At 39.7% G+C, this 72089-nt stretch overlaps 1 protein-coding gene and 3 pseudogenes across 1 annotated transcript; 1 reads left to right on the top strand and 3 right to left on the bottom strand.

The window, feature by feature from the left end:
- Window positions 1-15762: 15762 nt before the first annotated feature.
- On the bottom strand, window positions 15763-16775 carry LOC100727458 (olfactory receptor 2G3-like; annotated as a pseudogene).
- A 10556-nt stretch (window positions 16776-27331) lies between these two features.
- Window positions 27332-29453, top strand: LOC100727738 (26S proteasome regulatory subunit 8-like; annotated as a pseudogene).
- A 6014-nt stretch (window positions 29454-35467) lies between these two features.
- On the bottom strand, window positions 35468-36521 carry LOC100728013 (olfactory receptor 2C1-like; annotated as a pseudogene).
- Window positions 36522-48634: 12113 nt separating this feature from the next.
- LOC100736174 (olfactory receptor 2G3-like) lies at window positions 48635-49671 on the bottom strand. The gene is made up of 2 exons (XM_003479750.2): window positions 49643-49671; window positions 48635-49574 (listed from the first exon to the last, which is right to left on the bottom strand). Exons 1-2 carry the CDS (start codon window positions 49669-49671, stop codon window positions 48635-48637), a joined length of 969 nt encoding a protein of 322 aa, XP_003479798.2.
- Window positions 49672-72089: the final 22418 nt, after the last annotated feature.

Here is a 72089-nt window from a genome sequence, read left to right as displayed (position 1 = left end):
AAACTTCAAGAGGAAGAGATAACTATCTTAACTATATATGCACCAAATTCCAAAGCACCTAGTTATATAAAACAAGTAATATCAGAAATGAAAAACAAAATTAGCAGTAATACAATTGTAACAGGAGATTTTAACATACCATTGACACCAATGGACAGATCAACAAGACAGAAAATCAGCAAAGAGATAAAAAAACTGAATCACACTTGTGAACAAATGGAATTGATAGACATATACAGAGTATTCGGCCCAAGAACAACAGAATACAGATTTTTCTCAGCAGTACATGGGTCATTCTCTAAAATAGACCAAATATTAACTCACAGAACATATTTAAAGAAATGCAAAAGAGTTGAAATCATCCCCTGCATGTTATCAGATCATAGCGCTCTGAAATTAGTAATCATTGATAAAAGATCCCACACTGCAAAAATCCCACAAACATATGGAAACTGAATAACACACTCTTGAGTAATCAGTGGGTCACAGAGGAAATTAAAGAAAAAAATTAAACAATATCTACAAACAAATGAAAACACAAATACAACTTACTGGAATCTGTGGGATGCAATGAAAGCTGTCCTCAGAGGGAAATTTATTGCACTGAGTTCCCACATCAGGAAAACAGAACGAATACAAATAAATAACTTGATGCTACCCCTCAAACATCTAGAAAAAGAAGAGCAAGTCAAGCCCAAAGCCAAAAGAAGAGAGGAAATAATAAAAATCAGAGCAGAAATCAATACAATAGAGACTAAGAAAACAATACAAAGAATCAGTGAATCAAAGAGTTGGTTCTTTGAAAGAATAAGTAAAATCAATAAGCCCCTAGCCAACCTTATTAAAAAAAGGGAAGAAAAAGCTCAAACTCCTGCAATAAGGAATGAAAAAGGTGAAATCACTACAGACCCAATAGAAATACAGAAGATCATCAACATCTATATCTAAAACTTCTACTCTCAAAGGTTTGATAACACAGAAGAAATAGACAGATTTCTAGAAGCATATGAAGTACCAAAGCTAGGTCAAGAAGATGTAAAATTGCTAAATAACTCAATTTCTATTAATGAAATTGAAAATGTAATTAAGTCATTACCTACAAAGAAGAGCCCAGGCTCAGATGGATTCACTGCAGAATTCTACAAGAAATACAAAGAGGTCCTCATGCCGACACTCCTCAAACTCTTCAATGAAATTGAAAGGGAAGCAATCCTTCCCAAGTCATTTCTGGAAGCAAATATTACTCTAGTACCAAAACCTGAGAAAGACCCAACTGAAAAAGAGAACTACAGACCCATCTCCCTAATGAACACAGATGCAAAGTTCCTCAATAAAATATTGGCAAATAGGATGCAGCAAGTCATCAAGAAGATTATACACCATGACCAAGTGGGATTCATCCCAGGTATGCAGGGATGGTTCAATATACGTAAATCAATAAATACAATCCATCATATCAATAGAGTCAAAAGTAAGAATCACATGATCATTTCTATGGATGCAGAAGAAGCTTTTGATAAAGTACAACATTCACTTATGATAAGAACCTTGCAGAAAATTGGAATCGATGGTCTTTACCTCAACATAATAAAGGCCATCTATGACAAACCAACAGCCAGTATCATACTAAATGGCCAAAAATTGAAGGCCTTTACTTTAAAATCAGGCACAAGACAAGGATGTCCCCTGTCACCGCTCTTATTTAATATCGTACTGGAAATACTAGCCAGAGCAATTAGTCATGAAAGAGAAATAAAAGGCGTAAAGATAGGAAAAGAAGTTAAATTATCACTATTTGCAGATGATATGATACTTTACATAGAAGACCCCCAAAACTCCATTGAAAGACTCCTAGATATAATAAATAAATTCAGCAATATGGCTGGATACAAAATCAATACTCAAAAATCAATAGCATTCTTATGCACTAATAACAAAATCACAGAGAGAAAAATAAGAGAAGCCACACCCTTCACACTAGCAACCAAAAAAATGAAATATTTAGGAATTACTCTCACGAAAGAAGTGCAAGACCTATACAGGGAAAATTATAATACATTGAAAAATGAAATTGAAGATGATCTCAGAAAACGGAAAAACATCCCTTGCTCATGAATAGGAAGAATAAATATTGTGAAAATGGCCATTCTCCCAAAACTGTTATACAGATTCAATGCAATCCCGATAAAAATACCATCAACATACCTCATAGATCTCGAGAAATCCATCCTAAAATTCATCTGGAGTGAGAAGAGACCTAGAATAGCAAGGACAGTTCTAAGCAGCAAAGGCAAAGCAGGAGGCATCACCATCCCTGACTTGAAGTTATACTACAAAGCAACTGTAGTAAAACCAACATGGTACTGGAATCAAAACAGAGCCGAAGACCAATGGAATAGATTAGATGATACAACCACAACTACAAACACACTCAACCACCTTATCTTTGATAAAGGGGCCAAACATGTTCACTGGAAGAGCAACAGTCTCTTTAATAAATGGTGTAGGAAAAACTGACTCACCATATGCCAAAAACTAAAACTAGACCCATGCCTGTCAGCATATACTAAAATAAAATCTAAATGGATCAAAGATCTAAATATTAAAACAGAAACACTAAATGTATTGGAAGACAAATTGGGTAAAAACCTTGAAGACATAGGGGTAGGTAGAGAATTCATGAACAAGACTCAAACCACACAGGAAATGCCTCCCAGAGTCAATAACTGGGATCACATCTTATTAAAAAGTTTCTGCACATCGAAAGAAATCTCTAACATAGTGAAAAGAAAACTCACAAACTGGGAAAAAATCATAGTGAGCTGTCCCTCAGACAAAGGACTTCTGTCTAAAACATACAAAGAATTAAAAAAAATCAGACCCCCAAAATTCAAAGACCCCATCCAAAAATGGGCATCGGAGATGAATAAACAATTTTCAGATGAAGAAATACAAATGGCAAATAAATATATCAAAAAATGTTCAGAATCACTAGTCAGTAGAGAAATGCAAATTAAAACCACACTGAGATTTCATGTCACTCCTGAAAGAACGGCCAAGATCAAGAAATACACCAACAAGAAATGCTAGAGAGGCTGTGGGGAAAAAGGAACTCTCCTGTACTGTTGGTGGGAGTTCAGACTGGTGCAACCATTGTGGAGGTCAGTCTGGAGATTTCTCAGAAAGCTGGGACTGGAAGCACCATTTGACCCAGCTATTCCACTTCTAGGCATATTCCCAGAAGAACTGAAAGCATCATACCACAGTGATATATGTGCACCCATGTTTATAGCAGCACAATTTGTAATAGCCAGATCTTGGAAACAACCTAAGTGTCCATCAACTGAGGAATGGATAAACAAGATGTGGTATTTTTATATAATGGAGTACTACTCAGCTATAAAGAATGATCACATTGAGACATTTATAAATAAATGGACACAGCTCAAGACCATACTCACAAGTGAAATAAATCAAACTCACATGTATAAATACCGAATAGTTTCCCTAGTGTAAGAAACGATAAGAATACATGCAAGTACGTGATAATCATGATTCCCAGTCACACTGGTTTGAAGCCATATAATGTTTTCACTCATTAATTGGAATGGTTTTAATTTGGGTTGTTTTATTTTATTGTCTGTGATATGACAAATAACTATTTTGAAGAAAATAAGAGCGTAATAGCTAGTGCTGATTTAATATCATCCTGTTTTGAAGCTCCACTAAGTTGTTGTTCATTTGTTTCCATTGGTTCTAACATATTGTATCTTATTATATCTTAATGTATGCAATAGTATTAGCAAATTTTTTATAGACACAGAGATAATATAGAAATTGATGTTCAATTTCTGCTAGCTGGTTCTAAAAACCCTGCAATAATTTCATTCTCTTGAACGATTTCACACTGTCTTGATAAGTGTGATGCTATAGTATACGAAGTTAGACTCAAATATTTCAAGGAAAGAGTCACTATGGTAACTACTATTAATGTCAAGCTATCTTGGGGTGAAACACAATGATGCTTAAATTTTTTGGTTCTACTGGTGTTGTTCTATTGATATGTTCTTTTTTAAAAAATCTCAATCCCCCCTTTTTCTTTCCTTTTTTTAAAAAATTAATTTATTTCTTAGTATCTTTTAACTAAGGGAAAACTAAATTAAAAATAGTGCGATAGATTATAGTAACTTTTTTGTTTCCCTAGTAACCTGATTTGAACCCCTGTATTGTTCTCCACATCTTGTTCTGACTGATTTTATTATATTCTGTTTTGCTTAATAGTATCAAGTTTGAGGGTATAGGCAACCATTTGGAAGGCATCCAGATATTTTATGATGCCCGTTATTGTTTGACTCTTATCTTCTTTGGAATCCTGTAAGCTCTCCAATGTGGGTTTTATTGGTCTTCTGTACAGTTTTGTTCAATTCTTTTATACCAGCTGATATAGGCTACTCTTTTTAGGATAACAAGAGGCATAATGGTAACCATTGTTGATCACCTAGTAATCTTTTTTTTTTTTCATTATATACTATGTCCATCCTCCTGATCTAAGTGACTCTGTTTTGCTTTGTCACATTGGGTTTTTCTTTGGTCCATCTTGTTTTGTTTTTTGTTTTTTGGCTTTTTAAAAATCTTTTTTCTTTTCCTCTTCAAAGAAAAAGTTATAAAAACTGTGGGAGTAATGGAAACTAAAATGTGTGATTGTTAGCGTAAAAAAGAGAAGAAAGGAAGTGATCTAAAGGATATAACTGCGAGTATATTTAAATGTGTAGGATAGAGAACCATATTGCTGAGTTTTTCTTGGATCATTGAACAGAACTGAATGCAATCTCACTGTATTAATCTCCACTTTGTATGCTTTAATTTTGTAATCAACTGTTTCTAAGATGACAATGTGTGATCTAATAACTGGTGAATTCGTACTGTATATTTTTTCTCTGAAATTCTTTATTACTTCTAGCCTTTTACTGTTTTGCTTTGTTTTATTTTTCTCTTTAAATAAAAAAAAGGAGAAAGGTTAATTTAACTGAGAATTTAGAGATTTCAGTCCACTAAAGGAGGGCCACCTTGCTCTGGGCCATGATTGCACAGAATACAATGGAAGGGGTGAGCGGGGAGGTAAATCTAGTTACCTCAAGGTGGTCAGAGAGCAAAACAAGTGGGAAAGAGAGAGAAAGGGGAAGCCATAAACCAGTGTCTTCTAGTGGACCATGAACATGAAACCAGAAAGTCTCCAACAGACCAAACTGTTAAAGATTCCTCCATCTCCCACAGCACTGTGGGTTGGGGCATCTGGTCAACACTAATCTTAACTATAGTAGCAAATATTTCTGTAAATATTTTCTAAACCCGAATGAGATAATTTCATTTTTTTATTTTAAAAAGATTAAGATAAAAGAGGACTAACAAAAGAGATCAGAATAGAACAATTTAAGCAACATAGTATTTCACCACAAGACAACCCGACATAACAGTAGCTACCATAGTGTCTCTTTCCTTGAAATATTTGAGTATACCTTTATACACTATCGTACCAAACAAAACAAAATAGTATAAAACCATTCAAGAGAATGAAAGTATTACAGGGCATTTAGAACCAACTAACAGAAAATGAACATGGTTACTATATTATCTCCTTGTCCATAAAAAAATTTGTTTATACTATCATGTGTAATAAAATCCAGTAAGGTACAATATGATAGAACCGATGGAGACAGAAGAGCAAAAAAAAAAAAAAAAAAAAAAAAAAAAAAAAACAGCACGGTAGGACTTCAAAGCAAGATGATATTAAATCAGCACTAGCAATTATGTTTTGTTTTCTTCAAAATAGCTGTTCATACCATCACATACAATAAAGTCAAACAACCCAGAATAAAACCATTCCAACTAATGAATGAAAACATTATAAGGCTTCAAAGCAATATAATGGGGAATCATGATCACCATATACTTTTATGTATTCTTACCATTTCTTACATGAGGAAGAGTATACAGTACTTAGACATGTGAGTTTGATTTATTTCACTTGTAAGTATGATCTCAAGCTGTGGCCATTTATTTATAAAAATCTCAATGTGATCATTCTTCATAGCTGAGTAGTACTCCACTGTATAAAAATACCACAACTTTGTTTTATCTATTCCTCAGTTGATGGACACTTAGGTTGTTTCCAAGATCTGGCTATTACAAATTGTGCTGCTATAAACATGGGTGCACATATATCACTGTGGTATGATGTTTTCAGTTTTTCTGGGAATATGCCTAGAAGTGGAATAGCTGGGTCAAATGGTGCTTCCAGTCCCAGCTTTCTGAGAAATCTCCAGGCTGACCTCCACAATGGTTGCACCAGTCTACACTCCCACCAACAATGCAGGAGAGTTCCTTTTTCCCCACAGCCTCTTCAGCATTTGTTGTTGGTGGTTTTCTTGACTCCTGCCAGTCTTTCAAGAGTGAGATGAAATCTCAGTGTGGGTTTATTTTGCATTTCTCTAATGAGTAATGATGATGAACATTTTCTCATGTATTTATTTGCCATTTGTATTTCTTCATCTGAGAATTGTGTATTCATGTCAGATGCCCATTTTTGGATTGATCTTTGAATTTTGGGGATCTGATATTTTTAATTCTTTATATGTTTTAGACAGAAGTCCTTTGTCTGAGGGACAGTTCACTAAGATTTTTCCCAATTTGTGGGTTTTCTTTTCACTATGTTAGAGATTTCTTTTGATGTGCAGAAACTTTTTAATAAGATGTGATCCCAGTTATTGACTCTGGGAAGTATTTCCCGTGTGGTTTGAGAAGTTTTTGATATAGATGTTGATGATCTTCTGTATTTCTATTGGGTCTGTAGTGATTTCACCTTTTTCATTCCTTATTGCATGAATTTGAGCCTTTTCTTCCCTTTTAAAAATAAGGTTGGATAGGGGCTTATCAATTTTATTTACTCTTTCAAAGAACTCTTTGATTCACTGATTCTTTGGATTGTTTTCTCTGTCTCTACTGCATTAATTTTTGCTCTGATTTTTATAATTTCCTCCTTTCTTTTGGCTTTGGGCTTGACTTGCTCTTCTTTTTCTAGTTCTTTGAGGTTTAGCATCAGGTTATTTGTTTGTATTTGTTCTGTTTTCCTGATTTGGGGACTCAGTGCAATAAATTTCCCTCTGAGGACAGCTTTCATTGCATCCCACAGATTTGAGTAAGTTGTATTTGTATTTTTGTTTGCTTGTAGGTATTGTTTCATTGCTTCTTTAATTTCCATGTGACTGCTCGAGTGTATTATTCAATTTCCATGTGTTTGTGGGATTTTTGCAGTTTCTTTTATCATTAATTTCTAGTTTCATGGTGCTATGATCCAATAATACACATGCGATAAGTTCAACTCTTTTGCATTTGTTTAAACATGTTCTGTGGGCTAGTATATGGTCTATTTTAGAGAATGTTCCATGTACTGTTGATAAGAATGTATATTCTGATGTTGATGGAACACTGTGTGTATGTCTATCAATTCCATTTCTTCACAGGAGTGATTCAGTTCTGTTATTTCTTTGCTGATTTTCTCTCTGGTTGATCTGTCTCTTTGTGTCAATGGTGTGTTAATGTCTCCTGTTATAATTGTGTTATTGCTTATTTGATTTTTCACTTCTATTAATACTTGTTTTGTATAACTGTGTGCTCTGGAATTTGGTGCATACATATTTAAGATTGTTATCTCTTCCTCTTTAAGTTTTCCTCTAACCAGTATGTATTGACCTTCTTTATGTCTTAGGATCATTCTTGGTTTGAAGTTCACATTGTCTGCAAACAGAATAGCTACCCCTGCTTTTTTTAAGGTTCCTGTTGCATGAAGTATTGTTTTTCATCCTTTGACTTTCAGTCTGTGTGTTTCTTTTTGGGTTAGATGGGTTTCTTGTAGAAATCTTAATGGTTATAACTGTTATATATTGGTTTATTGTTGACATGTTATCTTTTGGCTGTTGCATTTTTATCTTTCCATTCTGTTTAATTGTCTGCCTGCTTAATGGTTTTTTCTTATGTATATCTAAACTGTCTTTCAGTATTCTTTGCAGGATTGGTTTGGCGATCATGAAGTTCTTCAGGTGTTCTTTGTCATGGAAGTATCTTATTTCTCCATCCATTTTGAAGGACAGTTTTTTTCAGGGTACATCAGTCTAGATTGGAATCATTTTCCTTTAGGATATGAAATACCTCACTCCATGCTGTTCTTGACATCATTGTTTGTGTTGAGAAGTGTGCTGTGATTCTGATAGGTTTTCCTTTATGGGTGACCTGTCTTTTCTCTCTAACAGCTTTTAATACTCTATTCCTATGTTGGATTTCTGGGATGGTGATTATTATATGTCTGGGTGTAATTTTATTTTGGTTATGGCTATTTGGAGTTCTATATGCTTCGCTAATCCTAATGTCAGTTTCCATTCTCATGTTTGGGAAATTTTCAGCTATTACTTCTCTAAATATCCTCTTGATATCATTTATGTTGTCCCCTTCTTTTTCATTTATCCTTATCAATCTTATGTTGTTTTGCTTTGTATCATCTTGCAGCTGTTGAATTGTTATTTCCTTGTTATTTTCAAAAGATCTTTCCTTTCCTGTTCACTAGCTACAATCTTGTCTTTGAGGTCTGAATTTCTATCTTCACTTTCCTTGAAGTAGTTTTCACAACTTTCAATGGAATTTTTGATTTTCTGTATATCTCTTTGAATCTGCTTCATGTATTCTGTTTGTTTCTTATATTGTTCATCCAGGGATTCTTTTTGTTTTGTTCCTCTAATTTTTTAACTGTGTCTTCTTTAGATTTGTTTAGCATCTCTTTCATTACTTTTATAATTTATTCTTTAACCTGGGAGATTATTTCTAGTTTGAATTCTTTTTAAACCTTCCCAGAGTTGGTTCTTTATTTTAGTTGCTATTATTTCAGGTTTATGGCATATAGTTTCTTCTATATGTACATGGCTGCTAGGCTTTCTTGGGATGGGCTGGAGGTTTGAGATTGTATTTTGTTCTTTTATTTTGGTTATTTTCCTATATTTCCCTGTTTCACATGTTTTTCCAAGGCTTCCTCTGGGCCTGTTTGAAATCTTCTTCTGTGCTCTCGGCTCCTGGGACTCCAGCCACCCACTTCCCTGGACTGAGAGATGGTCGTTCGATGTAGCCCAAGAAGGCTGAAAACCTATGGAGCCAGAGCCCGTTAAGCGTGATGGGAAGCTGGGAGGTCCCTTGACCACTGGGAACAATGATCTTAAACTCCCAGGGCTTGGGATGGTGCACAGACACCTCCAGCTGCCCAGTTCCCCGGTGATAATTTCTTATAAACACAAGTGCAAACTCATGTCAAACTGACTGCACACCATCAAACCACCTTAGAAAGAATTGTCCCTGGCCCTGGGTGATGTGTCACACAGAAACCCTTTCCTCATGCCTCTTCCTGTGGCTACAGTGGCTTCTGTCATGTGCTGCATCACTCTCTGGCTATTTCAAGACTCCCAATGCTGCCTTCCCTTTACATTCCCTATGGGGCAGTACCTGTTCTGCTCTGGGTGGGCCATATCTGTGCACTGGGTAACTGCAGATGTCCCCACACCCAGGTGACCAGGCCACCTGTTCCAATCATGGGGAAGTGGAAACTGCAGTCCATGTGAGGTTGTTTTCTTAGCACGGTAGGCTGCTGTAACAAATGCCACATTCCAGGCGGCATTAACCACAGACATTTATCTCTCTTTGTCCTAGAGGCTGAATTATTATGGGGCTGCAAGATTATTTGTCTTTCTGTGGTTCTTCTGTGACAAAGGGCAAGACTCATTTTGTGAAGTGTTGAGAAGGAGCCATGTCTGAGAGCACCAAGGTCGAGGACAGCAAGTTGCTCAGTTTCTATGCTTCACCTGCTCAGAACATGGAGATCTGACTGCCTCTTTTGACTATAGAGCAGCCTGCATATGTATTAGGGCTTGAATATTTCTATTTGCTCTGGTGCACAGATTGTGGTCTGTGTGTAGGGCCAGTGTGTTTTGCTCAATTAAGCTTCTCATCTGGTACAGCCCATGATGCCAGAGCTTCTCTGGTGAGAAGGGCTTGCCCTGACCCAGACCCTACTGTACCCCTAAATCTACAGGTGGGAGCCTTCAGAAGAGAGTGGATATATGTTTGGGAAGAAACATTGGCAGTGCAAACTTCTCAGTTGCAAGTGATATTTGACTTTTTCTTCTTGTGCATCTTTGTCATTTACTATAGAAGAGCAAAATACCATTTTTACAAATCTATGAAAAGAAATAGAAATTTCTTTTCATAGATTTGTAAATTTGTTCCAATAGATTTGTTCCAATAGGCTTTTAGAACTCCAAATAAAACCCACATTATAGTATACTTAAAATGACAAATCAGAAGAAAGAGTAGAAAATTGAAAACTCTGAGGCAAAATTGCCAACTCCCATGTAAAGGCAGACCCATCAGAACAAGAGCAGGTTTCTCAGCAGGATCTCCAAAGACTAGGAATACATGGAAAGATGCATTTAAAGTCCTGAAAGAAAATGAATGCCACTCTAGATTATGATATACAGCAAAGTTTTTTTTGGTCTTTTTTGTTTTTATCGGTACCAGGGATTGAAGTCACGACTGCCTGCTTGCAAGGCAGGTGCTTATGCCGCTGAGCTAAATCCCCAGCCCCCAATATACAGCAAAGTTATCCTTCAGAATCACAAGTGAAATTAAGGCCCTCTAAGATAATAGCCTAAAGGAATTTATGTCCACTAAATGAGTGTAATAGAAGATAGTTAAAAGAAGCAAATACACAGGAGAAAATTAAATATGATTGTGAGAGCATAAGAAAGAATAAAAATATTACTCAGTGCTGATATGCAAAAGAGAAGAAGAAAGAAAAAATATGGCCATTGAAGCAAACTACCAAATTCCTAGGATGAGATATGGAGAAATAAATGAACATAAATTGTTCAAAAGATCCAAAGGCAACAAAGCAATAATGAGAAGAAACAATCCATATCTTTTAATAATAACCTAAATGCAAATGCTCTAAATTCCCCAATTAAACAATGCAAAAAGAGTTGATTGGATTAAAAAGACCTACTGTTGATGCCTGCAGGAAATTCACCTCCTTGGCAAACTTATGCCCAGACTGAGGGTGACAGAATGAAGAATGATATTCCAATCAAACAAATTCTGCATGCAGGCAGGAATATCTACACTCATATCCATCAAAAATAGACTTCAAGCCAACATTGGTCAGAGGAGACAGTGAAGGTCACTGCATGTTGATATTGGGAATATTCCATCAAGGAGACACAACAATGGCAGAATCTGCATGGAATGCCAGAACACCTGGTTGTAAAACAAATACTATGGAACATAAAAGGAGATATAGATTATAGTACAAACTTAGCACTAATATCATACTGAGTGGGGAACAACTGAAAGATTTACTCTAAACTGTGGAACATGACACAGATATCCATTCTTATCACTATTATTATCACTATTATTCAATATTATTTTAGCAAATTTTATTAGTACGACTTCCAGGAGAACGTGGTGGACAAATAATGCAGCCACAGAGGCTCTCTGAAATTACCAGTTTAGAATCCAGGAGTGGTGCAGTATGAGGAGTCCTACGTGAGGGGAGATGTACCCTGCCGACCCAGGAATGAACTAAGCTGAGAGAAACCAACTGGAAATGCAAACCTGATGCTATAACAGGAACAGATAAAATCTCAGTGTGGAAGCTGGATCCCGTGCCATTGGAAATCGTGTTTTGAATTTCCTGCTGCTGATACTGCATCCCAATCCGCACGACAGGGAGAGAGACGTGCAAAAGCTCTGAGAGCTGGAATTGGTGAACCAAACGGCGTTGAGAGCAGGACTGGCAGGGAGCCCTGCATTGACCTGTGGTGAGTGAGAGAAATGGGGCCCCTTTCATAGACTAGGAGGCTCCAACAGAGGACATTCTGGGAATGAGCAGACTAGCCAGAACAGGGCCCTGAAGTGACTTTAGTCGCATATTTTCCTCTCAAGCGGGAGTGGGGGGAGCACTTGGCCTGGTGACACCGTGGACTAAGATCCAGTAGGCTAGCCCAAATCAAGTCCCTGTGCCTGGCGGTGCACCGTAGCAGTGAAGCATTCAGTAGGTTGACCTGGAGGGGCAGGCCCAGCAGAGACTGCCCCGGTCTTTATCTCCCTAGTACATTGCAGTGGATGGGAACACCTAGCCAGTGGATTCAATCAAACTGTAACAGACAAAGAGAAAAAAAAAAAAAAACTGGGCCTCTTACAGACGCTTGTATGGAAGGAACAAAAAATATGGGAAAAGGGAGCAACAAGAAAGGGTCCTCAGTCCCCAGTCCTGAGAACACTGATCCAGGAAAGGTAAATGCAAAAGAGAATGAAGACAGAAAACATGCAATATCAGACACGGCACCTTATAGACATAAAGTGGTATCTCCGGAGCCTCATAGACGAGTTCAAAAATGAAGTATTTAATGAAATAAAGCAAGAAATAAGTAGAATAGTTAGAGAAATGCTAAGCACCACCCAAGAAAAAACAGATGGTGGAATGGAAGAACAGAAAAAGAGGGGAGAATTGTTTGATGGAGAAAATAGAGAAAACATAGAATACGTGAAGCAGGTTCAAAAAGATTACCGGGAAACTAAAAACTCTATTGAAAGCTGGCATAACAGCTTGAAAGAAACTAAGGATAGATTATCAGAACTGGAGGACAGATTTGTAAGGTGGGAGCATGAAATGAAAAACTTCTTAAAAATAACAAGAAAACAAACAGCAATAATACAAAGACTAGAAGATGATAAGAGGATCTATAACTTAAGAATTAAGAACATAAAAGAAGAAGTAGGGGCTCAAACAAATGAACTACAGAAGCTATTTACAGAAATAATCGAGGAGAATTTCCCTAATTTAGCAAAAGGTAAAGATACTCAGATGTATGACGCATACAGGACCCCAGCCATCTACAACCCAAACAGAGCAACACCGAGGCATATAATAATCAAAATTCCAAAAATCCAGTATAAGAACAGAATATTAAAAGTCGTCAAAGACAAGAAACAGATCACTTACAAGGGAACACCCATCAGAATTACAGCAGACTTCTAGGCACAAACCATTAAATCATGAAGAGCGTGGGGGGAAATAATTCAAACTTTGAAAGATAATAACCTCCAGCCAAGATTGATATATCCTGCACAACTGTCCCTAGAAATTGATGGAAAAACAAGGTGCTTCCAGGATAAAGAGGAACTAGGGGAATTTGCAACCACCAATTCAACTCTACAGAGATTACTGCAGGATATTCTAAAAATAAAAAATACCAAGATTCCAGAAACAGTGGCAGAGAGGCCACAATGAATGGAGCACAAAGCGAAATGAAGAGGACAAACTGACAACTAATGACAGAAAAAGAGCTCAACAGAAAGGAGACAGAGAAGATTGGATGGTAGGAACAGCCATTTTGGAGAAAACAAGACATCATAATAGGTAGTGCTGATTTAATATCCTCTTGTTTTGAAGTCCCATCAAGCTTTTGTTCTTCTGTCTCCATCCGTTTTAATGTGTTGTATCTTATTGGATTTTATTATATGTGATAATATAAACAAAAACTTTTATAGACAAGGAGATTATACAGAAACCATTGTTCATTTTCTGTTAGTTGATTCTAAATACCCTGTAATACTGTCATTCTCTTGAACAGTTTTACATTTTCTTGATATGTTTGATGCTACAGTATATGAAGTTATACCCAAAGATTTTAAGGGAAGAGACACTATGGTAACTACTATTATGTCAAGATTATCTTGTGGTGAAACACTATTTTGCTTAAATGGCTATGTTTTGACCTGCGCTGTTTTGTTGTTATGCCCTCTTTTTTTTTTAAATCTCCATTCTCCTTTTTATTATCTACTTTTTCATTTTTATCCTTTTAATTAAGGGAAAAATAAAAAATAGCAGGATATATTATAGTAACCCACTTTGATTTCCTATTAACTTGATTTGAAACTCTGTATTGCTCTCACCATCTTGTTTTGACTGATTTTCCTCTATTCTGTTATGCTTGATAGTACCAAGTTTGAAAGTATAGGCAAAACTGTGAAGAAAATAAGACTCATTATGACACCCATTCTGATTGACTATTATCTTCTTTTGAAGTCCTCTAACATCTCCAATGTTTTGGTTTTATTGGCCTTATTCTTTACTGTTTTGTTCAATTTTATTATAACTGATGATATAGGCAATTCTTTTTAAGATAACAAGAGGCATTATGGTAACCATTGTTGATCACCTTGTATTTTGTTTTTACGTTATGTATTATGTCCATCCTTTTGATTTGACTGACTCTGTCCTGGTATGTCACATTTGGTTTTACTTTCTTCAAAAAAAAGTGATAAGAACTGTGGGAGCAATAAAACCCAAAATGTGTAATTGTCATTGTACAAAAGAAAGGAAAAGAAAGTGCTCTAAAGGATATAACTGCATATATATTTAAGTGTATAAGATAGACAACCAGATTATTGAGTTTTGTGGGATCATTGAACAAAACTGTTTGCAGTCTCACTGTTTGAAAGTCTCCTCTATATGCTTTAATTTTGTAACTTCAACAACTATTTCTAAGATGACAAAATGTAATTAACTAGTGATTTCCTACTGTTTATTTTTTCTGAAATTCTGTAAAACTTGTACCCTTTTTCCGTTTTTTCTTTTTTCTCCTTAAATAAAATTTAACAAATTTTTTATTAGTACATGTTGTTTTAGCAATTTTTATTAGTACATGTAATGGTTACATTTATTGCAGGTAGACATTCATAATGCATCTCAATTCTTTATTTCTGTTCTCTCCACCCTCTTTCATTTTTCTAGTATTTGATTTATTTACATGTCTTATAGGTCCTTATATATATAAATGCATACTCTATATACATCTATACATATATATATGCAGACTAATAGCAAAAATATATAAGCACATAAGAAAATTATACAAATCCAAAGTACACTTTTAGATATGTTGTTCATGTTGGATTATGATGGGTCTTATTTTATAATGTACTGGAAATTGTATATTCTTTTTTTGTCTTTTTCTTTTTTTATCAGTACCAGGGATCAAACTCACGACTGCCTGATTGCAAGGCAGGCGCTTATGCTGCTGAGCTAAATCTCCAGCCCAATGTACTGGAAATTGTAGCCCAAGCAATTACACAAGAGAAGAAAATAAAAGGGATATAAATGGAAAATTGAAAAGTCAATAATCCTTGTTTGCAGATGATATGATTCTACAGCTAGAATATATGCATATATGAATTTGGCTGTGGTGTGGGGCATTTAAGATACTATTATAAAAGAAAAGGGTCCATCAGGGAGACAAAGGGATCAAGAGGAGAACTAGGGAGGGCAATAGGAGGATGGGTATGATTAAAACACATTATATGAACGTTGAGAAATGTCATAATGAAACCCATCATCGTGTAAAATTAGTATGTGCTAATAATTATGACAAATGAAAAGAAATAAAACAAAGACAGAAATAAAAGTGTTCTATACAGTATCAGCAGCTCAAAAATGTGTTGACCATACTGTTTGCTTTGTCTATGGAGGCAATATATTTGGGAAGAGTTACTGAAAGGACTGTAGCTGTCTGTGAGACAGAAGAAAATGGAACATTCAAGTCCAAAGATTTTTTTCAGTTGTTCCACTTTGAGAAGTGAGAACACTGTGCTGGAATTCATGGGAACTTATTTGGAAAAGCAGACACAATATGTCTTCTTTGATACTGTGATGGTTACTTTGCTGACAGGCAGAGATCTGGTTTTGCAACTCTTCACCAAGAACCGTGATTGCAGGATCCTCCTCCACGCTTCCTTTATGTCTTTGTTTCTCAGGATGTAGATGAGGGGGTTGAGCACTGGAGTGATAACACAATAGAAGAAAGACAGGAACTTGGTCTGGGAACTCTCATCTTGAGGCTGGAGGTACATGTAGATGCCTGGTCCAAAGTACATGGTGACCACCAGCAAGTGAGAACTGCAGGTGCTGAGTGCCTTGTGTCTTCCCTCAGCTGAAGGTAGCTTCAGTACAGCCCTGACAATAAAAGTATAGGAGATGACCACCATCAAGGCAGGCACCATCCCAAGAGAGATGGCTCCCACCACCAGGGTCAGTTCACTAGCAGTGGTGTCCCCACAAGCCAGTTTGATGAGCACACAAACCTCACAGAAGAAGTGTTCCAGGGTGTGGTGCCCACAGAGGGGAAGCTGGAGGGTGAGTATGACTTGGAACAGAGCATTGGCCAGGCCACTGGACCAGCAGGCAGCTGCCATCTGCACATACACACTGGGATGCATGATGAGTGTGTATGGAGGGGCTGGCAGATGGCTACATAGCGATCAATGACCATCACGGCCAACAGGATGCATTCAGTGCAAGCTGTCTAGTTGAAAATGTAAGCCTGTGTGATGCAGCTCCAGGCAGCAATGGTCTTGTCTGGTCCCCATAGGTTGGCCAGCCGCTGCGGCACAATGGTGCAGGTGATGCATAGGTCCAGCAGAGAGAGGTCGTCCAGGAAGAAGTACATGGGCGTCTGGAGTCTGGGGTCCACTAGGGAGAGGATGATGATGGAGCTGTTCCCCATGAGGGTGAAGAGATAGGAGACCAGGACCACTGTAAAGAGGGGCATCTCCAGCCATGGAAACTCTGAGAAGCCCAGCAGGACAAAAGTGTTAGGAAAACTCATATTTTCCCTTTCCATGGCATCTGTCTCTAATATATGACTGGAAGGAAAGGGACATATTTTGAGGGCAAATATGAGTTTTCATTTAATTTTTCTCCCTTTTCTATTAGTGTACACCTGTGATACAACAATAGACCTGCTGCAGCTGTGTACCTTCTGAACATTTCCTGCCAGGAATAGGAGTGAAACGTTTGTTTTAGGCAATCCTTTTTATTTTAATTTTTTACTTTTTAAAAAAATTTATTTAAAAGGAAAAAGTGAAAAAACAAAACAAAACAAAGCAGTGTAAGGGTACAAGTAATACAGAACTACAAAAAAAAACAGTAAAAAATCACCAGTTAATAGATTACACATTATCATCTTAGAGATAGTTGCTCAAGTCACAGTATCAAAGCATACAAAGTAGATATTTGAACAGTGAGACTGCAAACAGTTGTGTTCAGTGATCCAACCAAAAACATTAATATGGTCATCTGTTTAACACCCCTAAATACATTTGCAGTTGTATACTTTAGAGCACTTTTTTTCCCCCTCTCTTTTTTACAACACAATTTACACATTTTGGGTTTTATTACTCCTTAGTTCTTATTATTTTTTTGGAAGAGAATAAAGTCAAATATGGCAAAACAAAGCTGTCAGTCAAAATCAAGGATAGATATAGCACATGATGTAAAAACAGAGTACAAGGTTATCAACAATGGTTACCATAATGCCTCTAGCTTCCTTAAAAATAACTGTCTATCTCATTACATATTATAAAATTGAATAAAACAGTAGAGGACAAGACCAATAAAACCTAAATCTTGTACAGGATTACAGGAATTCCAAAGAAGATAATAGTCAAACCAGAATGGCCATCATAGTGAATCTTATTGCCTTCAAAGTAGTTGCCTATACCCTCAAACTTGATACTATCATACAGAATGGAACAGAGTCTAATTAGTCAAAACAAGATAGTGGGAGTATTACAGGACTTCAAATCAAGTTAATAGGAAATAAAAAAAGTTACTATAATATATCCTGCTAATTTTTGTATTTTTCCCCTTAATTAAAAAAATCATAAAAAATAACTAAATAATTTTTTTAATGAATAAGGGAGAGATTGAGATAAAAGAGGACATAGCAACATAACAATACAGGTCAAAGCATGATAGTTTCAGCAACCTAGTGCTTCACCACCAAATAACCGGACTTAATAGTAGTTACCATAGTGTTTTTTTCCTTCAAATATTTGAATATAACTTCATATACTATAGTTTCAAATATATCAGATAGTCAGTGTAAAACCATTTAAGTGGATGAAAGCATTGTAGGGTATTTAGAACCAGCTAACAGAAAGCGAACAATGGTTTCTATATTACCTCTTTGCCTATAACAATTTTTGTTTATACTATCACATATAATAAAATACAGCAAGATACATCATGATAAAACCAATGGAGACAGAAGAGCCATAGTTTGGTGGGGCTTCAAAACAAGATGATAGTAAATCAGCACTAGCTATTATGATGACTTATTTTCTTCAAAATAGTTGTTCATTTCATCACAGGCAATAATATCAAGCAGCCCAGAATAAAGCCATTCCAATTAATAAGTGAAACTTTATAAGGCTTCAAGGCCACATAATGGGGAATCATGATTACCACATATTTTTTATATATTTGAATCATTACTTACATTAGGGAAACTATTCAGTATTCACACATGCGAGATTGATTTATTTCACTTGAGTATGGTCTCAAGCTGAGCCCATTTATTGATAAATATCTCAATGTGATCCTTCTTTATAGCTGAATAATACTCCATTGTATAGAAATACCACAACTTTTTAATCCATTATTCAGTTGATGGACACTTGGGTTGTTTCCAAGATCTGGCTATTACAAATTGTGCTGCTATAAACATAGGTGCACATATATCACTGTGGTATGATGCTTTCAGTTCTTCTGGGAATATACCTAGAAGTAGAATAGCTGGAATAAATGGGACTTCCAATCCCAGCTTTTTGAGAAATCTCCAGACTGACCTCCACAAAGGCTGCACCAGTCTACACTCCCACCAACAGTGTAGGAGAGTTCCTTTTTCCCCACAGCCTCTCCAGCATTTGTTGTTGTTGGTTTTCTTGATCTTGGCCATTCTTTCAGGAGTGAGATGGTATCTCAGTGTGGTTTTAATTTGCATTTCTCTAATGACCAATGATGATGAACATTTTTTCATGTATTTATTTTTCATTTGCATTTCTTCATCTGAGAATTGCGTATTCATCTCAGATGCCCATTTTTGGATTGGATCTTTGAATTTTGGGGGTCTGAGTTTTTTTAAAATTCTTTATATGTTTTAGACAAGAGTCCCTTGTCTGAGAGAGAGTTCACTAAGATCTTTTCCCAGTTTGTGGGTTTTCTTTTCACTATGCTGGAGATTTCTTTTGACATGCAGAAACTTTTTAATAAGAAGTGGTCCCAGTTATTGATTCTGGGAAGTATTTCCCGTGCGGTTTGAGTCCTGTTCATGAATTCTCTACCTACTCCTATATCTTCAAGGTTTCTACCTAATTTGTCTTCCAATAGATTTAGTGTTTCTGTTTTAATATTCAGATCTTTGACCCATTTAGATTTTAATTTAGTACATGGTGATAGACATGGGTCTAGCTTTAGTTTTCGGCAAATGGAGAGCCAGTTTTTCTTTTTTTTTTATTTAAGAAGAAAAAGAGAAAAACACAAAACAAAACAAAGCAGTGTAAGGTTACACATAATACAGAACTACAAAAAAACATAACAGTAAGAAATCACCTGTTAATAGATTACATATTATCATCTTGGAAATAGTTGCTCAAATCACAGTATCAAAGAATACAAAGTAGATATTCAAACAGAGAGACTGCAAACAGCTGTGTTCAATGATCCAAAAACATTAATATAGTCAGCTATTTAACACCCCTAAACACACTTGTTGTTATATCCGTTAGAGCTCTTTTTTTTCCCTCCCTCTCTTTTTTACAACAAAATTTACAGATTTTGGATTTTATTACTCCTTAGTTCTTATTACTTTTTTGGGGGGGAGAGAATAAAGTCAAATATGGCAAAACAAAGCTGTCAGTCAAAACCAAGGATAGACATAGCACATGATATAGAACAGAGTACAAGTTTATCAACAATGGTTATCAACGTTGTCCCTTGTTTCCTTAAAAAGAATTGTCTATCTCATTAGATATTATAAAGTTGGACAAAACAGTAGAGAACAAGACCAATAAAACTTAGGCGTTGTAAACATTACAGGACTTCCAAAGGAGACAATAGTCAAACCAGAATGGGCATCTTTGTGAATCTTATTGCCTTCAAAGTAGTTGCCTATACCCTCAGACTTGATACTATCGCACAGAATGGAACAGAGTCTAATCAGTCAAAACAAGATCATGGGAGTATTACAGGCTTCAAAACAAGTTAATAGGAAATCCAAAAGAGTTACTATTATATATCCTAATTTTTTTAATTTTTCCCTTAATTAAAATAAACATAAGAAATAACTAAATAATTTTTTTAAAGAATAGTAGTTACCATAGTGTCTGTCTTTTTCCTTGAAATATTTGGATAAAACTTCATATACTATAGCTTCAAATATTTCCATATCAAGAAGCCCAGAATAAAGCCTTTCTAATTAATAAGTGAAAATTTTATAAGGCTTCAAGGCCACATAATGGGGAATCATGATTACCACATATTTTTATACATTTGAATCATTACTTACATTAGGGAAACTATTCGGTATTCACACATGCGAGATTGATTTATTTCATTTGAGTATGGTCTCAAGCTGAGCCCATTTATTGATAAATATCTCAATGTGATCCTTCTTTATAGCTGAATAATACTCCATTGTATAGAAATACCACAACTTTTTAATCCATTCCTCAGTTGATGGACACTTGGGTTGTTTCCAAGATCTGGCAATTACAAATTGTGCTGCTATAAACATAGGTGCACATATATCACTGTGGTATGATGCTTTCAGTTCTTCTGGGAATATGCCTAGAAGTAGAATAGCTGGAATAAATGGGATTTCCAGTCCCAACTTTTTGAGAAATCTCCACACAGATCTCCACAAAGGCTGTACCAGTCTACACTCCCACCAGCAGTGCAGGAGAGTTCCTTTTTCCCCACAGCCTCTCCAGCATTTGTTGTTGTTGGTTTTCTTGATCCTGGCCATTCTTTCAGGAGTGAGATGGTATCTCAGTGTGGTTTTAATTTGCATTTCTCTAATGACCAATGATGATAAGCATTTTTTCATTTGTTTATTTGCCATTTGCATTTCTTCATCTGAGAATTGCGTATTCATCTCAGATGCCCATTTTTGGATTGGATCTTTGAATTTTGGAGGTCTGAGTTTCTTTAATTCTTTATATGTTTTAGACAAGAGGCCCTTGTCTGAGAGAGAGTTCACTAAAATCTTTTCCCAGTTTGTGGGTTTTCTTTTCACTATGCTGGAGATTTCTTTTGACATGCAGAAACTTTTTAATAAGAAGTGGTCCCAGTTATTGATTCTGGGAAGTATTTCCCATGCGGTTTGAGTCCTGTTCATGAATTCTTTACCTACTCCTATGTCTCCAAGGTTTCTACCTAATTTGTCTTCCAATAGATTTAGTGTTTCTGTTTTAATACTCAGATCTTTGACCCATTTAGATTTTAATTTAGTACATGGTGATAGACATGTCTAGCTTTAGTTTTCGGCAAATGGAGAGCCAGTTTTTCCAGCACCATTTATTAAAGAGACTGTTGTTCTTCCAGTGAACCTGCTTGGCTCCTTTATCAAAGATAAGGTTGTTGAGTGTGTTTGTAGTTGTGGTTGTATCTTCTAATTTATTCCATTGACCTTCGGCTCTGTTTTGATTCCAATACCATGTTGATTTTACTACTGTTGCTTTGTAGTATAACTTCAAGTCAAGGATTGTGATGCCTCCTGCCTTGCCTTTGCTGCTTAGAATTGCCTTTGCTATTCTAGTCTCTTCTGGTTCCAGATGAAATTTAGGAGTGATTTCTCTAGATCTGTAAGGTATGTTGATGGTATTTTTATTGGGATTGCATTGAATCTGTATAAGAGTTTTGGGAGAATGGCCATTTTCACAATGTTTGTTCTTCCTATCCATGAGCAAGGGATGTCTTTCCATTTTCTGAGATCATCTTCAATTTGTTTTTGCAGTGTATTATAATTTTCACTGTATAAGTCTTTCACTTCTTTTATAAGAGTAATTCCTAAATATTTCATTTTTTTGCTTGCTAATGTGAAGAGTGTAGTTTCTCTTATTTCCCTCTCTGTGATTTTGTTGTTCGTGTATAGGAATGCTATTGATTTCTGAGTATTGATTTTGTATCCAGCCACATTACTGAATTCATTTATTGTATCTAAGAGTCTTTCAATGGAGTTTAGGGGGTCTTCTAGGTAGAGTATCATGTCATCTGCAAACAATGATAATTTAACTTCTTCTTTTCCTGTCTTTACCCCTTTTATTTCTCTCTCTTGCCTAATTGCTCTGGCTAGTACTTCCAGTACTATATTAAATAGGAGTGGTGATAAAGGACATCCTTGTCTTGTGCCTGATTTTTTAAAGTAAAGGCTTTCAATTTTTGGCCATTTAGTATGATGCTGGCTGTTGGTTTGTCACAAATAGCCTTTATTATATTGATGTAAAGACCATCTATTCCAATTTTCTGTAACGTTCTTATCATGAATAAATGTTGGACCTTATCGAAGGCTTTTTCTGCATCTATAGAAATGATCATGTGATTCTTACTTTTGGCTTTATTGATATGGTGGATTATATTTATTGATTTGCGTATGTTGAACCATCCTTGCATTCCTGGGATGAATCCCACTTGGTCATGGTGAGTAATCTTCTTGATGATTTGCTGCATCCTATTTGCCAATATTTTATTGAGGATTTTTGCATCTGTGTTCATTAGGGAGATCGGTCTATAGTTCTCTTTTTTAGTTGGGTCTTTCTCAGGTTTTGGTACCAGAGTAATATTTGCTTCCAGGAATGACTTAGGAAGGATTGCTTCCCTTTCAATTTCATTGAATAGTTTGAGGAGTGTCGGCATTAGGTCTTCTTTGTATTTCTTGTAGAATTCTGCAGTGAATCCATCTGGGCCTGGGCTCTTCTTTAAAATAGGTAAGGACTTAATTGTATTTTCAATTTCATTAACAGAGATTGGGTTATTCAACAGTTTTACATCCTCTTCATCTAGCTTTGGTACTTCATATGTTTCTAAGAATCTGTCTATTTCTTCTGTGTTATCATACTTTTGAGAGTAGAGGTTTTCAAAATAGGTGTTGATGATCTTCTGTATTTCTATTGGGTCTGTAGAGATTTCACCTTTTTCATTTCTTATTGCATGAATTTGAGCTTTTTCTTCCCTTTTATTAATAAGGTTGGCTAGGGACTTATCAATTTTATTTATTCTTTCAAAGAACCAACTCTTTGATTCGTTGATTCTTTGGATTGTTTTCTTAGTCTCTATTGCATTGATTTCTGCTCTGATTTTTATAATTTCCTCTCTTCTTTTGGCTTTGGGCTTGACTTGCTCTTCTTTTTCTAGCTGTTTGAGGTGTAGCATCAGGTTATTTATTTGTATTCATTCTGTTTTTCTGATGTGGGATTTCAGTGCAATAAATTTTCCTCCGAGGACGGTTTTCATTGCATCCCACAGATTCCGGTAAGTTGTATCTGCATTTTCATTTTCTTGTAGGTATTGTTTAATTTCTTCTGTGACCCACTGGTTACTCAAGAGTGTGTTATTAAGTTTCCATGTGTTTGTGGGATTTTTGCAGTATCTTTTATCATTAATTTTTAATTTCAATGCGCTATGATCCGATTACATGAAAGGGATGATTTCAACTCTTTTGCATTTGTTTAAATATGTTCTGTGAGCTAATATATGGTCTATTTTAGAGAATGACCCATGTACTGCTGAGAAGAATGTGCATTCTGATGTTGTTGGGTGGAACATTCTGTATATGTCTATCAAGTCCAGTTGTTCACAGGTGTGATTCAGTTCTGTTATTTCTTTGCTCATTTTCTGCATGGTTGATCTGTCCGTTGGTGTCAATGGCGTGTTAAGGTCTCCTATTATAACTGTGTTACTGATAATTTGAGTTTTCATTTCTGTTAATAGTTGTTTTATATAATTGGGTGCTCTGGAGTTTGGTGCATATATATTTAATATAGTTATCTCTTCCTCTTGGAGTTTTCCCCTAACCAGTATGCAGTGACCTTCTTTGTCCTTTATGGTCATTGTTGGTTTAAAGTTCACATTGTCTGCAAACAGAATTGCTACTCCTGCTTTTTTTTGGATTCCTGCTGCCTGGAGTATTGTTTTCCATCCTTTGACTTTCAGTCTGTGAGTATCCTTCTGGGTTAGATGGGTTTCCTGTAAACAGCATATGGTTGGATTTTGTTTTTTGATCCATTCTGCTAGTCTGTTTCATTTGATTGGTGCATTGAGATCATTTACATTAATGGTTATAACTGTTATATGCTGGTTTATTGTTGACATGTTATCTCTCTGCTGTTGCATCTTTATCTTTCTGTTCTGTTTAATTATCTGATTTGCTTAGTGGTTTTTTCCTTTGTGTATCTAAACTGTCTCTCAATATTTTTTGTAGGGTTGGCTTGGTGTTCATGAAGTTCTTCAGCTGTTCTTTGTAATGGAAGTATCGTATTTCACCATTGATTTTGAATGATAGTTTTTCAGGGTATATCAGTCTAGGTTGGAAATCATTTTGCTTTAGGTTCTGGAATACTTCACTCCATGCTCTTCTTGACTTTATTGTTTGTGCTGAGAAATCTGCTGTGATTCTGATAGGTTTTCCTTTATAAGTGACTTGTCTTTTCTCTCTGACAGCTTTTAATAACCTATTCTTGTGTTGGATCTCTGGGATGGTGATTATTATATGTCTATGTGTAGTTTTATTTTGGTTATGAATATTTGGAGTTCTATAGGCTTCACTGAACCTGATGTCGGTTTCTGATCACATGCTTGGGAAATTTTCAGCTATTATTTCTCCAAATAACCTCTTGACATCCTTTATGTTGTCCCCTTCTTTTTCATTAAGCCCTATCAGTCTTGTGTTATTTTTCTTTGCATCATCTTGCAGTTGTTCAATTGTTATTTCCTGTTATTTTTAAAAGATCTTTCCCTTTCCTGTTCACTAGCTGCAATCCTGTCTTCAAGGTCTGAAATTCTATCTTCACTTTCATTGAGGTGGTTTTTACAGCTTTTAGTGGGGTTTTTATTTCCTGTATGTTTCTGTGCATCTGCTTTATGTATCCTGTTTGTTTCTTATATTGCTTATCTAGGGATTCTATCTTTTTGTTTAGTTCCTCCAATTTTGTACCTGTGTTTTCTTTAGATATATTCAGAATCTCTTTCATTTCTTCTTTTACTTGGTAGATTATTTTGAGTTTGAATTCATTTAAAGCTTCCTGTAGTTGCTTGTTTATTTCCGTAGCTATTATATCTGATATTTGAGATGTATGGCATATATTTTCTTCTATATACATTGCTCCTAGGGTTTTTTGAGATGGGCTGGAGGTTTTAGGTTGTAATTTGGTCTTTAATTTTGTCATTTTCCTATATTTCTGTGTTTCAAGTGTTATTTGAAAACTTCCTCAGGGTCTGTTGGAAATTCACTTCTATGTTTGCAGCTCCTGGGACTCTGACACCCCATTCCCCCAGGCTGCTGGGCCTCTAGAAGCAGTGGCCCTCTTCTGCCTACAGAGTTTAGAACTCCATAGTTCCAGATAAGCTGGGCTCCAGGGACACTGTGCACCCGCCTGCTTGCTGGAAACTCCACAGTTCTCCGAGCGCAGCTGGAATGGGGAGGTGGATGCAGATGCCTCAGACCCAGTTAGCCTCTTCACTGCACCCAGAAGCCTGGAAGGTCCCAAACAGTCTGGGCTTGGGGCAAAGTGCACTGGGCACTTACTGCAGGCTGCGGGGCCTCTGGAACTGGTGATGCTCATCTGCTTGCTGAGAAATACACAGTCTTCCAGACACATGGGAAGGTGGGTCAGGTGCCCCAGATCCACCCGGCCCTTACACTTCACCAGATGGTGCAAGAGTCCCAAATAGGCTGGGCTCTGGGTATAGTGTGCGCCCGCCTGCTTGCTGGAAACTCCACAGTTCTCCAAACATTAAAAGTTTTGCTGAAGGGTTTTTTTTTTATTCAAGGAAACATATTTCTTTAAAGAAAATTTGTTGTCCACTGTAGGAAATTGAGTTTGTGTTTTGAATATGTTTTTCCTGGAAAATAATTTTAGATGGTTTTCATTTTTGTAGAAAGTAACGAAAAGTTTGCTGGGATTATGCAGACTCTTCTAGCTTCTTTTGCTTTCTTGAATGGTATGTAGAAGTTTCAGTCTGTAATCAGCTGGCTCCAAGGCAGGGTGGCATCTAATTTTCTACTTCTTATGAGAAGATGCACATAGCATGAAATTTACTGACTCATCTATTTCCAAACATGTGGCTCCGTGTAATTAAGTACATTAATAACCTTGTGCATCATCACTACCATCAATTTCCCGAATTTTTTCTTGTTGCAAACCCTATCTGCTCCTGTTAAATATCTCTTTTGACCTCCCCTACCATGGAAAACTCTGTTCTACTCTCTATTTGACTTTCATTTCTGTGTAAGAATCATCCAACATTCATAAATTTGTGATGAGATTATTTCCCTTACATCTTTATGCTAAAAATTTGCACTGAGGAATATATTAGAATTTCCTACTTTGCGTGTCCCATGTTGTCATATATGAACAGTATGTTTAGACATTCATCTGTGTACCTGTGCACATCGTTTTAGTGCTTTCCCTCCTGCGGTTAATGCTACACTGCACTTTGGTGTCCAGTACACTTTGAGAATCTGCTTTCTATTTTTGGAGATAGACTGAGAAGTGACATTTCTGGATCCTAAAGTGAGCCTAAGTTTAATTCCCTGGAGATCTCCCATGCTGCTTTGCAAAGCTGCCATGCTATTTTCCCTCCTCCACGGGCTCCAGCCACCCACAAGCTGGACGGCCATGCTGATTCCTGCTATTATTCTTTGACACTCCCATGCTAATGGGTTGGAAGTTGCAGGGATGTTTCTAGGTTTCACATACATTCAGTCTTTAGTGACACTCCCAGATTCCAGTGGACTCACATCTTCCTCACTGTGCTCTCTTTCCCCCTGGTGTTTCTATCATTTTCATCTCACTTATATAAACTATCTCATTACAAAACACATAGTTGCATACAGAACAAAATTTTTAATTTATCACATTTTGTAGTACATTTTTTTGGCCACTTGAAGGGGTGGGATTGTTCATGAACTTGATTCAAAAACAAGTACCACTAGACTGGAAACTACATAAAGACTGAAAACTTCCAAGTTGAAAGTTTATAAAATGTCATAAACAACACCATTGTTCTTTACCTTTGACAAGAAGCTTCAGAAGACAGCCACAGGACCATCACCAAGCACTATCACCCTAAGGAGCACTGTGGGCTCTAAGATACCTCTTCTGGGCAATGTAACCCAGCATGGTGCTTGGTGACCCTCATTATGACACTTGGTGAATTCTTTAGATTCGTTGATGTTATAGAATCATAGTTAGATGAACTCCCACTTGTGTAGTTAGCAAGTAATTTGGAGAGTCAAGAAAAGTATCACCAAACATGAGGGGCAAATAACTAAAATTAAGAAAGAGAGAAAACCGAATCTTGGGGTAAAATGCTCTACTTGCTGATAAATGAAGTGAGTTAAATGTAAGCATCTTGTGATAGTGTTGTCTTCAGTGTCAAACGCAGGCTAATTCTAGCCAAGCAGGAAAGTAACTTCATCTGGAGAGTGAGATTTGGGTGTGGGCGTCATGTTTATTGGGGGCACTGGGCACAGCATTTGCATCTAAAGCAAAGCTCTCTGGGTCCGTGTCTGCTTGCACCATGACCCTGACTGGGGTGGAAGATGTCACCACCTTGACTCTCAGCCTTGCTCTAAATGCAGGAAATCACACTCACCATCAGATATTGGGAAGACTCCATGGACTAACAAAATATATTGGAAGAGAAAGCATGTGGAAACTGGTGATTTCAGCATTCTGAAAATGGTTTTCCCTCTAAATAACAGACAAACTTACAAAGAAAACCCATGACAACCCATGATGGGGCAGTTCAGATAATCACACAAGCATCATATGGCAGCAGAGTTCTGTGGCAGGGATCAGCTACTGTCTCCACATCATGAAAGCCGAGGGGCCTGCATCTCTTCCTTAGCTTAGAACTGAGCTCCCTCTCCTCATCTGCAGACCAAGCGTGTTCACAATTCATGCGCAGTTTGCACGTGATCAGAGGGGTAGAATGCACACTTGTGTGGGGAATGTAGAGGATGGTGGAGCAGAGACCCTGGACCATGCATCAGAGAGAGCAGAGCTTTACCAGGACAGGGTTGAGGGTCCCTGTGGCCATGGCCTGGCCTCCCCGATGACTCCTTTAGGATATGCCAATCTTCAGGAGACAGAGCTGCAGGGACATAGAGAGACTCCAGGCTGTGCAGTGTCAGAGAGGACACTGCAGGAGAGTTCTGCTTTGCATGTAACTGCTCCACATAGGAAAGGGAACTTAAATCTGGAATGGAACCTGTGAAAACTTCCAAAGGCTTTCTTTGATCATACTCCTAATGCAAATAGCATAAAGGGGACATCATGGGGAAGGCTATGCACTGGTTTTCTTATTAGAAATATTGTCCAGATTATGAAAATATAAAGAAAATATTTGTTCCATGCTGTCAAATTATGCCTAGTGGACATCAGTGATGTGACACCCAGTTGCCAGGTAGCCCTAAGAAATGACAGCTATACTCTGCACGTGATCCTACCTACCAAGGTAGACACTCTCGTGCACTCATGATGCTGGAAGAGATGCCGGACTTGACCTATGAGAGACTGGTGGGTTGGACAAGCAAATCAAGGAGATCAAAGAGTGACTGGGCTTCTCTAAAGCACCCTGAGCTCTTTGAAGCCCTGAGCATTGTGCAGCCGAAGGAAGTGCTGGTATGTGGAGCCCAGGCACTGAGAAGACGCTCTGGGCTTGTGCTGTAGCTCATCATGCAGACTCCACCTTTATTCATGTCTCTGGCTTGGAATTGGTTCAGAAATTCACTGGGGAAGTGGCAAGAATGACCCCATCTATTATCTTCATGGATGAAATTGACTCTGTTGGCTCCACTTGGCTGGCGGAGGGGATTTGGAGGAGACAGTGAAGGGCTGTGCACAAGGCTGGTGCTACTCAACCAGCTAGATGGCTTTGAAGCTACCAAGAATATCATATCAAGGTTATCATGGCTGCTAATAGGATTGATATCTTGGATTCTGCACTGCTTCACCACCAGGTTGTATCGACAGAAAAATTGAATTCCCACTTCCCAGTGAGGAGGTCCCACTGGATGTTCTGAAAATCTATTCTTGGAAAATGAGCCTGACTGGGGCAATCAACTTGAGAAAAATAGCTGAGCTAATGCTAGGAGCACTGGGAGCCAAGGTTAAGGACATGTGCACAGCGGCTGACATGTATGCAGTGTGGGACGGGAGATTCTGAGATGGCAACAGCCAAGATCATGCAGAAAGGCAGTGAGAAAAACACATCCATCAAAAAATTATGGAGATAAGGGGATGTCTTTTTTGTGTATCTTTCAAATAGATATCTGTGTAAAAAATCATGCCTTGCTTCTGTGTGTTTCCTTGTCTTTGTGTGTTTAGGCTGCATTCAACTAGTGGATTTTATTTTATTTATTTTCTAAGTACACATTTATTTATTTATTTTATCGGTACTGGGGATTGAACTCACAACCACACGCTTAGAAGGCAGGCGCTTATGCCACTGAGCTAAATACCCAGCCCTTGACAATTGGATTTTAAATGGCTACACTAGGATTGAGCAGAGGGACTGGGTTGGAGTCTGGAGACTGGTGCCCAGCAGCTGCTGGAGGACATGGAGGTGTTACAGAGTCACTGTGACATGGTCCTGGTCCTGTTCCTCACATGAGCTCTGACTGGAGGAGAGGGAACAATGCTCCACAATATTTCAGTTAAAAAGGTACATAAAACATATGGAGTGTCACTTTTGCCTAAATAAATGTTACAAAATTTCAAATTTGTTTATTTAAAGTTGAAAGATGTATATGTATGCATATGAGCATGATGGTCAATTACAATATGCATTACCCACAGTGTAATCTTTTTATATTGCTAATACTTATTCAACTCTCTCAGCATTTTCCAAGAATCCCAGGGGAACTCTGGGCTTTTCATCCTCTCCATCTGCACATCAGGGTCCTTTGTCCACCATCTCTCGACCCCATCCCTGCATGACCACCCACTTCTGGTACCCACTGTTCTGTCTTCTTCAGTCAGACCACCATTTTCAGATTCGGAATGGCAGTGAGACTGGGTGTAGCTCACTTTCCCCTCAGTGCTGTCAGAATGGCTGATGGAACAGAGGGAGGGAGATTGTGGGCAAGGGAACGCTGCACACGTGGGGTGCACATTGGGACAGCCCTGTGGGAACAGTATGAGGGTCCTGCACAAGCTTGTTCTGTGCAAAGCACCATGGGAAGAGGGTGCTGTGGTCAGGTCCCCTACTTTCAGGAACAGTCCAACACCACTCCTCATAATTCAGGAATGAATGAAATGTCCCTCTGGCCTCCCTGTTGCCACGATGTCAGACTTGTGATCACAGGATGGTCCAGGGGCGCCTACCCTAGTGTGGGCCTCACGCTCCTCACCCAGAGGGATTCGGGAAGTTAGGATCCACATCTTCCAGCCCACAGGGACCCTGCAGACCCCACCTTACAGTCAGGCCCATCCTGAGGGGACCAAACCTTTTCCCAGCTTCCTCTCCCCAACCGCATCCCCTCCACTGCTAGCTGTCAGCTCCAGCCTGGTCCTCTGCACCTGAGCTTCTCCCTCTGCTCCAGTTGACCTGGAGGATGGGGTCCCAGGACCCCTACAGCAGTGTGGGCTCCTCTGTGACCCCTCCCATGGTCTCTCTACCTCGGTCTCCATGTGTGACTGAGTTATGATCCCACTGCCGTCTCTCACCCCCCTCTATCTGTGAGCGTTAGAGAGTCTGACACATGTTTGAGACTTACAAAACTTCATTTGGTGCTGGGGGTGCGTTTCAGGACTGGGACATTTGCCCAGCACAGGACCTGGGGTAATCCCTAGCATTGCAAAAGTCATTAAGCAAGTAAATAAATAACAGTGAATTAAAACTTGTTTTTACGTTTATCATGATTTTTAAACTTCTGCCCATTTATGGGATGCTGTGAACTTATTCCGCAGACACACACACTGTGTGACGTCAGAGGAATCCCCATCTCCCATCTCGTAGCCTTTGTCTTCCTTGCCCATGTGTTCACCTGCAGCAGCTGTTGCACACGTTGCAAACAAGCAAACTGAGCCTGGGTTGCTAAGAAGAACTGTGTACTCCTTGCAGGGCCTCCTCCTGTTCCACCCTGTTCCACACTGCTGCACCCACAGCAGCGCTCACCAGGCTGCTTGCTCTGTCTGCTTCCTCTGAGCTCACTTGCACTCCAGCCCCTCGCTTGTCATGCAGACTTTTTATCCCTGGTCCTAGCGCTGCTCCCTGCTTTGGATTTCATTGAAATTGGATCTTAAGGCTGTGGTTGCTAATGCCATGTTAGACACCGAGTGTGAGAGGTTCTCTGTCTTCCTGCTGATTTTCTCTATCCCCTTCTCTATCTCTATCAGCAGTGGTGCTGCTCCCCACTGGAGGCTCAGGTGTGCTGGGGTTAGGATTCCTGTGTCACCACTCAGCGTTGTGTTCCCAGCAACTTCTAGAAACACACACATTTTCTCAGGCCCACACTTTTCTTGGACCTGCAAACTCTCTGATGAGGGAGAAAGTAGATCATGTTCAGGCTGAAGAAGATTCCCTCCTTAGGTGCTCATTTTGGTCTCGGAGTTTCCCCTTGCTGCCCAGAATTACCTGCATTGGCTAAGTGAGGGAATCTCCATTTCAAGCCTTTGTGGGACTCACTGTGGGAGAAGGGAGTTCAGTGCCTTTGCTCAGGGAACTGTCTCCGCTTGCTTACTTTAGCAGGGAAGAGGCCAACGTGCAGGGCTGAGCAGCCAACAGTGGAATGTTAGGTCCTGGGTCAGGGACGCAGCTTCCTCCAAGGGTCTCAGGCTCAATCCATAGAAAGGTGTGGTGCCCTGAGTCCAGCCAGGAGAGGGATTTGTTGAGATGAGACCTCCTGGGATGCGTGGGCTAGATGCTCTGAGACCTGTGCTGCTCCAGGCTTCTAATGAGCTCTGGGCTTGGACTGTAGATAGGAGCAGTCCAGAGGTATTTGTGCTTTTTCTCATTAATTGTCTTGCAGTCATCTTGCCCTGGGGTATGCACCTGAGTGAGCTGAAGTCCAAACTGTGGAACAAGACAGTTGCTTCTCAGGTTGAAGTGCAGTGTGTGGCCACATGGTTCTCTCTGTTCCCTATCAAAACCTGTGTTCAGGAGCAGCCCGATGCCATCCATTAAGGAATTCTGTTAAACTTTCCATGGATTCTGATGAAAATACTAACTGGGTTCAACCTTTAACTTCTGAGGTCAGATTTCCAGTGTATTCAGAATTACATGAGTGCAGACACATTTCATGGCCAATTACTTGGGAAGCAATATATTTTAAACATGAACAAATCACATGTGAAACTGTCAATTATGCCATCACCTTAGAAAGTGGGGTACCGAGCCCTGGGCTGTCTGTCACATAGGAGCCCTCTTCTCTTGCTTCTCAGGGCTATAGAGCAGCCTCTGTGTGCTGCTCTGCTGACCGAGTCTCACTGCAGACCTCATGCATTACCTTCGGTGAAATGTGCTGGGCAGCACATCTGGTCTGCACCTGTGGGTGCATCTGTGCTCAGGGAGTCCTGCAGATGCCTCTTCCACATCCGTATCGCCTGGCTGCAGGATCAGTTTCATGGGGAGAGGAGCCTTAGTCCAGGTGAAGCGAGTCTCTTACACTGTGGATTGCCATTAGAACTGTCTCTTCGTGGGAGGCATTAACCACACACATTTGATTCTCCTGGTTTCAGAGGCTGGCGGGCTATGATTATGGCTCTGACAGATTCTATTTCTGGACAGTGGTCCTTTTTTGTGTGACAAACAGCAAAGCACATCTCGTAAGGTTAAGAGGGAGTCATGTCTGAGCGGATCAAGAAGAGGGACGCAAGTTGTTCAGTCCCCATGCTCCCCCAGCGTGGGGCTTGGAGTCCTGGTACCAACCTGGATTGCTGTGTGGCTTGAATATTTGCTGTGACTCCAGGTATACATGGGACACTTCTCAGCTGCTGACTTTCCTGCTTTTCCCACGGTTGCCAGAGGACAAGTGGCTTGACTGGTTGCCATCTGACCCCTTCCTTTTGCTTTCTCCTATTCTCTATTTCTATTTCTCTATTCTCAGCTTAAGGACTCCCAGAACTGCAATGGGGTTTCAACTCAGACCCTGTCAGGATTAATTGCTTAATCAAAAGTGGTTATGGATATATCATGGACCCTCTTCACAGAATGAGAAGTTAAAATCCACGTGGAAGAGCTGGAGTGGGGGACCGGAAGAGCCAACGTAGTCCTGAGGAGCAATGCTCGATGCACCACGGCACCTGGTTTCAGAACATGCCACAGAGACTTAGTTTGCTTTTGTTTATTTTTAATTGTAATCTTCAGTACATGTTTGAGGGACATAATGATGGCATTTGTTGTGGGGAGATGGTGCATGAACAACACATCCACACTCTTTTTTTGTCCTTCCCTGCCTCTCCCTCAAATGGAGTGGCATTACCCAAAGGACAAAAGTGTATGAACTAGGAATAAGTCCAGCATCTACAGTCTGTTCCTCAAAAAGTAGCTAAAACATACATTGAAGAAAAGAGCATCTTTCAAAAAATGATACTGAGGAATTGGACATGGCTTGTAGATTCGAATATTGCACCATGTGCAAACATCAACTAAAAAATGGACTAAAGATTTTAATGTAAACCTTGAAACTCTGAAAGTGGTGGAGGAAAACACAGTGGAACACCTTAAAGGTATTGGGACAGACACTGGTTCCCTGAACAGGATTCAATAGCTCAGGAAATGACAGCCAGGATTGACAAATGGGATTTCATGAAACTAAAAGGCTTTTGCACAGCAAAGGAAACAATAACCAGAGTAAAATGATGATCTGCAGAAGGTAGAAATTAGCCAGCTGTCCATCTGGACGATGAGTAACATGCATAATACATAAAGAACCCAGAAAATACAACACCAAAGGAATGAGTATTCCAATCATTAAATGATCCAAAGATCTGAGCAGATACTGCTCTAAAGAGGAAGTGTAGAAGTCAATAATTATATGAAGAACTACTCAGTGCATGTAGCTGTTTGAGAAACACTAATCTAATCAACACTGAAATTCCTTTTATTCAGTCAAAATGGCTATTATTAAAAAATAAAAGGAAATAAACGCTGGTGAGGATGAAAGGCAAATGAAAACTTTACATATTGTTGGTGGAAATGTAAATTATGACAGCCACAGCCACAGAAGGTGGTTCTCTTCTGTAATCCCAGCAGGAGTCTGAGGCAGGAGGATTGTTGCAAGTTTGAGACCAGCCTGGGCTACAAAGTGAGCCCAAGGCCAGCCTGAATTGCACAGCAAGACCCTGTCTCGAAAAGGTCAAAAGAAAAAATTATTATAGCCACTATGAAATCAATATGAATGCTCCTTTTAAAGCATCAAAGTAAAACTAAAAGTAGAACTATATATTTTCCAGATGTATCATTCAGGGTTATGCTGCCCGAAGTAGCTAAAGTCAGCGCACAACACAGAGACTTCCACACCAGTATTTATCATGGCACTCCCTTTGGTATCTGTGTAATGGAGTCTCCCTTGATGGCCATCAGTAATGAGTGGATAAAGAAAAGGTGATAGATATACACAATGGACTGTTCTGAGACACATGAAAGTTAAATCACGCTATTTTCAGGAAAACTAATGGAATTCAATATCATCATGTTTAGCAAAACAAGCAAACATGAAGGACAAATACCACAATAATGATCCTGTGCAGAATCTAAAGGCCAAAGATGGCCTGATAGGGGAAAATGAACTATGAGGGAAGTAAGGTGTTAAAGAGTGGATCTAGGCTAAAGAGTGGATCTAGGGCAGCTGAGAGTGGGAGCAGGGACACGGAGGTGACCTACACGTGCGTGCAGAGAAATACAAAGTCAGAACTGCACTCGTGTACAGTTCTGTGTGGTGATGGTTATGTAAAAGAAGATGGAAAGAAAGAACGAAAGACAAGGAAGACAAAAATGAGGAGAGAAAGAAAGGAAAGAGGATAGAAAGAATAAAAAGGATGTTTCTTACCAGTTTATAGAAGTAAGAACTGCGCTGTTCACTCTGTCTACAGGTCACGTACAGAGGTTTTAGGGAGGGACGTCTGTGTAGGAGAGCAGCAGTGATAGAACTGTTGAGTCCAAAGAGCTTTTCAAGGCCCTGAGGAGGCAGACCAGGAGGACTGGGGGTGCATTCTTGGAACTCATGGACATGCTTTTGACAAAGCAGACATGAGAGACCAGTGCTCATGGACGTCTGCACACGAATGAGCAGGAGGCAGGCAGCTCTCATCTGGCTTTTAAAGACCTCGGGCCACTCTGGGATTTCAGGATCCTTCTCCACACTGCCTTCACATCTTTGTTTCTCAGGGTGTAGATGAGGGGGTTGAGCAGCGGGGTGATAACACAGTAGAAGAAGGACAGGAACTTGGCCTAGGAACTTTTGGCTGAGGGCTGGAGGTAAAAGTACATCCCTGGTCCAAAGTACAGGGTGACTACCAGCAAGTGGGAACTGCAGGTGCTGAGTGCCTTGCGCCTTCCTTTAGCTGAAGGTTGCTTCAACACAGCCCTGGCAATGAATGTGTAGGATATGACCACTAGTAAGGAGCTCACTGTTCCAAAGGGGATGGCCATCAATGTCATGGCCCGCTCATTAGCAGTGGTGTCCCCACAGGCCAGCTTGATGAGCACAGGTACATCACAAAAGAAGTGGTCCAGGGTGTGGTGTCCACAGAGGGGAGGTGGAGGGCGAATGTAGCTTGGAGCAGGGAGTTTAGAAGCCCAGTGGATCAGCAGGCAGCTGTCATCTGCACACACACCCTGGGATGCATGATAAGAGTGTACTGGAGGGGCTGGCAGATGGCCACATAGTGGTCAATGGCCATCACGGCCAGCAGGATGCATTCAGTACAGCCTATCCAGTGAAAGAGGTAAGCCTGTGTGATGCAGCCCAGGCAGCAATGGCCTTGTCTGGTCCCCACAGGTTGGCCAGCAGCTGAGGCACAATGGTGCAGGTGATACATATGTCCAGCAGGGAGAGGTTGTCCAGGAAAAAGTACATGGGTGTCTGGAGTCTGGGGTCCACCAGGGAGAGGAGGATGATGGAGCTGTTTCCCGTGAGGGTGAGGAGGTAGGAGGCCAGGACCACTGCAGAGAGGGGCATCTCCAGCCATGGAAACTCTGAGAAGCAGACAAAGGTGTTTGGAAAGCTGGCATTTTCCCTTTCCGTGGCCTCAATTTTTAATATATGACTGGAAAGAAAGGCACAGGATTTGAAGATAAATGTGAATTTTCCAATTCTTTTTCCTCTGTCTTTGTTATTACTGTATATGTATAGCCCCATATGCGGGTGTATGTCTTGTGAGTATTTTATGCCAGACTTCACTCTGCCATGGGATTGGTGTCATTTTGGCTAATCTTTTCTTTTCTTTTTTCCTCAAACCTTTCTTTTGAGGAGATGCACAAAACATGGAATTTACTAACTCATGACTTTTTTAGCCTGTAGCTCAGCTAAGTACATTGATAACGTTACATAGCCATCATGGCCACCTAGTTCCTGAATCTTTTTTTTTTTTGCTAACTCAATCTGCACCAGTTAAATAGCTCCTTGCCCTCCCCCACCATGGAATCCCTGTTCCCTTGTCTGTCTGCATTCTTTCCCATACACTACATTAGAATCAAAGCAGCATTCATGTTTTTGTGATAAGTTATTACCCTTATATCATATTTTAAAAATTCCTCTTTACCTAGGAGTAGTTTAGAAATATGCATACACGTAGGAAAAGGATGTTTCTAGGTTTACATCTCAGTGATGCACGCATTGCTTTCATAGTTGCTGTTGTGATTAACACTGCTGTGCACATCTTTAGACCCTTCTGCCCCTTGTTTAGGTTTAGATTCAGACGCAATGTTTGTGCCTCCTGACATGACCCTGGGCTAATTCCGTGGAGAGCAAATGTGCTCACCCAGCTGCTGTGCTATCTGCCTTCCTCTGTCGGTGCAGAAGTGCTGCAGCTGTCCACACGCTGGACAGCGCTGATGTTTCTTGTTGTTTTTCTTTGAATATATTTTATTGGCTTTTCATACAGTGCAGCACCTGCTCTCTTATTTTATGGCATCCCAAGTAGACTGAGAGGTTTTCCCTAGCTCTCTCTCATTTACTAGTGCTTCTGTTATTTTCTTCTCATCTTTACAGAAATCTTTTCATATAAAACATAAGGTGATGTACCTGACAAATATTTTTATATATGATGCATTTTGAAGAACAGCTGTTATCTTATACATGTGAGGTTTATGCTCAAACTGATTTCAAAAGCAAATAGCAGACTTTGGAAACATAATTTCTAGAAGACTGGAACCATATGAGTTGAAGTGTTATATTGTGTTATGAACAATATTATATTTCTTAACTTCTGTATTTCTTTGAAAGGAAAACTGATAGTATCCTTACCAAACTGAATCAATCCTACTCAAGAATCTGAGCTCTCATGCCCCTTTCTGAGCCGAGTTACCAAACACTCAGGACATAGCACCCTGGGTAAGGACACAAGGTGGATTCTTCAGATTCATGGGTGTCACTGAACCATAGCTTGAATTAGCCTGAAAATGTGCAGTCATCAAGAAACCTGGAGATCACAGAAGTATCACAAGACATAAGAGACAAATATTACCAAAGCTTTAGAGAGAGAGAAAGCTTGGGATAAAATACTGAGTTTCATGCCACATAAGGGGAAACTAGAGAGCACTGAATAAAATGTTTGTCAGCATTTAGGAGAGTGTGTGGCCCACAATTAAATGTAGGTGAATCTAAGGAAGGAGGGGAAGTAATTGTGTCTGTGACCTGAGGTTAGAGCTCGTGGGCACCGTGTGTTAGGGTGGGCAGTTCATGCAGGGCGAAGGGCACAGTGTCTGCATCTAGAGCAGTGCTCTCTGAGTGCTCTCATGATGGCAGATACAGCAGTCTGGAGGCAGGGTGGGAAGGCCAGCTCCTCGAGTCTCAGGCTTCTTGCTTTAAAGCGAAAGAAATCCACCTTGTATTCTTTGATACTGTGATTTGAGGAACTATTTTCAAGATGATAATATGTAATCTACTAACAGGTGATTTCTTACTGTTATGTTTTTTTTTGTTTGTTTTGTTTTTTTTGTTTTGTTTTGTTTTTTTGTAGTTCTGTATTACGTGTACCCTTATACCGCTTTGGTTTGTTTTGTGTTTTTCTCTTTTTCCTCTTAAATTAAAAAAAAAAAAAAAAAAAAAGAAACCATACTCCTACCTGGGCGTGAAGACTCAGTGGCCTCACAGTGTGTGTATGAGAACAGCAGGCAGCGGGTACTTGTGCCTTCCACATTCTAAAAGCGAATTTCCTTGTAAATAATAAACAGTCTAACAAGGAATCATAACCTGAGATAGTACACGAGTGTCAGCATGGCGGGAAAGCTGTGGTCACAGTGGCCCAAATTCTGCTTCCCACTCTTCAGGCCTTGAGGAGCCTACAGCCTTTGATTAGCTTCCAGATGAGCCTCCCACTCCTTATTTCTGGATCATGGGTGGTCACAACTCACAGACAATTTGCACCTGGTCAGTGGGGGTGAAGAACACACAGCTGTGTAGTGAGTGCAGCAGATGGGGGAGCAGAGACCCTGGACCATGTGCCAGAGGGAGCAGTGTCACCAGGACAGAGCTGGTTCCCTGAGGCCAGGGAACCTCCCCACTGCCTCCCGCAGGGTGCCCCAGCCTGCAGGAGAAAGAGCCTAGGGACTGAGACTCCAGGCTGTGAGAGGACACTGCAGGAGGATTCTGCTTCATAGGTAACTGCTCCTCACAGCAGAGGGCGTTTCTGCTGGATTTAACCAGTCAAAAATTCTGAAAGCTGTCTTTGATCTCTCAATAGGCAGGGTGAAAGAAAAGTTATGAGAAAAGTTATGCACTGGCTTTCTTAACAGAAATACTGTCCAGATTTTGAAAAGCTAGAGAAAGTGTTGTACACTGTCAAATCATGTCCAGCTTCTGTATGTTGTGTTGTGTTTATTTATTTGCGTGACATTTAAGAGTGGATTTCAAACAATGCTCTTGGGTGGAGGAGAAGCTGTTGACTCGGGCTGGAATCACCACTCCTGACTGTGGTCAGAGTCATGCGTGTGTCCCATCTCTTACAGGGGCTCTCATTCACGGGACAGGGAAATAGACTCTGAAATATTTCCAGAGGAAATTACATTACATTAAAAACCCAATGAAAATTTATTTTAGATAAGCTAATGTTATATATTTTCAAGCTTTATTTATTTAAGTTGCCAACTATATCTGTATTTTATGTGAAACACATCCTGAAGTAAACGCATATCGTGGAGTGGCTCAACTTAATTATGTGTGCATTACTCACACCGTGCTCCTTCATAGCGATAACAGTTAACCTGCAACTCAGCACTTTCCAAGAATCAAAACTAGAACTCTTGTCTTGTCCTCCTCTCTATCTGTACACCAGTGTCCGTTGGCCACCATCTCCTGACCCCATCCCTGCATGACTGCCCACTTCTGGTCCCCAGTGCTCTCTCCTTCAGTCAGGTCACCGTTTTCAGGTTCTGAATGAGAGTGAGACTGGGCATAGCTTGCTCTCCCCTCAGTGTTGTCAGAATGGCTGAAGTGGAACTGAGAGGACAGCAAATGTGGGCAGAGGTCTGGGGAAGGGACCCTGGCATGCCTGGGTGGGATGTACAGTAGTGCAGCCCTGTAGGAACAGTGTGAGCGACATTGGAACACTGCCCTGGGGTTGGTCACTCCCCCTTGGGAGAGTCTGTCCACAGAAATGATGACAGGATGTTGAGGAGTTATCTGCCCTCCATCGCAGCACTGTCTAAGCCAGAGAGGATGAAGAACTGACCTAAGTGTCCATCAGTAGAAGAATGGGTAGACGTGTGGTGTGCAGTGGCAGTGCCACTGCAGCATAACAGTCATCACCCGTAAGAGGAAGTCTATTTCCTGGGACAGAAGGGTAAATGTACGCTATTGTGTTATGCAGCCAGCTTGGCACAGAGAGACACATTTTATTTTGCTCTGTTCAAAAATACCAGTGGGAAAATTTGGGTTAGTTGGGCCATGAACGTTGGGGAACAGGAAATCGTTCTGAATGCAATTCAGCAATGAATGAAACACTTCACTGTGTCACCCTTTTGCTATTGTGTCAGAGTTGTTATCCCTGAGAAGGCTGCTTCCAGAGTCCCCACACATCCCTTCCTCATGATGGCCTTATGCTCAGAGATCGCAATCCTCATTCAAAGCTCCCTGGGACCCACACCCCCAAAATCCCAGGTCATACACGGGCCCACCTCTGATGTGACACTGTGTTGCCCATGCTTCTCTCTCCAATCACATCCTCTCTGTTGCCTGTTCCCACCTCCACCTGGCCCCCTGCACAGCTGGCTTCCTCCTCTCCTGCCAGGTGGTCGGAGCAGGCTGCATCTCCTGTGACTCCTGCACCAATGTCAGTTTCAGCTTGAGTCCTCCAATGACCTCCCCTGCTCTTTCTCCACATGCGACTGTGAACCCCTACGCCACTGCAGTCACTCCTTGCCTGTCTTTCTGCCTGTGGGCACTTTGGAAATTTGACCTGAATTTGTTTTCCTGCCTTCCAAGTGGCTTTTTTAGTTGTAACAGCTCTTTAATAAATGCATAATGTCTAGATTCATTCATTACAACATTTCTTTTCTTAATCATATGAACTTTGTTCTGTTTTTCTCCCTGAATTTTATTCAACACTCTAAACTTGCTAAATATTAGATGTTCTCAAGTTAGTTTTCTTTGCCATCATTCAGAGAACAAGGTGACAAGTTTTATAGCCTGCATTGCATGCAATGTGTCACCTAACGTCCAGTGCAAGGCTCCTGCATCCTAGAGGAGCAGCGTTTGCTGGTATGTTTGATTTTTTCTCCTTGAGAGGTCTTTGCTATTGGTTTGTCTTCTACAGTAAGTTGAAGTATGCATTCAGTTTATCAGTCTTCATCTTTTCTTAGACATGATTCAGAACACGGTATGGTGTTAAGTGTTGGGAATAGTAAGTAGGCTTTAGAAGATTATCCCCTTAATAAAATCATTTTTCTTACCTTGAATTTAGCCCCATTGCCAAGGAGAGCCCAGCCTTATCAGGTTAGTGAGGGATCTGCACTAGGATATCTCTGGGAGACTCACTAGGGTAGGAGGAGGTGAACACCCTACTCAGGAGCAGCCCGGCCCCCATTCACTCACCTGAGAGGCAGAAGAAGGGACGCGAGGAGTGGGCAGCAGCAGCGGTGGAAGCTGGGGCCCAGCTCTAGTGAGGCAGCTTCTCTGCAGAGGAGGTGGGAGAGACAGAGTCTAGGCAGGAGAGAATGATGAGCAGGGGCTCTGAGGCTGTGGTCCTCTGAGAGCTGAGCCAGTGCAGGGAGACCATTAATTCAGGGCCTTGAGGGTGGAGGTGAGCGCTTTGTGGGGAATTCCCTTCCTTCTGATCATTAGTCTTCTGAATCATCTCTCCCTGATGAGGACAGGATCCTGAAACAGTAATATCACCACACAAGACGCTTGGGATAGAGTTTGGGATGCTTCCATGCCAATGGCTCCTTAGGAAAGATTGTGCACGGGGGAGGCCGAAGACACCCACAGGAGACTTTCATATAAAAATTGCATGATTAATTACATTGGAAAGAGCACATTTTAAAAAGAGATACATTACTTCTGTAGAAAATCAGGAAGCTCTTTGGTCAGTAGATACTTATTTTCTATCCAGGGCCAACTTTGTGCCTGTGCTAGAACTACCCTATGCCAGGTTACTCTTTTTCTTGTGCTTCCTTCATCATGTAAACTCTACCAGACAGGTGGTGCCAGTCTCACCTGATACATTACCTGATACAAGTGAAATGAACAGGACACAGAACAGTGGATAGAGTGGCACGAGAGTCATTGAAATACACTCTTTGGATTGGTACTTGCTGTTAGAAGACTCAAGAGCAGCTCTGACTCGGAGTGACTCTGTCTGCTTTATGTTTTAGGTGTTTACTGGGATCTTTTTTTTTTTTTTTTTTTTTGCCTTTTTCCTTTTTATCGGTACCGGGGATCGAACTCACGACTGCCTGCTTGCAAGGCAGACGCTTATGCCGCTGAGCTAAATCCCAGCCCCTTGTTTACTGGGATCTTTCCTTGGTTTTGGGGTGAGGATAAGGGAACTCCACTCACTAATGGGAAGTTCTTGTCCTCATGCTGAAAGGGAAGTTCTTGTCCTCATGCTGACTTTATATGGCCCAGATGAAAGCAGCATGGCTGCCAAAGCCCATGATGTGCACATGTATATGTTCATCAAAACCAGAATCCTAATGGAATTGTAGTGACCTGGGTTACCCTTGGTTACTCTGAAGCAAAACATTGCTCCTGGGGTTCATTACAGAGGTTATAGGTCCCCATCTCCTGTGCAGCATCCTGTGGACCAGGCCAGATGGTTGTGTGTGGAGATTCCACTTTTACAGGGAGAGGAGTCTGGGTCCTCAGAGAGCATCAGCTGTGACAACTGTGGAGAAGAAAGAGTAGAGCAGAGCAGAGGCCATGAGGAAGTTGGCTGAGGGTGAGAGAAGGGATGAGAGGGAGAGAAGAGAGAGAGAGAGAGAGAGAGAGAGAGAGAGAGAGAGAGAGAGAGAGAGAGAGAGAGCTGTCTACAAATGTTATCCCTCCTGATGTCAGGATGCTTGCAAGGACAGTATAATTAAATTACTTGTATTGTTTTCAATAGTTTGCTGGACTTGCTAGCTAATTGTCTTTGGCTATGGACTTCCTTAGGGTTAATATTAACTTTTGTAGTATTTCAACTTCTGTTTATACTTAAAAGGTCAAATTCCTTCGATGGTAATATTGCATTTCAGAACAGAATGTAGGCTAGCTTCCAGGACTATCACAAATGCAGTTATATTTTTTCCCTAAAGTGGTATACATATGCTACACAGGGATCATTTTATTTAGACTTCAAAATACTTAGTGTACAAAATATTGAGCCCCATATTTCATCCATGACGTAGGCACACTATTTATTTATATTAAAAGTATTTTTATTGACAAGAAATAATTGTGCTTCCTTATGAGATTCCATCTCTTATTTTAGTACATTTGTACCTTCTGTGTTGATCAACTCAAGATACTGAATTTCTTCATCACTGTAAAAATTTATCCCTGCCTTTTATTGAGGACATTTGCTTCCGTTGACTGTTTTGAATCATATGATGCAATATTATTAACCATAATCAATATGTGGTTAATATTTTTTAATTATTTCCTCCTGTGAGTCATAATTTTCACCTGCTGAGCAATTCTGCCTCTTTTGCAGCTCTGTCTCTCTACCCCAGCCTCCAGGAACCACTGTTCTGTTCAGTGATTGTGTGGGCTCAGCTTTATGTATGTTACTTCGTCTGGCTTATGTCAGTATCTGTATCTTCAGTTCCATCCACATAGCTGCAAAGGACTGAATTTGTTCTGCTCAAGACCGCATAGTATCCCACTGTGTGTGTCCACCACATGGTCTCGGTCCACTCCAGAACAGGTGGCTTGGTGGGTCCACAGCTTGGCCATTATGAGTGGTGCTGAAATAAGCATGGGAATGCATATACTGATTCCATTTCCTTTTGACAAATATGCAGTAGTGAGGTTGCAAAGAAATATATACTCTCAACTTTACGAAAAATTTTCATTCTGTTTTCAGGAATGGCTTTACTAACCTACATTCCTACAGGACAAAAGAATCCCCCTTTTGCCTATTTTTTTTTTGGCCAGAATTTGTCATTTTTGGTATTTTTTGCTATGGGAATTCTGAGTTGGGATGATACCTCATTGCGATGTTAGTTTGTGTTTACAGCTTTTCAACATACTACCGAGATATAGTAACAAAAGCAGCATGGTGGTGGCATAAAGAATAAACACAAAACTCATGTATGTACTGTTACATGTTTCTGAGGCATTTTTAAAGCATATACATGATCAGATCATGCTTTTCAATAAGTGGTCATAGGTTACTGGATAGTAAAATGATGGCAATGGATTAGATTTTCACACTTTACACAATAATCAGTGATTAAAGCCATTAAAGACTTAATTGTAAAAGAAGAAACAGTAAAAATAGTAGAAAAAATTTAGGGGAACACTTTATGATATTGGTCTGGGCACATATATTTTGAAATGGAAAGCAAATACGTAGGCAACAAAATAGATAAGAAATAGAAAAAATAAAAAATAAAAAATAGATCAGTGTGTTTACACCAAACAAATATCTCTGGACAGCAAGGGAACAGTAACAGAGGGAAGACAGCCTACAAAATGAGAGAAAATGTTAGTGCACTATTTATCTGACTAGGGTGTCCCTACCTAGAATACAGGAGGGACTCAGAATATGAATAGAAATGATAAGTAATATTTAAAGATAAAGTAATTTTATTATAGATGGGTAAGTGGTATGAACAGGCATTTTTCAAAATAAACAATAGGCCAACACGGACATGAAAAAATATTCAACATCATTTTTTACTTTTCAAGTGCTCTCAAGGGTTTCAGAGGTGAAATTTAAAAATACTGTAGTACATATTTAAGTACACAGTGATATGTTTTCACACATCCATGTAGTTTGAGGCAATTGTTTCATTAAGTTATTAAGAGGTCATCTCACAGTTTTATAGTGAAAACACTGACCATCTTCCTGCTTACCAAATTTCAGGCATATAATAAGGAATATTATTTGCAGTGATTTCAGTGTACATTAGATATCCAGAGGTTATTTTTATGCATAACTAAAACTTTCCGGTCTTTGATTAACCTCTCCCCATCGTTGACATTCACTTTCTACAGCAATGACTATTCTGCTCTGTGTTTCTATGATCTGGCTTTTTTAGAATCTAAATAGATGAGATAATGCATTTTTAATCTTTTTGTATGTTATTTATCTATCATAATGTCTCCAGGTTCACCCAAGTTGTCACAAAATATATCATTTTCCTTATTTTTAAGGGTTAGTCATGTCTCCTGATTTATGTCTTTGTAGAACATTTCTCTATTCACTGCTCCACCTCTGCACATTTCAGTTGCTTCTGTATCTTAGGTATTGCAAGGATAAGGGAGCAAAGGTTTTTCCTCAGTATCCTGAATTGATTCTTTTCATGCAGTTGCAGAAGTGTTACGACTATGACTTAGCACATTTCTATGTTTAAGCTTGTGTTACATCTGTGCTATGTTTGTGCAGGGGCTGCACTACTGCTGCCATTCCCACCCGAAGGGTGAGGGGTTCTCTCTTCCCTCCCTGCCCAATCCTAGCTACCATTTGTCTTCAGTAGTTGCCATTTCAATAAGTGTGATGTGCTATGATGTGATTGCTTTGGTTTGTTTTCCCTTAATGATCAGTGAAGTTCAGCACATTTTGCAAAGCTATTGACCACTTGAATGTCCACTTTTGCGAAGTATCCAGGATGCTTTATGCATTTTGGGTGTTAACCTGCTATCCGACATAGAGTGTGCACGGTTTTCTCCTTATGTACTGTGTGTGAGAAAGTCTTAATTGCCAATGCAACTGCATTAACAAACTCATGGGGAGGTGAGTGCATCCCTGGGCTGCTCAACTCTTCACTTAACCCATTGGCATACACAGCTGAATGTGTCGCTAGGAGGTGGGATCAGTGGGAGGAGAAGGGACACTAGAATTGTGTCTTTGGAAGGTGAATCCCTTCCTGGTGCTTTACCCTGTGCTCTTCCTCTCCACTATGAGGTATGTGCTCTGCTATACCCTTTTGCCATGACGTTTGAGTTTGGAAGCCAATCAACCATGAAGTGAAACTACTGAAAATGTGCTCAAATAAACTTCTCTTCCATTAAATTGAGTGAATCAGGTATTTGGTCTTAGAAAAGGAAAAGCTGAACAATACAGAAATTAACAGCAGAGAAGTCAGGTCATTGCTGTGACTATTCCTAGTCATGTGGTTCATAAACCTTGTGCCTGATTGTGGGAGGAGGAGACTGGAAAACTTCAGAGATGACACAAGTGGATCTTGAATGTTGTAGGCACAGCCTGACAATAAATACTATTTCCCCTGTTACTGAGGATTGAAGTCAGGTCCTTAATATTGAGTTGCATGCCAAGTTCTTTTTAAATTTACTTTTAGGAGACAGGATCTTATGCTCAGTTGCTGAATTTCCCAGGCTGGGCTTGCCTTTGTAATCCTTGTGTCTTGTACTGCCAGAATCCTAATATTAGAACCATGCTAACATACCCAGTATGACAGGCAATTCTGGTCAACACCCAGAAGACTAGGATACAAAAAGGAATGAGGACAGCAAAGGCCAGGTTCATGAAGTTTTAGATGGGCATGAAGGCTTATTTTAGAATTTGATGGGAGGCCATTCATGTTACATTCTAACAAAACATTTGTTGACATAATTGTTGTTCTCCCATAGCTTTGTGAGGAGGCTTTTTTACCTTTAAGGTGGTAAAATAATTGATGGTAGAATAAGTTACAAGGCAACCCAACATTCAGGCTATGATATATATACTGTTGACTGTTGTATTCAGAGATTCAGGCATTAAACAAAAGAGAAATATTTGAAAAGGTTAAAAATTTCTCCCTCCCCAATCACCTAGGAGCAAAAGTGGTGTGGCTGTTGGAGAGATCAGCTCTATTAAAAAGAGGTCAAAAATTTTGAATGGGACCAGAAGGAAGATCCCTTCAGGGCATCTCAAGAATGAGAACTGTCCCATCTGTCACAGCTTAAAGGGTGCAAAACTGTAACATTGCACTGGAGTAAAGAGCCCCTGGCTCCGGTTCCAAAAGGCCTCAGGAATTTGTTCCTTGGATGCATTACACTAGGCTCATAGCCTATCAATCTGAAACCACTGTAGCCATGTTCCCAGGGGCCCTGGCTACTGCTGTTGTTAGATCTTGACATTTTTTCAGACATCCAGAAAGTAAGAGTTGTGGGATCATGGACTCTTCCTCTGAGATTTCAAAGGGAGATGTTGGGGGGCAAAGTGCCTTTTAGAGAGCAGCATGTAAAGCTGAGGAAATGAAGCTGCATGTACATGGGTACCCTGGGAAGTTGGAAATGTCAGGAAGATGGACTTTTCAGTGAGGAAAGCTGCAAACAGCAGCAGAGCCAGGCTGAATGGAAGAACATGTGGGCTACAAGACAGAGGGCCATTGTATGGGCCACATGAGCTCTCTGAGACCCACACTTCATCACCAGGTACCTTGGTTGCCACACACGGAGCCTTACAACTTAGAATTTGTTCTACTGGGGTCTAGTGCAAACCTCTTTTTATTCACTTGTCCATGCCTGTTAGAATGGAAATGGTGACCCTGTGCCAATGTATCTTGAGATTCTGCAGCTTCCTCTTCACAGTCTTGAAATATTACTAAAAATCATTGCTGTGTGGTCAAAAATCTCCAAAGGACATGATTAAGGTGGAGGGCAGTGTAAGAGTGAAGAGTGTTGAGGTGTACAGTACTGAGGGCAGTGTGACCGGGTCCCTCCAGGGACGAGGAACAGCTGTGCTCTGTCGTCCTCCACCCCCGTCAGCCTGCAGCTCTCACCTCCCCTTTGTTTGTTAATATCAGTGTTTGAGTTCCAATCAAAAACTGAGGAAGACACCACAGAAATGCATTGTTAAGACACCTGTGACTGAAAAGTTGAGAGCTCTTTTCCAATGAAAATATGTGTGATCAGCCCTGTTGCTTTGAATATGAGGCCTAGTGTTGTTCCCTTGGATAGGTTGTTGAATTTTTTCAAAATTCAATTTGTCTATCTTCCAGGTGCAGATTTTATAAAAATTAAGACAGTGCCATGGACATTATTCTTTAATGGTTATCTCTTCACCATCTTCAAGAGCAGCCTCTGCTATACCTCTTCTTTTAAGGAGTTAATTGTTCATGTTCCACAGAGAGTGAGCTAGGTAGTGTGTCATTTTATACTTAGTTTATTTTACTTATTATAATGCTCTCCAGTTCGATCCATGTTATCACAAATGGAAGAACTTCTTTTTATAAGTCTAAATAATATTCCTTTCTGTATACACAATACAATTTATTTTGCACTCATCTGTTGACAGGCATTTGGTATTATTACACACCGGGCCGTTGTGAACAATGATTACAATGAGCAGGGTTGTGTAGTTAACTCTCCCATAGGTGAGTGGAATGCTGTTCATTGTGTCTATGGAGGAAAACATTTGGGAAGGATCAAGAAAAAGCACATGGCTCTACCTTATTTTACAGAAAGCAGAACTTTCTAGCTAAACATTTTTCTAGTTATCAGATTGTCTAATATTTGGAGAAAGGAACTCCTTCCTTTTAAGTTATGATTCTTAACAAATTAAGAAAAACAGAAATGATACACCAGTGTTTAATACCAGTGTGCATTCAGTTGCTCCAGGTGACAGGGAAAGATCATCTGGCTCTTAAAGACCTCAGCCCACCCTAGGATTGCAGGATCCTCCTCCACGCCATCTTTACATCCTTGTTTCTCAGGGTGTAGATGAGTGGGTTGAGCCCTGGGGTGACAACACAGTAGAAGAAGGACATGAACTTGGCTTGGGAACTCTTGGCTGGAGGCTGGAGGTATACATAGAGGGCTGGTCCAAAGTACATGGTGACCACAAGCAGGTGGGAAGTACAGGTGCTGAGTGCCTTGTACCTTCCTTCAGCTGAAGGTAGCTTCAGCACAGCCCTGGCAATGAAAGTGTACGATATGACCAGCAGCATGGGGGACAACAGTGCAAAAGGGATGGCTCCTAAAGCCATGACCAAATTATTAATGGTGGTATCCCCACAGGCCAGTTTGATGAGCACAGGAACCTCACAGAAGAAGTGGTCCAGGGTGTGGTGACCACAGAAGGGGAGCTGGAGGGTGAAGGTTGACTGTAGCAGGGAATTGGCCAGGCCACTGAACCAGCAAGCAGCAGCCATCAGCACACACACCCAGGAATGCATGATGAGAGTGTACTGGAGGGGCCGGCAGATGGCCACATAGCGATCAATGGCCATCATGGCCAGCATCGCACATTCAGCACAGGCAGTTAAGTTAAAAAGATAGACCTGTGTGAAGCAGCCCCAGGCAGTGATGGTCTTGTCTGGTCCCCACAGGTTGACCAGCAGCTGGGGCACAATGGTGAAGGAGATACATAGGTCCAGCAGAGAGAGGTTGTCCAGGAAGAAGTACATGGGCGTCTGTAGTCTGGGGTCCACCAGGGAGAGGAGAATGATGGAGCTGTTCCCCGTGAGGGTTAGGAGGCAGGAGACCAAGCCCACTGCAGAGATGGGTATCTCCAGCCACGGAAACTCTGAGAAGCCCAGCAGAATAAAAGTGTTGGGAAAACTCACATTTTGCCTTTCCATGGCATCAACGTTTACTATATAGCTGGAAAGAAAAAGACAAAGTATGAGTATGAACTTTTCTGTCTTATTTGTGTAAGCATGTTCTCATACCTTTCCTCATACTGGTGAACGCTCCCCATGTGTGTCAGGAGTTCAGGAGTTGTCCCCACTACCACACTGCAGTGGCAAAACTCTTACCTATCACTTCACTCTGAAGTAGGAATGGAGCTGAAATGTCCTAGACAGGATGACTCTAGTATGATCTCAGAGGGATGGAATGCTCATGGAATGCAGACACTAAAGTCTGTGCTGATGATGTTACAGAAAGGAAAATGTACATTCTTGGAAATTGGTCTTGGGTCCTTTTATATTTCATTTGGACAGAGCACTTGTCTACCTTTCATTCTTGTTTGACTTTGTGGAAGGCCGGTTTTAAAGGTGGCAGACTAATCAATCTGACATAGGAAATTTCATATTAGAGCAGTGTTCAGGCTGAGAATGGGCAGTGCTCCGTGCTTTCAAACAGGTTACTGTGAGAATCAAGTGAAAAGAGGAGGACTGAAAGATTTCAAAAACTTGCAGTTTGTCAAGAAGCAGTGAATGTAGAGTTGGGTTTATTTAAGTGTGATTGCTGCAGATTAGTGCCATTAAAAAAGCCAAGTACTTTGCAGAGGGACAATAGGAAAGATGCTTTGAGGTCATCTTAGGAATTAGTACAACCCTACCTACAACTCTAAATCTTTCATTTAAGCACAGAACCCTTGGGTGCCTGCTGGGAGCAGATCTGCCTAGAGGATGGGCTTCCTCAGATACACTGAGGGATACACTGAGATTCACCATGCTCAGCCAACCAGGCAGTCAGAGGCCACAGCAGCTATTATCCAAGGGGGTCTGCCTCCTGCTCACACTGGTGTGAGACCTTAGTTTCATCAACATGATGCTTGTTTTGCAGGTGTGGGTAGCAGAGACTTCCAGCAGGATATCCCTGGAAAGCCTGGGAGCTAGACACTGTGTGGCAGTATTCCAGTCCCCAAAAGAGGCCCCTGAGACCAGATACATGGAAGGGTAAGAGAAACCAAAGCTGCAGAGAGGGAATCTCAGGAATTCAGGAACATGGAGCACCGGTGAAACCAGCTGCAGGTTGGGAGCAGAGGCAGAGGAGAGAGAGGCCATGAGGGCACACTGGCAGGCCAGGGGGTGGCATGCACATCCTGCCATGGGCTGCCCTGGGTGTGCAGCTTCAGGATTTAATGCTTCCCCTGCTGGGTGGAAGCTTCTTCTCACTGTGTCCCTTGACTTTGGAACCAGAACATTTAGCCTGTGCCTGTCCCATTATTGTGTAGCTGTTCCCAGACAAGGACTGCCTTGAGTTTCAGGACTTAAGGACTTGAAATTTTTTTCATGTCTTTTTGGTCAGTTCATATTGGTTATACTGATGAATGGGTTGCATTTAGGCAGATTTGTGCATGCAATAATGTAGTTGGGCTTGGATTTGGAGCAATGCTGGAACTATTAAGTCCTGAGGACTCCTTCTGTGTTTTCATTTCACTTATAAACTAGCTTTCACTAGACAACATAAAGTCTGGATATACCGTGCATATTTTGTATGTCCCACACTAAGAACATTTCTTCTTGCAACGTGAGGTCTATAAATACAGTAACCACAAAAATAAATGTGAGCTTGGAAAAAAGTGCAAAAGGCTGAAAAATAAAAATTATGGTAAAGTTTTGGATAGTGCTATGAAAAAATATTATTTTTCATTACATTTGAGGGAAAATAGACTAGGAAAAATAAGAATCCTTGCTAAACACAATCTTTTGTAGTTAGAACAGTGAGTGTTAGAAGAACATTCAATCTCCACATTGTGAATCCACTAGGAAGGAGGGCCTTGATTATGACACATTTTTGATGTTTGCAGTCCTGGAAAATATTAGATAACAGAAAAACCCTCAACAGGCAAGGGTGAGAATACTGTGCAAGTTTCAAAAGCAAACAAATCCCAGGAATTAAACATTCATGGAACTTGGCTGTAACCTCTGGGGAAATGTAGAAGGGAGCACTAAACAAATATTGTGTGCGTCTGGAAAAGTGCGGCCAGTAGCACAGTGTGTGGGTCAATCTGATGCAAAGATAGAAAGCCATGCTGTCTAGGGTGTGAGTTTGAGAGACATTGGGGTGTGTGCTGTGGACACAGATGGACACCTGGTCTAGGGAGATAGGCAGCGCTTGGATCTGGAGTTGGTGTCCCCAAGCCCATGTTCTTCAGATGGCTCAGGCCTGGGATGAAAACACCTTGTCCTCAGCCTTCCATACGAGGGACACTAGGCTGGGCCTGCAGGGTGTCGTGGGCAGCTCCTAGCAGGGTGGAGCTCTGGCCCGTGCCTCTATTTCATATCTGCCTGGGTGGTTACCTCAGTGTCTGTGGGTCAGATCCCTGCTCAATGCTCTGTGAGCATTTCAAACACTTAGGGAAACCTGTCAAAAGCTGGTAACAGTAGGTTTACTAGCCCTAAATTTATCACTGTGTCTCATCTTTTAAGACTAAGGACACGTAGTTGAGCACGAGTGAGTAAGGCATTTTCAAGGCATACTCACCTGCCAGCCTTTACGGTATTCTGTTCCAGACCCCAGGTGTGATCTCTAGAAGTCTCTAGTCATTGCCCTAAATCTGCAGTCACTTTGGGTTCCACCAGCATCTCTGCAGACAGACTGCCATGTGGTCTGTCATCCTGTGGAAATTGCTCTGGCTCCTCAGATGCTCAGACTTCTCCAGAGCCACCTGAGAGTCATCAGCTCAGGTTTGCCTGCTAGCCCACCAGCCAGGAGAAGCCCAGCCTGTGCTTCTTTAGTTCCCAGAACCCCAGAGTTCTGCCAAACCCTGCAGGACCCACACATCTCCAGGCTGGCCACACCAAGTGATGCTCCTGCCTTGCCTTCACCACTGTGCGTCTCCTTGACTGATTGGCTGGGATGAGGGGCTGAGGCTGGTTGCAGGGACCCCTGGAGCTGGAGCTTGCGCCTTAAGACTCTGGGAGCACTTCCTGCACCGGAGTCTCCAGATGTACTCACTGCACAGGCCACTCTTTGATGGCCTTGCTTTTTCTTGGTAGGGAATTTTTATATAGAAACAATAAGATTCCTTAAGAGGGTTTGGTTTTTGAAGAGATTGAAATATATTTTCAGTATGAAGCTGTGTACCTCCACCAGCTTGAGTACCTGAGACGGAGGAGGAGCAGGGGAAGCCAGGAGAGACGAGGACCCCGCGGTGAGGATGTTGAGGTTGTGGTGAGAAAGACGAAGCCTCTTCTTCAGAGGGTCTGGGATTCAATGGGGAGTGGGGCTGATGAAAGTCCATGGGGAGTGCGGGGTGGAGCGTGCTGCCTGGGGACCCTCTTGAGGTTTATTCCCTCTGCTCTTCTGAGATGGGAGCTGTAGCTTTTAGATAGTTAACATAGTGGCTAAGTTTGTAGAAATGAACATTCTGCAGGGAATTTCCTCTTCTAATTTATTTGTGTTTAAAATCCTCTTGCCCTGGGGAATTTGACTGAGATGAAGACAAGACTGTGAAATTATAAACTTACCATAGAAAAGGACTGATACAGAGCCTGGCCACACCCATCCATCCTCCTGGCTCCTGTCAGAGATTGCACCTGGGGAGGACAGTGCCATCCCTAGGGGAATCTTTGCTTAACACTTTCATGGTTACTACCTGCGAAGCTGTGCTCTTTAAGTGAAATTCATCACTGCTGTAGAAACTGAGCAGCTCTTTAGCTGGCCATGTCTTTGTTTTCCTTCCATGTGATAACTTCATGGCAGCATTAGGGAATGCTGTACATCACCATACGCTTTTCCTTGAATGTGCATTTTCTGCCTTATAAAGCTATTATTTTGATGAACTAAGGGAAACTAGATGTACAATTTCCCCACTTCCCTACCTTCAAATAAATGGTCTTTTAAAAAAATTTATTTTAAAGAGATTAAGACAAAAGAGGACAGAACAAGGCAGATCAGGACAGAACAATGTAAGCAACACAGCACTTCACAACAAGACAACTGGACATTAACAGTAGGTACCATAATGTCTCTTTCTTTGAAATAGTTGAGCATACTTTCACATACAAGAGTATCAAACATAACAAAATAGTATCAAACCATTCAAGAGAATGGAAGTATTGCTGGGCATTCACAACCAAAATCAGAAAATGAACAATGGCTACTATATTACCTCATTTTCCATAGAAAATTTGTTTATACTATCACACATATTAAAATCCAATAAGATACAACATGATAGAACCAATGGAAATAGAAGGACAAAAGCATGGTAGGACTTTAAAGCAAGATGATAGTAAATCAGCAGTTGCTGTTTTAATGTCTTGTTTTCTTCAAAATAGCTGTTCATACCAGCACACATGGTAAAATCAAACAACAAAGAATAAAACCATTCCAACTAATGAATGAAAACATTATAAGGCTTCAAACAATGTGATGGGGAATCATGATTACCATAAAATCTTATGTACTCTTATCATTACTTATACTATGGAGACTATACAGTATTTATACATGTGAGTTTGATTTGTTTTGGTTATGAGTATGGTCTCAAGTTGCATCCTTTTATTTATAAATATCTCAATGTGATTATTCTTTATAGCTGAGAGGTACTCCATTGTATAAAAATACCACAACTTTTTTATCCATTCCTTAGTTGATGGACACTTAGGTTGTTTCCAAGATCTGGCCACTACAAATTGTGCTGCTATAAACATGGGTGCACATATATCACTGTGGGGTGATGTTTTCAGTTCTTCTGGGAATATGGCTAGAAGTGGAATAGCAGGAACAAATGGGACTTCCAATCCTAGCTTTTTGAGGAATCTTCAGCCTGACGTCCATAATGATTGTACTAGTCTACATTCCCACCAACAGTGCAGGAGAGTTCCTTTTTCCCCATAGCCTCTCCAGCATTTGTTGTTGTTGATTTTCTTGATCCTGGCCATTCTTTCTGGAGTGAGATGGAATCTCAGTGTGGTTTTAATTTGCATTTCTCTAATGAGTAGTGATGATGAACATTTTTTTCATGTATTTATTTCCCATTTGTATTTCTTCATCTGAGAATTGTGTATTCATCTCAGATGCCCATTTTTGGATTGGGTCTTTGAATTTTGGGGACCTTTTTAATTCTTTATATGTTCTAGATATAAGTCCTTTGTCTGAGTGACAGTTCACTAAGATTTTTTCCCAGTTTGTGGGTTTTCTTTTCACTGTGCTGGAGATTTCTTTTTTTAAAATTTTATTTAAAGAAAGACTAAACAAAACAGAAAATAGGTAGAAATAATACATACATTCAGAGAAAAAAATAAACAGTAATAAATCACTAGTTGATGGTTATATACTGTCCTTTTACAAATAGTTGTTCAAGATACAAAAGTGGAACATATAAAGTGGGAATTCAAACAGCGAGACTACAAACAGTTCTGTTCGACTACCCAAAAAAACCTAGTAATATGGTTGTCAATCCTGTGCATTTAAACATACATGCAGTTACTCATATCTTCATTTATGTAGAGATTTAACAAACTAAAGCAGGTTAAAATCATTCTGAACAAAGAATAATAGTATTGCTGGATTTCACATCATGACACTCTGGGATCAGCACTGGGTACTGTAGTGTCTTTAAAAAATTTTTATTTAAAGAAAGATGAAACAAGACAGAAAACAGGTAGAAATAATACATAATTTTCAAAGAGAAAAATAAACAGTAAGATATCACTACTTGATGATTACAGATTGTCCTTTTACAAATAGTTATTCAAGATCCTAAAGTGGAGCATATAAAGTGGGGATTCAAACAGTGAGACTGCAACCAGTTCTGTTCAACTATCCAACAAAAATTTAGAAAGATGGTTATCAATCCTATACACTTAAACAACATGCAGTTATCTTCATAACTGCATATCTTCAATTATATTGAGATTGAACAAACCCAAGCAGGCTAATATCACTCTGAACAAAGAATAATAATATTTCTGGGTATCACATTATGACACTCCAGTATCAGCACTGGGTACTTTAGGGTCTCTTTTTCTTTAAAGTATCTGTTCATTTCATCATGTGTCATAAGATCAGTTCTCATAAACTGTTTATAGATTCTACACATGCATGATTCTTAACATGTATTTCTATCCTTTCTATATTAGAGGGAGAAACAAAACAAAGCAAGACAAAACAAAACATATTCCTATAAACACATGAAATGAAAAAGACATATAAGACTGCTGTACAAGGACTGCTGTACTACCATAGCTCCTGTGTTGTCTCTTGTTATCTTCAATAGAATTGGCAGTATCATCAGACATAGTATAATTGAATATATCAGTAGATAACAGTATTAATAAAAACACAACTTTGTATATAGTATAAAACTTCAAAAACAGGCAGTTCTCAAACCAGAATGTGTATCATAGAGTCTTGTCATCTTCGGTGTAGTTGCCTATACTCTCAGACTTGATACTATCAATCATATTAGTTTTGAATAAAATCTGTCAATACCAAACAACAGTCAAACAAACCAGATTTAACTAAGATCAGTCATGAAAAAACAGTATAAGTCATACAGGGCTCCAGATTAAGATAACAGGAAATTAAAGATGATCACTGTGCTATCTCCTGATGTTTTTGGGATAGCTGTCTGTGCCCTCAAATCTAATGCAAGTAGCCAAACTGGGGCAGAATAAAGTCTATCAAAAACAAAAGAATAAAATCTATCTAAGCAGAGTGGTGTGAGTAATGTGGGTTTTAAATCCTGATACACTATTAACAGTATCTTCTGCCATCTTTTTTTAAGACTCTCCCTCCCCTTTCATTTCCTCAGGGTATACTGTGCATTTTTGGTCTAACCAAGACCTTTGGTTTTAAATTGAGTGTGGGGCAACCTGCTATTTACCTAAGTGGTTGCGAACCTTCTCTCTCTTGGACTTGATCTCTAATTGTATTCCTTTACCTATTAAAGTCTGTCTTTCCAACATATCCACAAATACTGGTCTAGTTGTCCCTATTACTCTCTGGTTCTCTATCACATAGAGCATTGTTTTCTCATATTTTATTTTCAGTCCATGTATTCTTTTTCATGTAAATTATATTTCCTATAAATAGCATCCCAGTGGACCCTGCCTCCTGATCTACTCCATGTGTGGTTCTTTTTTTTTTTTTAATTTAGTGTATCAAGGCCATCTATATTAGAGATTATAACCAACCTTCTCTGCCTCATTTCTGTTATGCTCTTTTTTGTGATCAGTTGTCTGCTCCTCTTCTTCATTCTGTTTTCTGCTCCATTCATTAAGGCTTCTCTGCTACTGTTCCTGGAATCCTAGTACTTTTTTCTCTCTCTACAATGTCCTGCAGCATTCTCTGTAGAGTTGGATTGTTGGTTGCAAATTTCCCAAGTTCCTCTTTGTCTTGGAAGCATCTTGTTTCTCCCTTAATTTCTAGAGACAGTTTAGCAGTGTATATCAATCTGGGTTGGAGGTTATTTTCTTTCAAGGCTTGGAATATTTCGCTCCTGGCTCTTTTTGACTTGATGGTTTGTGTTGAGAAGTCTGCCATTATTCTGATGGGCCTTTCTTTATAGGTTATCTGTCTCTTGTCTCTAATAGCTTTTAGTATTCTATTCTTATATTGAATTTCTGGGATCTTGATTATTATATGCCTAGGTGTAGCTCTGTTTTGGTTGTAGGTGACTGGAGTTCTGTATGCCTCATATATCAGAATATCTTTTCGTTTTCCTATGTTTGGGTAGTTTTCCTTAATTATTTCTGTGAATAGCCTTGTAGTTTCTTTGTTTGCACCCCTGCTTCTTCATTCACTTTCTTTATTCTCAAGTTGTAGATCCTCTTGTCATCTTCTAGTCTTTGTATTGTTGCTGCTTATTTCCTTGTTATTTTTAAAAAAGTTTTCCCTTTCATAATCCCACATTGCAAAACTGTCCTCCAGTTTGGATAATCTATCCTTAGTTTCTTTCAAGCAGATTTGCCATCTTTCCATAGAGTTTTAAATTTCCTGGTAATCTCTTTGAATCTGCTTAATGTATTCTATATTTTCTTTATATTTTTCATCAAATGGTTCTCTCCTTTGTTTGAGTTCCTCCCTTCTTCTATCTGTGTCTGCTTGAGGGGTGCTTAGCCTCCCTTTTATTAATCTTCTTATATCTTGCTTTACTTGGCTAAATATTTCACTTTTGAACTCATCTATGAGGTCCTGAAGATATCTCTTTATGTCCACTGATGCCAGGTCTGATACTGCATGTTTGCTATTCTCATTCTCCTTTGTATTTACCTGTCCTGGGTCAATGTTCTCAGGGTTGGGACCTGGGGACTTTTTGTTGTTGCTTTCTCTTCCCATCTTTTTTGTTTCTTCCAGGATGCCCTAGTTTCTTTTTTGTTGGTTACAATTCTTCTAAAGCTCACTGACTAGGTGACCCTTCCCACTGCAGTGGGCTAGTGAGTTGAAAACAGGGACAGCATATGCTGGCCCTTCCCTTCCAGATCAGTCAAGCTGCTGTGGCCTGCACTGTATTACCGTGTGCTTATTCCCTTCCAGGTCAGTTAAACTTCTGAGGCTTCACTGGGTGAGTGTGCACCACTGCCATAGGGAATTGATTTCGGATAACCTATTGGGTCTCAGCCAGTTCACGTGACCCAGGCCTACCTAACTCCACCAATCCTGTTAAGGAAGGGAACAACTGACTGAAGTCACTGCTGCCCCTTGTATTTGCCTGTCCTGCCCAGTCCCAGAATGTCATCCACAGGAGCCCCTCTTGCGTGCAATGGCTCCACTCCCATCACCCACCACAGGTCAATGTAAGCTCCCCACCAGCTTAGCTCTCTGTTCGGTTGTCTGATCCCTGACCTCAATGACTACACCTCCAGTGAGTCCCAGCGGCGGGACCTCGGACAGTTCGGCAAGTTGCCCGCTGTGGTGGGAACACTGAACCTTTAGCTGTTCCAATAATAGCACTGGGACTGTATGTTTGATTGGTTCTTCTCATCTTAGTTTCTTTTTGAAACAAAAGAATTCGTCTCCCTCTGTTTAGGGGTCCCCATGCTGTATTATGCTGAATTCTAAGTTGACTATCTCAGGGAACCTCTGTAGCCAGCTGTTATCTATTTGCCATCTTTGCTCCCTCCCTGGAGATTTCTTTTGGCATGCAGAAACTTTTTAATAAGATGTGATCCTAGTTATTAATTTTAGGATGTATTTCCCATTTGGTTTGATTCCTGTTCATGAATTCTGTACCTACCCCTATGTCTTCAAGATTTTTACCCACTTTGTCTTCCAATAGATTTTGTGTTTCTGTTTTAATATTCAGATCTTTGATCCATTTAGATTTTAATTTAGTACATGGTGATAGGCATGGGTCTAGTTTTAGTTTTTGTCATATGGAGAGCCAGTTTTTCCAACACCACTTATTAAAGAGACTGTCGTTCTTCCAGTGAACATGTTTGGCTCCTTTATTGAAGATAAGGTCATTTAGTGTGTTTGTAGTTGTGATTGTATCTTAAAATCTATTCCATTGATTTGCAGCTCTGTTTTGATTCCAGTACCATGTTGATTTTACTACAGTAGCTTTGTAATATAACATCAAGTCAGGGGTTGTGATGCCTCCTGCCTTGCCTTTGCTGCTTAGAATTGTCTTTGCTATTCTAGGTTTCTTCTGGTTCCAGATGAATTTTGGAAGTGATTTCTCTAGATCTATGAAGTATGTTAGTGGTATTTTCATTGGGATTACATTGAATCTGTATAACAGTTTTGGAAGAATAGCCATTTTCACAATATTTATTTTTCCTACCCATGAGCAAGATGTCTTTCCATTTTTTGAGATCCTCTTTGATTTCTTTTTTCAGGGTATTGTAATTTCCCTGTATAGATCTTTTACTTCTTTCCTTAGAATAATTCCTAAGTATTTCATTTCTTTGGATGGTCGTATGAAGAGTATGGCTTCTCTTATTTTTCTCTCAGTGATTTTGTTGTTAGTGCTTAGAAATGTTATTGATTTTTGAGTATTGACTTTTATTTAGCTACGTTGCTGAATTTATTTATTATATCTAGGAGTCTTTCAATGGATTTTTGGAGGTCTTCTATGTAGAATATCATGTCATCTGCAAATAATGATTATTTAATTTCCTCTTTTCCTATCTTTATCCCTTTTATTTCTCTCTCTTGTCTAACTGCTCTAGCTAGTACTTCCAGTACTATGTTGAATAGGAGTGGTGGTAAGGGAATCCTTCTCTTTACCTGATTTTAAGGTAAAGACCTTCATTTTTTGGCCATTTAATATGCTTCTGGCTGTTGGTTTGTCATAGATGGCTTTTATTATATTGAGGTAAAGACCATCTATTCTAATTTTCTGTAAGGTTCTGATCATGAATGAGTGTTGGACCTTATCAAAAGATTTTTCTGCATTTATAGAAATAATCATGTGAGTCTTACTTTTGGCTCTGTGGATATGGTAGATTACATTTATTGATTTGCATATGTTGAACCATCCCTCCACACCTGGGATGAATCCCACTTGGCCATGGTGTATAATCTTCTTGATGATTTGCTGCATCCTGTCTGCCAATATTTTATTGAGAATTTTTGCATCTGTGTTTATTAGGGAGGTTGGCCTGTAGCTTTGTTTTTTACTTGGGTCTTTCTCAGGTTTTGGTACTAGAGTAATGTTTGTTTCCTGGAATGACTTAGGAATAATTGCTTTCCTTTTGGTTTCATTGAAGAATTTGAGGAGTGTCGGCATTAAGTCTTCTTTGTATTTCTTGTAGAATTCTGCAGTGAATCCTTCTGGGCCTAGGCTCTTTTTGTAGATAAGGATTAATTACATTTTCAATTTCATTAATAGAAATTGAGTTATTCAGCAGATGTAAATCTTCTTGACCCAGCTTTGGTACTTCATATGTTTCTAGGAATCTGTCCATTTCTTCTGTGCTATCGAACCTATGAGAGTAAAGGTTTCTGAAATAGGTGTTGATGATCTTTTGCATTTCTACAGAGCCTGTAGTGATTTCGCCTTTTTCATTCCTTATTGCATGAATTTCAGCTTTTTCTTTCCTTTTTAAAATTAGGTTGGTGGGGGCTGGGGATTTAGCTCAGCGGCATAAGCGCCTGCCTTGCAAGCAGGCAGTCGTGAGTTCGATCCCTGGTACCGATAAAAACGAAAAAGACAAAAAAAAAAAAATAAAATAAAATTAGGTTGGTTAGAGGCTTATCAATTTTGTTTATTCTTCCAAGGAACCAACTCTTTGATCCGTTGATTCTTTGGATTGTTTTCTTAGTCTCTATTGCATTAATTTCTGCTCTGATTTTTATAATTTCCTCCATTCTTTTGGCTTTGGGCTTCATTTGCTCTTTTTCTGGATGTTTGAGGTGTAGCATCAGGTTGTTTAGTTGTGTTTGCTCTGTTTTCCTGATGTGGGAACTCAGTGCAGTACATTTTCTCTGGGGGATGCTTTCATTGCATCCCACAGGTTACTGTAAGTTGTATTTGTGTTTTCATTTGTGTGTAGGTATTGTTTAATTTCTTCTTTAATTTTCCATGTGAACCACTGATTGCTGTAGAGTATATTATTCAATTTCCATGTGTTTGTGGGGTTTTTGCAGTTTCTTTGTCATTAAGTTGTAGTTTCCTGTTCTATGATCTGATAACATGCATGAGATAATTTCAATTCTTTTGTATTTACTTAAGTATGTTCAGTGGGCTAGGATATGATTTATTTTAGAGAATGTCCCATGTACTGCTGAGAAGAATGTATATTCTGATGTTGTTGGATGGAACACTCTATTATACATCTATCAAGTCCATTGTTCACAGGTGTATTTCAGTTCTGTTATTTCTTTGCTGATTTTCTGTCTGGTTGATGTGGCTGTTGGTGTAAATGTTGTATTAAGGTCTCCTGTTGTATTTGTGTTATTGCTTATTTGATTTTTCATTTTTGTTAATACTTGCTTTGTATAGACGTGTGCTCTGGAATTTGGTGCATATATATTTAAGATTGTTATCTCTTCCTCTCGCAGTTTTCCCCAACTAGTATGTAGTGATCTTCGTTATTTCTTTGGATCATTCTTGTTTGAAGTTCACATTGTCTGCAAACTGAATAGGTTCCCCCCACTTTTTTTTGGTTCCTGTTGCATGAAGTATTGTTTTCCATCCTTTGACTTTTAGTCTATGTGTTTCCTTTTGGATTAGATGTGTTTCTTATAGATACACATGGTTGGATTTTGTTTCTTGACCCATTCTGCCAGTCTCTTTCTTTTAATTGGTGAATGGAGACCATTTACATTAATTGTTATAACTGTTATATATTGGTTTATTGTTTACATGTTATCTTTCTGCTGTTGCATCTTTTACCTTTCTATTCTGTTTAATTGTCTGACTTGCTTAGTGGTTTATTCCTATGTGGTATCTAAACTGTCTTTCAGTATTCTTTGCAGGGTTGGTCTGGTGATAATGAAGTTTTTCAGGTATTCTTTGTCATGGAAGAATCTTATATCTCCATGCACTTTGAAGGACAGTTTTGCGGGGTACATCAGTCTGGGTTGGAAGTCGTTTTCCTTTAGGATTTGAAATACTTCACTCTATGCTCTTTTATTTTTTATTTGTAATTTTATTTAAGAAAAAAAGAAAAAAATAGAAACAGGGTACAAGTTATACAGAATTTCAGAAAACATAAGCAGTAGGAAATCACTAGTTAATAGATTACATAGAGTTATTTTAGAAATAGTTGTTCAAGTTACAAAATTAAAGCATATAAAGTGGACTTTCAAACAGTGAGACTGCAAACAGTTTTGTTCAATGATCCAACAAAACTCAATAATATGGTTATCTATCTTATACACTTAAATATATATGCAGTTATATTCTTCAGAGCGCTTTCTTTTCCTTTCTTTTGTACAATGACAATTACACATTTTGGGTTTTATTACTCCCACAGTTCTTATTACTTTCTTTTTTAAGAGAGTAAAACCAAATGTGACATAGTAGGACAGAGTCAGTCAAATCAAAAGGATGGACATAATAGATAATATAAAAACAAAATACTAAGTGATCAACAAAGTTACCATACTGCCTCTTGCTATCTTAAAAAGAATTGCCTATATCGTCAGTTATAATAAAATTGAACAAAACAGTAAAGAATAAAACCAAAACATTGGAGACATTACAGGACTTTAAAAGAAGAAAATAGTGAATTGGAATGGGCATCATAATGAATCTTATTGTCTTCACAGTTTTGCGTATACTTTCGAACTTGGTACTATCAAGCAAAGCAGAATAGAGGAAAATCAGTCAAAGCAAGATGGTGAGGGCTATACAGGTTTCAAATCAAGTTAATAGGAAATCAAAGTGGGTTACTATAATGTGTCCTGCTTTTTTATTTTTCCCTTAATTAAAAAGATAAAAATAAAAAAGTAAATAATTTTAAAAAGGAGATTGAGATAAAAGAGGGCATAACAACAAAATAGCGCAGTTCAAGCATAACCATTTAAGCAAAAATAGTGTTTCACCACAAGATATCCTGACATAAAAGTAGTTACCATAGTGTCTCTTTCCTTGAAATCTTTGAGTATAACTTCGTATACTGTAGCACCAAACATATCAAGACAATGTAAAACCATTCAAGAGAATAACAGTATTATAAGGTATTTAGAACCAACTATCATCAAATGAACAATGATTTCTATATAATCTCCTTGTCTATAAAAGTTTTTGCTTATATTATCACATATAATAAAATCCAATAAGATATAATCTGTTAAGACCAATGGAGACAGAAGAGCAAAAGCTTGATGGGACTTCAAAGCAAGATGATACTAAATCAGCACTAGCTATTATGATGTCTTGTTTTCACCAAAATGGCTGTTCCTACCATCCAATCTTCTCTGTCTCCTTTCTGTTGAGTTCTTTTTCTGTCATTAGTTGTCAGTTTGTCTTCTTCATTTTGCTTTCTGCTCCATTCATTGTGGCCTCTCTGCCACGGTTTTTGAAGTCTTGGTATTTTCCTTTTTTAGAATGGATATTCTGCAGTATTCTCTGTAGAGTTGAATTGGTGGTTGCAATTTCTCCTAGTTCCTCTTTATCCTGGAAGCACCTTGTTTTTCTATCAATTTCTAGGGACAGTTGTGCAGGATATATCAATCTTGGCTGGAGGTTGTTATCTTTCAAAGCTTGAATTATTTCCCCCCATGCTCTTCGTGCTTTGATGTTTTGTGCCAAGAACTCTGCTGTAATTCTGATGGGTGTTCCCTTGTAAGTGATCTGTTTCTTGTCTCTGATGGCTTTTAGTATTCTGTTCTTATATTGGATTTCTGGAATTTTGATTATTATATGCCTGGGTGTAGCTCTGTTTGGGTTGTAGGTGGCTAGGATCCTATATGCCTCATACATCTGAGTATCTTTACCTTTTGTTAAGTTAGGGAAATTCTCTTGGATCATTTCTGTGAATAGCTTTTGTAGTTCATTTGTTTGTGTCCCTACTTCTTCTTTATGTTCTCAATTCTTAAGTTATAGATCCTCTTATCATCTTCTAGCCTTTGTATTATTGCTGTTTGTTTTCTTGTTATTTTTAAGAGGTTTTTCATTTCATGCTCTCATATTACAAATCTGCCCTCCAATTCAGATAATCTATCTTTAGTGTCTTTCAAGCTGTTATGCCAGCTTTCAATAGAGTTTTTAGTTTCCTGGTAATCTCTTTGAACCTGCTTCATGTATTCTATGTTTTCTCTATTTTCTCCATCAAAGAATTCTCCCCTTTTTTCTGTTCTTCCATTCCACCATCTGTTTTTTTCTTGGGTGGTGCTTAGCATTTCTCTAACTATTCTACTTATATCTTGCTTTATTTCATTAAATACTTCTCTTTTGAACTCCTCTATGAGGCTCCAGAGATATTGCTTTATGTCTATTGGTGCCATGTCTGATATTGCATGTTTTCTGTCTTCTTTTGCATTTCCCTTTCCTGGATCAGTGTTCTCAGGATTGGGGACTGAGGACCCTTTCTTGTTGCTTCCTCTTCCCATACTTTTTGTTCCTTCCATACAAGCGATTGTAGGAGGCCCAATTTTTTTTCTCTTTGTATGTTACAGTTTATTTGAATTGCACTGGCTAGGTGTTCCTGCCCACTGCCATGTACTAGGGAGACACACACCTGGGCAGCTTCTGCTGGGCCCACCTCTCCAGATCAACTTACCAAAGGCTTTACCGCTAGGGTTCACCTCCTGGTGCTGGGACCTGGTTTGGGTAGCCTACTGGGTCTTAGTCAATGGTGTCACATAAGCCAGGCACTCCCCACCAATCCCGCTTGAGAGGGAATATGCGGCTAATGTCACTGCAGCGTCCTATTCTGGCAAGTCTGCCTGGTCCCAGTATGTCCTTTGCTGGAGCCTCCTACTCTATGAAAGGGTCCCCATTCCACTCACTCACTGTAAGTCGATGTAGGGCTCCCTGCTAGTCCTACTCTCAACTCCATTCACAGATTCCTACTCTCAGAGCTTTTGTGCATTTCTTTCCCTGCCCTCCAGATTTGGATGCAGCAGCTGCAGCAGGAAATTCAAATCGCAGCTCCTAGTGGCGCGGGTTCTATCTTCCCGCACTGAGATCTTATCTGTTCCTGTTATAGCACCAGGATTGGATTTCTAGTTGGTTTCTCTTAGCTTAGTTCATTCCTGGGTCAGCTGGCTGTATCTCCCCTTGCTTAGGACTCCTCATACTGCACCATTCCTGGATTTTAAGCCAGGTATCTCAGAGAGCCTCCGTAGCTGCTGTTATCTATCCACCATGTTCTCCCGGAAGTCACTCTGTGTTCTTTTTGACTTCATTGTTTGTGTTGAGAAGTCTGCTGTAATTCTGATAGGTTTTCCTTTATAGGTGATCTGTCTTTTTTCTCTAACAGCTTTTAATATTCTATTCCTATTTTGGATTTCTGGGATAGTGATTATTATCTGTCTGGGTGTAGTTTTATTTTGGTTATGTCTATTTGGGGTTCTATATGCTCAGTAATCCATATGTCAGTTTCCATTCTTGTGTTTGGCAAATTTTCAGCTATTACTTCTCTATATAGCCTCTTGACATCATTTGTGTTGTCTCCTTTTTCATTTATCCCTATTAATCTTATGTTGTTTTTTCTTTGCATCCCTTGCAGCTTTTGAATTGTTATTTTCTGATTCCTTGTTATTTTTAAAAGATCTTTCCTTTCCTCTTCACTAGCTGCAATCTTGTCTTCAAGGTCTGAAATTCTATCTTCACTTTCCTTGAAGTGGTTTTGACAACTTTCAATGGAATTTTTGATTTCCTGTATATCTCTTTGAATCTGCTTCATGATCTGTTTGTTTCTTTCTTTTTTTGGTCTTTTTTGAGATGGGGTCTCACTATGCAGTTCAGATTTTTCCTTGAGCTCACTTTGTAGCCCAGGCTGGTCTTAAACTTGCAACAATCCTCCCACCTCAGCTTCCCGAGTGATGGGATTACAGGCTTGAGCCACCATGCCTGTTTGTTTCTTATATTGTTCATCCAGGGAATCTACCTTTTTGCCTTGTTCCTCTAATTTTTTAACTGTGTCTTCTTTAGATGTGTTCAGCATCTCTTTTGTTACTTTTTATCATTTCATCTTTTAACTGGAAGATTATTTCTGGTTTGAATTCCTTTAAAGATTCTGGGAGTTGCTTCTTTATTCCAGTTGCTATCATTTCAAGTATTTCAGGTGTACGGCATATATTTTCTTCTATGTGCTAGGCTTTCTTGGGATGGGCTGGAGCTGTGAGATTGCATTTTGGTCTTTTGTCTTGTCATTTTCCTGTATTTCCATGTTTCAAGTGATCTTCCAATGCTTCCCCTGGGCATGTTGGAAATAGTCTCCTATAATCTCAGCTTCTGGGGCTGAATGGAGATTGCTGAGTGTGGCCCAGTCAGGCCTGCAGGACCTCCAGTGCCACCTCCGGTGTTCCAGGAAGCTGGATGGGCTCCTAACCACTGGGCATGATGGTCCAAAGCTCTCCCCAGATTAGTGCAGATGTACTGGAACTCACCTCAGGTGCCCTCAGTTCCCCAGATTGAGGGAAGGTTGCTGTGGGTGTATCATTTCCTTTTCCTATGTGTGGGAAGTTTTCTTTAATTATTTCTGTAAATAGCGTACTTGTATTTCATTTGTGTTTATCTCTGCTTTTACACTCATATTTATTATTCTTAAATTATGCTCCTTCAGTTCATCTTGTAGCCTTTGTATTGTTACTACCTGGTTCCTTTTTATTTTAAAGAGATCTTTCCTTTTGTGATTGTAAGTTGCAAACCTGTCTTCAAGGTTTGATAGTCTATCTTTAGATTCTTTCAAGCAGTTTTGCCAGCTTTCAATGAAGTTTTTAATTTCCCGGTAATCTCTTTGAATCTGTTTCATGTATTCTAAGGCTTTTTTATATTTGTCACTTAAGGTTTTCCTCATTTTCCTATGCTCCTCTATTCTTCCATCTGTGTCATCTTTAGAGCTGCTTAGCTATTTTTTTATTATGTTTCTTATTTTTTCTTTTACCTGAGATAATATTTCTGTTCTTATCTCTTTCATGGCCTCATGAAGTTATTTCTTTACTTCAGTTGCCATTACTTTATAAACTTCAGTTGTGTGACTCCTAATCTCTTCTGTGTTTGTATCTCCTGGACCAGAACTGCTTGGTTTGGAAGCCAGAGACTGCCTTTTGCTTCTTCCTCTTGTCATGTTCCTGCTTTCTTCTGGACAAGTGGGTAGTGGGGTCCCTAGCACTTCCTGTGTTGGCTACAGTTTCTCTGAAGTGAGTCTGTTTGCTTTTCTAGCCCATGCTGGCTGGGGATATCTGATGGTGATGACTGGGTGCACTGCTTTTCCCAGTCTGCTTTGATTCACAGGTGGCTGGTGGAGTGCAAGCAGGTGCAGGGCAAGGCAGGCTGCTGCCTCCCTCTTGAGCTGGTTAACTGCAGGGTGCCCCCACCACACACAGTACACAGAGAGGGCAGAGCTGGTTGGGGATAGCTTTAGGGAAACCTGGGTGATGGCTGTTGGGTTGCACACAGGGATGGGACTCAGTCCAAGCAATTTCCACCAGTCTGCTCTGAGCTAGGAGTGGCTGAATGAAGCTGGCTGCAGTTCTGGCTCCAAAATGGTCAGCTGCTCACTCCTGTGGGAGGACTGAGTTCTCTACATGTACCACCAGCTAGCGCAGATCTCCAGCCCACTGCTCCCCTCTGCCACTGCGTCTCCCTGCAGAGGCCTTCGGGCTTGCCAGTTACCACTGTCACTGTGTCTGTGTGTCCCCAGAGTTCAACAGCTTTTCTGGCACAGTGCGTCCAGCTGCTGGTGAAAGCACCACCAGCTACCCCCTTATTCTGTTTAAGTTTTTCTTTTTAAAAATTCTCCCTATGGGCTTCAGTCCTCACTTTTTGTTCTTCCTGCATTGAGAAGATCCACTTCCCTTCCTTTCTTCTTGTTTTACTCACGATGCTTTATCCCAGCATCTGGACTGTTTCTCTCAGAGGAGCTTTTTGCTCTGCTGCTTACTGTTCCACCATCTTCCCAGACCTGTATCTTTCACCATGCACTAAAGTAGAAATGGGTCAAAGATTTAATTATTAAGATAGAAGCACTCCGTATGCTTGAAGGTGTGGTAGCTAAAACTCTTGAAGGCACTGGTGTAGACAAAGGCTTCATGAACAAAACCCTAATTGTCAGGGAACTGTCACAAATGAGTCATGTTCCTAACAGTATAGAGATCAGCACTTATGTGTGGCCAGGTGTTAGGGATTCCTGAACTATACCATGGACATTACATTTATATCTATAAATCAGACACAGTTCTTCATCTGTCCACAGAAATGTGGTCTCCATATCTTAACTTTTGAAAGTAGGATGGAGATAACATGGGAATCCAGATTAATTTTCTAATTTTGACTTTATTTCCTTTTGATCATGACCACAAATGGGATTGGAATCTTAGAATATTTCTATTATTTCAGTAATCATGAAATTTCTGCAGCGTTTTCCATAGTGATTGCACCAATCTGAATTCTCTTCAACAGTGTCTCCCATCCTTCTCCATTACTGGGTGGAAACCCAATGATTACTGCCTTTCATCTTTTGAGTAACACCCAGTGTAGCAATTGTAAGATGCTGTTCAATTGTTCTTTGAATCCTGAAGATTAATAATGTGGAGCACCTTCCTATACATGGCATTTGAAATGTTTAGTTTGATAAATATTAAGCTTCTTTAATTATTGCTGGATTTTAATAGCCCTGCATATTTTCTGGTTATTAACTAGTTATCAGATACCATGACATGCAAATGTTTTCCCTTATGTGTGAATTACCTCCTCACTGTGGTGTGCACTATTTGCTGATCAGAAGTGATCTTTAGTTTGATGTAATCCCCACTGTCCACTTTTGCTAGCTCCTCAGTCCAAAGTGAAAAAGTGTTTGAAATTCCAATGTTCATGTGAGAAGATCAAATGGAAGCTGAAAGACCATTTTTGGTGGGCACAGTAGAAGATATTTTCCTGCTTCCACTGTGGTCTTTCCTAATGCTCTAGGGAGCAATTGCCAGTTCCTTCCACCTGCCTCTTCCACAATCTCTGTTATTCCACTCAGTAATAAAGTCACATTCTCTCTTCCTATTGCACATATGGCTAGAAAGGTTTCTCTCTGGGAAAAAATCCTGATCAAACACAAGGATTTTCTTAAAGCATCATTTACGGGGGTGAGCACAGGAGGAACAAAGGGATCTTAGGGAGCTGGTGCTGAGGACAGAATCACTGGAGCCTCCAGGGAGGAATGTGCTGAGGCTCAGACCCCCCACCCCACATCCTTCAATGTCTAACAGCAGCAGGGGCCACCCCCTATTTCTCAATCTCCTTCTATTTGTTAATCTCCTTCTATTTCCATCACTGTGATCCTGTGTCCCTAGGTTTCAACAGCTTTTCTGGCGCAGTAGGTCCAGCTCCAGGTGAAAGTGCCATCAGCTACCACCTTCATATACCTGGCATTTGAAATGTTTAATTTGATAAATATTAAGATTTTTAAAATCATTACTGGATTTTAATAACCCTGCATATTTTCTGGGTATTAACTAGTTATCAGATACCATGACATGCAAATGTTTTTCCTTGTGTGCGGATGGCAGCTTCCTGCTGGTCTTGTGGCCTGGCCAGTGCTCTGATATAGGCCACACTCACCCTCCTGCTTCCCCTCTGTGGACACCACACCCTGGACCACTTCTTCTGTGAGGTTCCTGTGCTCATCAAGCTGGCCTGTGGGGACACCAATGCTAATGATCTGGCCCTGGCTCTTGGAGCCATATCATTTGGAATCATGCCCCCGCCTGCTGGTGCTCACCTCCTACACCTTCATTGCCAGGTCTGTACTGAAGCTACGTTCAACTGAAGGCAGGCAAAGGCACTCAATACTTGCACTTCCCACCTCCTTGTGGCCACCTGTACTTTGGACCAGGTATGTCCTTATACCTCCAGCCTTCAACTGAAAGTTCTCAGGCCAAGTTCCTGTCCTTTTTCTACTGTGTTATCACCTCAGTGCTCAACCCCCTCATCCATACCCTGAGAAAAAAGGATGTGAATACAGCATGCAAGTGAATCCTGCAATTCGAGAGTGATATGAAGTCTTTAAAAGACAGATGATCTATGCCTATCTCCTGAGGCATCACATATGCCCATCAATAAGCAGACGCACGGCATCTAATTTTCCAATTGAACTTTTATAAGTTTCAAGGAAGAGTTCTCAGTTCTCTGTGTCAACTGCCTTAATGATGGGGAAAACTCCTTGGACCAGAGTATTTCATTATGTCTCATAGAAAGTCATGTCTTCTACCTTTCTTTTAAGTCTTGTCTCTATACACACAATGTCTAGTATAGTTCTTATATATTTGGCTGGTAGGTACTAAAATTTTTCATTCTTTTCTTCCTTCCTTTCTCCTTTCAACACTTATTTTTTTTTATTTTTTCTTTCCATCCTAATTATTTCCACATATTATTTGTACACAATAACAGTTTTCTTTGTGACACTTCTGTGATGCATGCTATTGGCTTTAGTCTCATCCAGCTTGCTGTTTCCCTTGCTTAGACTCCCTGTACCTTCTCTGGGGAACTTTCTTCCCTGAAAATCTCGCTTCTCCCATCATGTCATATTTTCCCTGCACCTGGATTCTATGTGTGATGAGAAACATTGTAGTTGGCTTTCACTGTCTGTCTTGATTTTCTTAGCATGATCCTCTTCAAGTTCATCAATGACATGAGTGTGCTTTACTTCATCGTTTGACATTTCACTGTGTATATATAACACTTCTTGTTTCTGTTTATCCACTGGTGGACATCTCAGCTCATTCCCTAATTTTGCTACCATGGCAATACCACAATAAACATTGTTATGCATGTATCTGTATTGTGTTCTAATTTTAATTACTTTGGATAGTATAACATAGACTGAGACAGTGAATCTCGTTTTCTCTATTGCTGGTTTTCCATTTTTAAAGAAACTTCCATACTGAGCTCATTGTGTGTGTGCTAGTTAATATGCCCACCAACAATGTAAGGGCTTTAATAAATCAGCCTGAAGTAAGTGTAAATGGTTGAAATTATATCATGCATATTACCAGACAATAGTGCACTGAAGTTACAAATAAGAAAGCACAGAAATTATTCAAATGTAAAGTGGCTAAGCAACATACTTTTAACTAGCCAGTGGATCACAGAAGACATTATGGAAGAAAAAAGACCATTTCTAGAACTAAATGGTAATGCCAGTTCAACATACCAGAAATTACGAGACACAGTGAAGGCAGTCACAGAGGGAAGTTTATAGCTGTGAATGTCCACATCACAAAAGCAGAGTTTGCTGAAATAAATAACCTAAGTATGCAACTCAGGTATCTAGAAAAAAAGAATAATTGAAACCCAAAACTAGGATAAAGAGGGAAATTATAGAGACCAGAGCAAAAATCAATGAAATGGGGCCAAAATTTTTAAAAAAATTAATGAATTAAAGAGTTGTTTATTCAAAAATAAGCAAACAAGACAAAAATTTAGGGAATCTAACCAAGAAAAAATGACCTGAATTGATGCAATTATAAATGAAAAAGGTGGAATCACAAAGGACACTTCCTCCAAAAAAAAAAACACCTCATTGTGAACATCTACTTAGCAAATGTGTACACCTGCAAATGGGAGAATTCAGAGGAAATCGATAGACACCAATGTGCATACAAATTACCAAAACTGATCCAGGGTGAGTTAAAAATCCTGAATGAGAGAAAAGATGGCAGTGGTAAGCAGCAGAGAACACAGCTTCTCTGAGAGTCACTGTCCAGATGCTGGAATACAGCATCCGAGGAAGACAGACAGGGAAGTGAGTCCACTGGAACCAGGAAGAACCTGAAGCACGAATTGAAGCCCACAGAGAGAGTGAAGAGAGAAGCTTAAATGAAGCAGGAGCAGGTACCAGTGGCACCTTTTGCCTGAGATGGTAATTACTGCAGGAAAGGAGTGTG

Source organism: Cavia porcellus, unplaced genomic scaffold (genome assembly GCF_034190915.1).
Source record: "Cavia porcellus strain 051 isolate PalLab524CR breed Dunkin Hartley unplaced genomic scaffold, mCavPor4.1 scaffold_2, whole genome shotgun sequence".
In the NCBI taxonomy this organism is placed as follows: Eukaryota; Metazoa; Chordata; class Mammalia; order Rodentia; family Caviidae; genus Cavia; species Cavia porcellus.
This window is presented reverse-complemented; position numbering and strand designations above follow the sequence as displayed.

Bases quoted from the DNA above. Each gene is read 5' to 3' on its own strand.
- LOC100736174 (XM_003479750.2), bottom strand. From the start codon at position 49,671: ATGGGGAGCGTTCACCAGTATGAGGAAAG. The intron at 49,575-49,642 runs GTATGAGAACAT...TTTTCTTTCCAG, and splicing joins GTTCACCAGTATGAGGAAAG to CTATATAGTAAACGTTGATG.